We start from the raw sequence: 71,851 nt of genomic DNA on the forward strand, positions 1-71,851 counted from the left end.
AATCAAGCACCGGCAGTACACAAACTCAAGAAGAACCGAAGAACACCTAAAAATTAAATCAAAATACAAAACACGCACCAAAGGAGAGCAAGAACACAAGAGCAGCGAGGAGCAAGTTAACAAGTAACGAGCAAACTGAAAACTTGTGTACCTTTCACCAAGAGACGTGAATATGTATTTCCTTACCACCGGCAGCCCACGAGAAGGATGGGGAAGATGTATCCACGGTGGAGTGTACTCAAGACTTCCACAAAACACCGGTGAGGGGAAAGAAGAGAAGGTATTATGATGCTTCAAAGTAATGCCGATGTCGAGTGTACTCAAGACTTCCACAAGAACACTGCAACCACCTTCTTTTCTTCATGAGAAATTAGTCTAAGATACCTTGAGATGATTCTACGGACTGAAGAAGGAAGAAGGCGACCCCCAAAAACCTCAAGGTTTAAGGGGGAGAACCCCCGGAGGAGTTCCTCCAACGTTCTGACCGTACTGATTCTTCCTTTAGCAATTGTTTTCCTTCACCGAATGATATTGATGATGATGAGTATTGCTATTAATCGTGAAGGATATGAGATTCACGAGTGTAAGCTACGTGAAAACCGTCGAGAATCTAGAGAGAGAGTGGTGAAGGAGTCTAGAGAGAGAGTGGTGAAGGAGTCTAGAGAGAAGTGAGAGCACTTCTTCTAGTGAGAGAAAATCTCAACCCCTTCTATGGGTGGTGGTGCATACATCTTTGTTATTATTGTGTTTGAGTTTTGTGGTTTAGGATTATGTCACGAAAGTCATTGAGGTACTTTGGCTCGGATCATCCAAGAGCAGATCCCCACACACACACCCAAATTTTTTTATTACAAACTTAGGTACAATACATGGCAGCGACCGGTAACATGGCGCCCCAAAAAGAAAGCTACATAGAGGATGGGAACAGATCCAGAATCCAAATTAGAGCTTACTTGATGAGCGAGAATTTGGAGCCAATCATTCACGTGTTGCCGGTAGATCTCTAGGTGATAGGTGACGTAGTGGTACTCCTCTAGCCTTGTGGGTATTGAGGTTCATCCAAGGCCGTAACTTATCAAGAGTTCAGCGCCACTAGCAACCTCTGGTGTGCGCTCCAACTGCTGAGTGTTGTCAAGTGCTGGCCCGGAAGTGCTGCTCGGCGCAGCCCTGCCCCGAAGCGCTGCCCTATGCAGCGCAGCCCTGCCTCGGAAGCGCTTCACAACGCAGCCCTGCCCCCGAAGCGCTGCCCAGCGCAGCACAGCCCCCGGAAGCGCTGCTCAGTGCAGCCCTGCCACAGAAGCGCTGCTCAGCGCAGCCCTGCCCCGAATGCGCTGCCCTGCCCTGTAGCTCTGCTCTGCGTAGCCCTGCCCCCCAGAAGCGCTGAATCGCCCTCCAGAAGTAGCTGGGGATTTTAAAAGCATCTACCGGTGTAGTGACCCGCTCTTTTATATATTTTTAAATCCAGTAATGCGTGTTTATTATTGTTCATCAGTGAATGAAACCAGTTATTATCCTGATATGAATTCAGCTGATGATCCTGAATTTATATTGTTAAAACAGTCAATGATATTATTTCAGAGTTATAACTGTCTTAGCAAAGTCACGTTATTTATTTAACGAGATGGAACTAGATTTTTTTTTTTCACTTAAGTCGTGGATTATTTTCGACTCGTGAGTTAATTAAATCTGCGGATTTAATTTAAATATTAGAACAACAAACGAATTAAATCTACGGATTTAATTTAGATTCATTTTATAACTTATCGATTTTAGCAAGAAATCACATGACGAAATACGAGATTTATGTAAATATACAGTATCAAGCAGAATCGAAGCCAGTATTTTATTACAGTTACAGAATCACCGAGACTTAGATAATACATCATTAATCCTTCTCTACATTTTTTTTCTTTCTTTTTCTTTCCACCAACCTTTGCTCCCCATTTCTACCACCACTACACTTTGATTTCCACTCCACCAACTATCCCCACCACTACACTCAATTATGCAACGTAAATCAATGCTAATCAGCCTCCAATTCACTATCCTCCTCATTCTGCACTTGGAAGCTTTTGGAGGAGGAGAAATCCTCATCCAGTGTCCTGCCAACTTCAAGGTAAGCTTTGGCTTAAACTCTCCATCTTCTTCCATGATTTTACCTGTATTCATTAAACAACAACAAATACTACCATTTTCAGATTCAATCATTTGATACCAGTTAACACTTGAAAGAGGGAGAGATAGAGCAGTTCAAATTTTGCCAAACTTCAACAAGATCCAATCAGCTTATTTAACTCAGCAACAACAACAAACCTCTAATCATTTTCTAGGTATATACTACTGTTTCAGTTCATTTTCTCAACTCATTCAAGCCACATATACTGTCATCATATCATAGCATAATCGATCATCTATGAAGTGCTTAAGGAGATGGAACGAATTGTAGGCATACTTCACTATACTTTATAAACACAATGAGATTTCTTAACTTCTTAGCAAAGAAGGAATTATATGCTTCACTTTCACTGCACTCCAGAATAGCATTTACGAGAACTCACGACCACAAAAACTAGGACTTTTATTCGAATGGAGATGAGTTACTTAGCTTTGGGAAAAATGGGCCGACTGCCCAAGCAACTGCCGAGCCCCAACTGCCGAAACGGAGTGAGAAGGCGGCGAACTCTCGTTGTCCAGCCTGCATCAGAGTAACCACGACGCCGGCCGGAGAAAGAGAAGGGCGACTGCCCCTTGGCGGTGGCAGCCTCTGGATTGCTACCTGCCTGACGAACACAGGGAGGGGAGCACGGAGACCTCGCCGATTCTAGAACCCGGCGGCGGCGGCAAGGTGCTAGCGAGATTTGAAGGCGACAGCTACGGCGTTAACAAGCTAGAGGGAAAGAGGCTGACCGACTCCAGAAATCGGAGCAACGCCAGCTTGAGGCGACAACGTCGCCGAAGATTCCAGTAGCAGCAGCTCCGGACAGCGGCGATGGCTCCAGGCGGCGGCGCTCTCTGATTTGGGGAGGAAATCAGGGCTCCCTTTCGTTTTGCTTTCGTCCGTGAATCGAGAGGGAGAATAGAGATGTGAGAAGGTGAAGGCGGCGGCTGGCTCGTCGGATTACGGCGGCGGTGGCGGACCCCTCGCCGGAAACAGATCGAGAGAGAGAGATGTTCCGATTTTGAGGAAAGAAAGAAGAGAGCTGTGTTGACTGTTGAGCCGATTTGGGAGAAGGAACGACCGCCGCTCATCGAAAGTTCAGGGAGGCGGCGGTGATTTCCGATTTGGGAGAGCAGGGGCTCGTGCCGGCGACGAGAAGGCGCCGGAGCCGGCTGGAGGCTGAGAACGAGAGAGAGAGAAGAGAGAGGGAGCCGATTTTGAGAGTATAGAGAGAGAGATCGATTTTGGGGGGGATGAGAGTTGGGCTCCTTGGGCTTTAGTTTAATGGGCCTTTGTTATTTATTTAATTTGGGCTTTTCCCTTTTAATTGTAATTGGGCCTTTGTTATTTTATTCCGATTGGGCCTCCTATTTATTTTACTTTGGGCCGAAAATTGGGCCTTGATTTATTTTACTTTGGGCCGAATTATATAACTCTCTGGGCCGATTCTTTTATTTAAAACCCAACTGCATTTTTATATGAATTGGGCTCCTGTTTTGTTTAATTTTGGGCTCCTATATAATTGTTTTGGGGCTGAATTATTTTAAAAGGTTGGGCTTTAATTATTCTATAAGAATTGGGCTGAGATATTATTATTAATAGACTTCTATTTCCAAATTCCATATGTATATTGTTGGGACGGTTATTGTTTCATTTGGGCTGATTTTAATAGAGTAGAATGGGTTGAAAGATTATTTCAGTTGGACCTTATTTATTTAATTGCAGTTGGGCCTTGCATACTTGATTTAAACTTAGCCCAACTGTTAATTATTTATTTATTGGGCCAAGATTTATTTAATTACTTGAGCCGATGAATATTTTCAATTGGGCCTCTCATGTTAATTATTCAAGCCCACTTCTACTTAATTAATTATTAGGCTGCCTTATGTTGAGCCTTTTAATTATTTAATCTTATAACATTACTTGTTCCTATTTATTAAGCCCGATTAATTATGCGGTTATAAAGCGAATAAGCTGAAGTATTTATTTATTTTCTATTGACTACGAGGAATGGGGTTTATTTAATTGACGGATTAGAACACCCTAAGAGAACGGATTAATTTTTATTAATTATCCGGCTTCATGAGACGAGACTTAGCTTTGTTTAAATCCGATAGCTTGGATTAACAATAGAAATTCCCTGATTATTATTTCAGAATAATAATTCATGCATAAGGATCATGCATAGTTAAATACACATTCTCATTTGAGGATTTTTATTCGAGCAAATATCTTATATATGTACATATATTCTCGTAATAAAGGTCAAGGGCGAGATTGATAATCTGTTGAGGAGCTTTTGTATCACAGAAAATCACTATCAGGTGGGTATTACTTTTATATATATCAAATGAGTTTAAATGTTACGTTCAAGCAAGTTATTTCATGACTAAATTAATTGAAATTATTTCAAATATTGTCTTGCCATAAAATGTTTAAATTTTAGTATGATATCTATCTGATGTGGCTTTGCCAGTTATGTAATCGAATTCGGGTCTTGAGCAGTTGATAGCTATCCTGCCAGGGCTAGTGTACACCAGTGACCGTGAGTCATCTAGCGGGTTGGCCGGTCAAGTGACCGTGAGAGGTGGCCACCTCTCCGGCACACAAGCTTCAGATATGATAAAATACAAGAGAACTTAGACTGATCAGTCAAACTTTAAGAATCACAAATGAACTTAGTAAGCTTGGGCCTTTTTAGCGAAAAAACTCCCTTGCTGTACTGTTTATGATGGCATGACAATTTACAGTTTTGAAGCATGTATTTTTATACTTAGGCATACGTGCCCACTGAGTACTTTTGTACTCAGCCCTGCATATATTTCTAAATGTGCAGATTGAGTAGCTGCCGATGGTGATGAAGTGACGAGCGGGACTCTTTTATCTTATTATGTATTAATGAACTCTAGGGATACATGTCTTTATACATGTAATCAGAACCTTATTCCGCTGCGTACTCAGAAGTTTTATGTTATTTTGGCTAAGTCGGAGTTATCTGAACTTACTAGTTATTTGAGTCTATACGACTAAACCTCCGTTATATTATAGATATCCCTTTTGTTAAGAATGATGAAATGCGATCCTTTCTTGTTTGATTATTCCCCTTTCTACCCCGCTTCTAATCTCCCTCCATTAGTCACGGTTTCCCCGGCTTAATTATCCTTAATTAAGGCCGGTCGTGACAGAGTGCATGGTATCAGAGCAGTTCATTTGCTCTGAACCCTAGAGTTAACCAATTTTTCTAGTATGATAACTAGTATGAAATAGTCAGTCGACAAAAGCTCAGCACTTCATCACATCGTCATGCTCAGCAAGAAAGAAGGTGGTAATGATTTTAAAACATTGAGAAGTTCACGTTTTATATGAATGTACTGATGCTTACATTCAAGTTTATGCATTATTGATTGATTAGATATCTCAATGAACTTAGATGCGTTAAGAATGCATGATCACTGTTACGAGAATAACAATAGAAGCTAGAAACTCAGTTATATTTCACTATAGCCATGGTGAAGAGCTAAGAAAGAAAAAGAGAATCCCATGAAAGCAGTGCAAGCGGAGTGCCACGCACGAATCACTGAAGCAGGCATAGTTCTTCATTCAGGTTGTTCACGAGTGACAGAACACCGAATCGACTATTGCCTTATTTGATGATAGATCACGTGAGTCATTGCTCGTAGCGACGAGTGTGACTTATGTAATCAGCTAGCTATCGCATAATGAGCTAAGACTCATTACTAACTCTTGATTATCACCAGTTATGGCATGAAGAGAACCTTCATGATTTATGTTTGAACTTCAGAGTCGGACTCATATGCAGTTATAACACTTTGTGTATGATGTTATAGCATCGCGATTAGAACTGCCAGCTTACAGTTTCAGATATTCAGAACCTTTATGATTACAATTACCTATTATATTACACGTGAGCATGATTTAGAATCCCTATTGATTACGATCACCTGCTACAAATCGAAAGGAGGATAGGTGCCATGGGTAACTAGAAGTTACCAACCATTATGATTGACTAGAAAAATCTATACAAGTGCGTAAGACGGGAGGAGTTCCTGAAGATGGTTTGGAGTTTAACAAGAGCTAGAAATATCGACAATGGTTCGATGTTAAAGTTAAGAGATTGAGATTATGATGAGAGACTAAGCAGGTTAAGTATGCATACCTTAATCGATCAGAGACATTCCCCAGTTAGAACATTTTAGACCAAACATTCAGTTTAGTAGCCAGAATGCAAGCATTGACTAAGGTCATTCCATGACTTAGAATTACACATGGGGACACATACCCTATAAAGGTACTAAGATGAGCAAAAGCTATTTCCTTATTGAATGCGTGATGATTCAGAAGGTCTTTTGCAATAACACGGAAGAGTGCTTCAAATTATATGGTTGCATTTCAAGAGCTATGTGAAGGAACACTAAGTACTAGAAGTACTACAGTAAGATCATATAGAGGAACATTGTTGAGTAAGGTCGAGCCTACCTTATTTCACCTATAGAAGATGTTTAAGGATTGCATTAAACTAGGAGGCAGACTCCAAGTTTGAGAAGCTCTAGAATATTCTCAAGGACATGTTCAAGATATTAAGAAGAAAGTAGTGATTTTAGACCAAATATACCTTTTGCAGCCAAGGAATAAGAGTTTCCAAGTTCGGAAAAGTATTTCCGAGTGACAGAGAAGTAGTTATGTCGGACCTGGCCAGTCCACATGGCCAAAATCTCAGTAGTCGTCATATATGGGTCTTTAAACCTATATATTTTAAACCTTCATCTGAAAAGCCAAACGGGTTCAGACTATTAGGTCATTTCGTTTCGACCTTTCAGTCAATTCATTTCTACCCTATGGTTATTCATTTTCAATTATTTGGCAAATTATTGAAACACTTTGCCTAATTGCCATTTGTGATTTGAATCATTGCGATATACTAGCTATTGGTAGATTTTCTGTGACCCAAGGACAAGCAGATACTCATCAGATTAAATCAGTGAAACACGTATGCTTCAATCCAAGGGTCAAGCACGTAATGCATACAGACATTCTCTTGTGCATTTAGTAGGACGTTATTTGTGTATTTCAAAAACGATGATCATTTCGATGCTTTTGTATGCCCCTATGTTGGCTTAGTTATTTTGATAAGTATTAGTACGAAAATGCTGGTTCATAGGGCATTTCGGAACTGAGCTCTTTCATGATGACCTTGCTAGATAGCTAGTTCATCGTGTATAATGCTTGGATAGATCACCAGATCTATATTCAATTGTTGATGAAATAGTCCTCATTGATACTAATTTCCCATGTCTATGTAGCGACCCTATCAGTCTTTTGCGGCAAGTTACTTCCGCTATGTTATTTATATACTTTCATGAGGAAGAGTATGAGCGAGATTTGAGAATCAAGAAAACAATTTACAGAATCGATGATATGCATCTGTGTATTACATTGGTGACTATATGTCGACTCATCGGAATGCCAACAAAGCAAAGGCGTCCGAGAGAAGTTGGATAGAACAATAGTATGCCTTGTGATGTTGCATTAACAACTTGTGTTTTGACCTAATAGAATGCCGTCAAAATGAGGACGACCAAGAGGAGGGGGCAGGATTCCCCGAAATGAAGGAAGAGGCCCAGAAACAGGGCCAGAACCAGAAATAGTTCAACCACCTGTTCAGCCAGAACGACGGATTGAAGAATTATTCTTGCGACAGAACCCACCTACCTTCAACGGGACAGGAGACCCGGCAGAAGCTGAAACTTGGGTTCGCGCTATTGAGCGCATTTTCAACTTCCTGCGTTGCACCGACCAAGAGCGCCTGACTTGTATGTCCTTTCAGTTGACTGGGTCAGCTGATTTCTGGTGGGAAGCACGGATGAAAACGATGACAGCAGAGCAGTTAGAAAACCTGACTTGGGAACAATTCAAAGCCGGTATATATGACAAGTATATACCCAAGAGCTACCGCAAGAAGAAGGAAGCTGAATTTTACAATCTAAAACAAGGGAAGATGTCGGTAACTCAATACGACAGGATGTTCTGCGATATGTCTAGATATGCGCCGGAACAAGTTGACACAGATGAAAAGATGGCTGAAAAGTTTTGTGCCGGTCTGAGGCACGAAATTAGGATGGCTTTGGCAAGCCACAGAGGATTGTCTTACACTGAGTCGCTCAGCCGAGCGTTAGACATTGAGGCAGCCATGCCAGGAGAAAGACTTGCAATTGTACCTGCGCCAACACCTCCACATGATCAAAGTTATAATCAGAATTTCAAAGGAAAGAGGAGATGGGACAACAGTAACCCGAACCAAGGCGAGAAGAGGCCATGGCAGGGACGGGTCTTCCAGTCACAGGGCTATGGAGGCCAGAGTGCACCGAAACAGATGGGAAATAACCAACAGAGAGCCCCACATTGCCCAAATGTAACAAAAATCATGTGGGAATCTGTAAGGACGGCAGTGATAGTTGCTATATCTGTAACCAGAAGGGGCACTATGCAAACCGGTGCCCGAATAAGCAACATGGAACGGGTTCAAGACCAAAACCACCTATCCAGGCTCCGCATCTGCGAGCAATCCAAGCTTTGCCCCAACCATACCCAAGGCAGCAACCACAGTAACAGCAGCGACAACAGAAACAACATGAAAAGCCTCGTCATGCTAGAGCCTATGCTATGAGGCAGAAGCAGCCCGAGAACAACCAGGGAAACTTGGCAGGTATGGGCATGCTACTCAATACTCCTGTTGTAGTTCTATTTGATACGGGCGCATCGCATACTTTCATTTCAAGTACATGTGTCGACACATTAAAACTTAAAATGGAAAGAGCTGAACATGAGTTGAGTATATCATCACCTATAGCAGGGATGACGACAGTAGATCATGTGTGCTTGAACCTAGAACTGAATATAGGGTCACTCAAGATTGTAGTGAACAACTCGTATGTTATACCGATGGGAGATGTGGACATAATCCTAGGAATGGACTGGCTAGCCGAGAACTATGCCACCATCATTTGTAACGAAAGACGGATATCGTTTCGACCCCCAGGAAGGGAGCCTTCACATTTCCACGGAATTAGTATGGGAAGAAGAAAGATGATCATCTCCGCCCTGCAAGCAACGAAAATGATGAAGAAGGGATACTCAGCTTACCTCGTATACTTGCACGGAGAACTGGGTACTGAAAAGAGTATAGAAGATGTAGCAATTGTACGGGATTTTTCAGATGTATTTCCAGAGATTCTGCCAGGGCCACCACCGGACAGACCAATTGAGTTTACCATTGATTTGGAGCCCGGGGCAGCTCCCATTTCGAAGGCACCATACCGAATGGCTCCTAAAGAGTTGGAAGAACTCAAGATACAACTGCAAGAACTTTTGGAACTTGGATTCATTAGGCCAAGTGTATCACCTTGGGGTGCACCCGTACTTTTCGTGAAGAAAAAGGATGGCACATTGCGAATGTGCATAGACTATAGGGAACTGAACAAAGTGACACTGAAGAACAAATATCCTTTACCAAGGATAGATGACCTTTTCGACCAGCTCAAGGGAGTAAGCGTGTTCTCGAAGATTGATTTGCGGTCTGGTTATCACCAGCTGAAGATTCGACCAGAAGACGTACCTAAGACGACATTTCGAACTAGGTATGGCCACTATGAATTTGTAGTTGTGCCATTCGGGCTAACTAATGCGCCAGCCGTATTCATGGACCTCATGAATCGAGTGTTTCATCCGTACTTAGATAAATTTGTCTTGGTGTTTATAGATGACATCCTGATCTACTCGAAGAACGAGAAAGACCATGAGGAACATCTGAGAATTGTTCTAGAAACGTTGAGGACGGAGCGCCTTTATGCCAAATTCAGCAAGTGCGAGTTTTGGCTCAGCGAAGTCACGTTTTTAAGACATATTGTGTCATCAGAAGGGATTAAAGTGGACCCTGAAAAAAGTGCAAGCAGTGCGCGAATGGAGATCGCCTACTAACCCTAATGAGATAAGAAGTTTCTTAGGATTGGCAGGTTACTATCGGAGGTTTATGGAAGGATTTTCCAAAATTGCAAGGCCAATGACGCAACTACTCAGGAAGGGAATAAAATTTCTTGGACAGAGGAGTGCGAAAAGAGCTTCCAAGAACTCAAGGAAAAGTTGACTACGGCACCAGTGTTAGCCGTCCCAATAGCTGATAAGGAATACGTGATTTACACAGACGCGTCCAAAAATGGACTTGGCTGCGTGCTGATGCAAGAAGGAAGAGTGATAGCATATGCGTCACGACAGCTTAGGCCACATGAACTGAATTACCCGACTCATGATCTGGAGTTAGCTGCAGTGGTGCACGCACTAAAGATTTGGAGACACCACCTATATGGAGTTAGGTGCGAGATATTCACAGACCACAAAAGCTTGAAATATTTTTTCGAGCAAAAGGACCTCAACATGAGACAGAGGAGATGGCTCGAACTAGTGAAAGATTATGACTGTGGTATTAACTACCACCCAGGCAAGGCCAACGTAGTGGCTGATGCATTGAGTCGTAAAACTCAATCTAAATTGGGAACTCTCATCACTCGAGAGACGGTGCTCATAAGGGAATTTAGCAAAATGAGCATAGAAGTGATTAAACCACCAGGGACGATAGCAAGCGTTGTGGCAACGGTACCTAACTTGAGGAAGACGATCGTAGAAGCACAAAGAAAAGATGGGAAGATGGAAAAAACTACGGGAAGCAGTAAGGAAAGGAGGCGTCAAGAATTATCAAGAAGCATCAGATAATGCTATCCTCTTTGAGGGAAGGATATGCATCCCCCATGATGATGAGCTTAAGGATAAAATCATGAGTGAGGCTCACGATACCCCTTATACTGCCCACCCAGGCAGTACTAAGATGTATCAAGATATAAAGAAGCATTTTTGGTGGGAAGGCATGAAAAGAGACATAGCATCCTTTGTAGAGAGATGCCTAGCTTGCCAACAAGTGAAGGCCCTACACCAAAGGCCATATGGAAAGCTACAACCATTGGAGATCCCAGAATGGAAGTGGGAGCACATAGCAATGGATTTTGTGACCAGTTTGCCCAAAACAAAGAGAGGAAACACTGCCATTTGGGTAATAGTGGATCGACTTACAAAATGTGCTCATTTTATACCAATACCGATCACACACGGGTCAGACAAGCTAGCTCAGTTGTATGTTCGAGAGATTGTACGCTTACACGGTGTACCCGTGTCAATTACTTCAGACCGAGACTCAAAATTTACTTCTAGATTTTGGATGAGCTTACAAAAGGAGTTAGGCACGAGGCTAAATTTCAGCACCGCCTTCCACCCATAGACAGACAGGCAGTCTGAAAGGACAATTCAGACCCTCGAAGATATGTTGAGAACAGTGGTGTTAGACAGGGGTGGAAGTTGGGAAGCAGTGCTGCCGTTGATTGAATTTGCCTATAATAACAGTTACCAGGCGACTATCGATATGGCACCATATGAGGCATTGTATGGAAGAAAATGTAGATCACCACTTTATTGGGATGAAGTGGGTGAAAGGAAAATTTTAGGACCGGATGCGGTCAGTGAGATGATTGAGATAGTTCGCCAGATCCGAGGTCGAATAAAGGAGACGCAAGATAGACAGAAATCTTACGCTGATGCACGCCGAACTGAATTACAATTTGAATTAGGAGACAAGGTATTCCTGAAAGTATCTCCCTCCAAGGGGATAATTAGGTTTGGTGTCAAGGGAAAGCTCAAACCTCGGTTTGTAGGACCTTATGAGATTTTGGAGAGAATAGGCCCAGTAGCCTATAGGTTGGCATTACCGCCAAGTTTTGGAAACGTTCACAATGTTTTCCACGTATCACAACTCAGAAAATACGTTTTCGATCCAAAGCACGTAATCCACCAAGAAGAGATGATCATTTGCCCAGACTTGAGCTATGAAGAGAGACCAGAGGTCATTCTAGATCGAAAAGTACAGCAACTAAGGAATAAGGCAATCACATCAGTGAAAGTTTTATGGAGACACCACGGACAAGAGGAAGCCACGTGGGAGCTTGAAGACAAAATGAAGGAGAAATATCCCGAACTGTTTTAGAAGAAATATGCAAATTTCGGGACGAAATTTTTGTTAAGAGGGGTAGTATGTAGTGACCCGCTCTTTTATATATTTTTAAATCCAGTAATGCGTGTTTATTATTGTTCATCAGTGAATGAAACCAGTTATTATCCTGATATGAATTCAGCTGATGATCCTGAATTTATATTGTTAAAACAGTCAATGATATTATTTCAGAGTTATAACTGACTTAGCAAAGTCACGTTATTTATTTAACGAGATGGAACTAGATTTTTTTTTTCACTTAAGTCGTGGATTATTTTCGACTCGTGAGTTAATTAAATCTGCGGATTTAATTTAAATATTAGAACAACAAACGAATTAAATCTACGGATTTAATTTAGATTCATTTTATAACTTATCGATTTTAGCAAGAAATCACATGACGAAATACGAGATTTATGTAAATATACAGTATCAAGCAGAATCGAAGCCAGTATTTTATTACAGTTACAGAATCACCGAGACTTAGATAATACATCATTAATCCTTCTCTACATTTTTTTTCTTTCTTTTTCTTTCCACCAACCTTTGCTCCCCATTTCTACCACCACTACACTTTGCTTTCCACTCCACCAACTATCCCCACCACTACACTCAATTATGCAACGTAAATCAATGCTAATCAGCCTCCAATTCACTATCCTCCTCATTCTGCACTTGGAAGCTTTTGGAGGAGGAGAAATCCTCATCCAGTGTCCTGCCAACTTCAAGGTAAGCTTTGGCTTAAACTCTCCATCTTCTTCCATGATTTTACCTGTATTCATTAAACAACAACAAATACTACCATTTTCAGATTCAATCATTTGATACCAGTTAACACTTGAAAGAGGGAGAGATAGAGCAGTTCAAATTTTGCCAAACTTCAACAAGATCCAATCAGCTTATTTAACTCAGCAACAACAACAAACCTCTAATCATTTTCTAGGTATATACTACTGTTTCAGTTCATTTTCTCAACTCATTCAAGCCACATATACTGTCATCATATCATAGCATAATCGATCATCTATGAAGTGCTTAAGGAGATGGAACGAATTGTAGGCATACTTCACTATACTTTATAAACACAATGAGATTTCTTAACTTCTTAGCAAAGAAGGAATTATATGCTTCACTTTCACTGCACTCCAGAATAGCATTTACGAGAACTCACGACCACAAAAACTAGGACTTTTATTCGAATGGAGATGAGTTACTTAGCTTTGGGAAAAATGGGCCGACTGCCCAAGCAACTGCCGAGCCCCAACTGCCGGAACGGAGTGAGAAGGCGGCGAACTCTCGTTGTCCAGCCTGCATCAGAGTAACCACGACGCCGGCCGGAGAAAGAGAAGGGCGACTGCCCCTTGGCGGTGGCAGCCTCTGGATTGCTACCTGCCGGACGAACACAGGGAGGGGAGCACGGAGACCTCGCCGATTCTAGAACCCGGCGGCGGCGGCAAGGTGCTAGCGAGATTTGAAGGCGACAGCTACGGCGTTAACAAGCTAGAGGGAAAGAGGCTGACCGACTCCAGAAATCGGAGCAACGCCAGCTTGAGGCGACAACGTCGCCGAAGATTCCAGTAGCAGCAGCTCCGGACAGCGGCGATGGCTCCAGGCGGCGGCGCTCTCTGATTTGGGGAGGAAATCAGGGCTCCCTTTCGTTTTGCTTTCGTCCGTGAATCGAGAGGGAGAATAGAGATGTGAGAAGGTGAAGGCGGCGGCTGGCTCGTCGGATTATGGCGGCGGTGGCGGACCCCTCGCCGGAAACAGATCGAGAGAGAGAGATGTTCCGATTTTGAGGAAAGAAAGAAGAGAGCTGTGTTGATTGTTGAGCCGATTTGGGAGAAGGAACGAGCGCCGCTCATCGAAAGTTCAGGGAGGCGGCGGTGATTTCCGATTTGGGAGAGCAGGGGCTCGTGCCGGCGACGAGAAGGCGCCGGAGCCGGCTGGAGGCTGAGAACGAGAGAGAGAGAAGAGAGAGGGAGCCGATTTTGAGAGTATAGAGAGAGAGATCGATTTTGGGGGGGATGAGAGTTGGGCTCCTTGGGCTTTAGTTTAATGGGCCTTTGTTATTTATTTAATTTGGGCTTTTCCCTTTTAATTGTAATTGGGCCTTTGTTATTTTATTCCGATTGGGCCTCCTATTTATTTTACTTTGGGCCGAAAATTGGGCCTTGATTTATTTTACTTTGGGCCGAATTATATAACTCTCTGGGCCGATTCTTTTATTTAAAACCCAACTGCATTTTTATATGAATTGGGCTCCTGTTTTGTTTAATTTTGGGCTCCTATATAATTGTTTTGGGGCTGAATTATTTTAAAAGGTTGGGCTTTAATTATTCTATAAGAATTGGGCTGAGATATTATTATTAATAGACTTCTATTTCCAAATTCCATATGTATATTGTTGGGACGGTTATTGTTTCATTTGGGCTGATTTTAATAGAGTAGAATGGGTTGAACGATTATTTCAGTTGGACCTTATTTATTTAATTGCAGTTGGGCCTTGCATACTTGATTTAAACTTAGCCCAACTGTTAATTATTTATTTATTGGGCCAAGATTTATTTAATTACTTGAGCCGATGAATATTTTCAATTGGGCCTCTCATGTTAATTATTCAAGCCCACTTCTACTTAATTAATTATTAGGCTGCCTTATGTTGAGTCTTTTAATTATTTAATCTTATAACATTACTTGTTCCTATTTATTAAGCCCGATTAATTATGCGGTTATAAAGCGAATAAGCTGAAGTATTTATTTATTTTCTATTGACTACGAGGAATGGGGTTTATTTAATTGACGGATTAGAACACCCTAAGAGAACGGATTAATTTTTATTAATTATCCGGCTTCATGAGACGAGACTTAGCTTTGTTTAAATCCGATAGCTTGGATTAACAATAGAAATTCCCTGATTATTATTTCAGAATAATAATTCATGCATAAGGATCATGCATAGTTAAATACACATTCTCATTTGAGGATTTTTATTCGAGCAAATATCTTATATATGTACATATATTCTCGTAATAAAGGTCAAGGGCGAGATTGATAATCTGTTGAGGAGCTTTTGTATCACAGAAAATCACTATCAGGTGGGTATTACTTTTATATATATCAAATGAGTTTAAATGTTACGTTCAAGCAAGTTATTTCATGACTAAATTAATTGAAATTATTTCAAATATTGTCTTGCCATAAAATGTTTAAATTTTAGTATGATATCTATCTGATGTGGCTTTGCCAGTTATGTAATCGAATTCGGGTCTTGAGCAGTTGATAGCTATCCTGCCAGGGCTAGTGTACACCAGTGACCGTGAGTCATCTAGCGGGTTGGCCGGTCAAGTGACCGTGAGAGGTGGCCACCTCTCCGGCACACAAGCTTCAGATATGATAAAATACAAGAGAACTTAGACTGATCAGTCAAACTTTAAGAATCACAAATGAACTTAGTAAGCTTGGGCCTTTTTAGCGAAAAAACTCCCTTGCTGTACTGTTTATGATGGCATGACAATTTACAGTTTTGAAGCATGTATTTTTATACTTAGGCATACGTGCCCACTGAGTACTTTTGTACTCAGCCCTGCATATATTTCTAAATGTGCAGATTGAGTAGCTGCCGATGGTGATGAAGTGACGAGCGGGACTCTTTTATCTTATTATGTATTAATGAACTCTAGGGATACATGTCTTTATACATGTAATCAGAACCTTATTCCGCTGCGTACTCAGAAGTTTTATGTTATTTTGGCTAAGTCGGAGTTATCTGAACTTACTAGTTATTTGAGTCTATACGACTAAACCTCCGTTATATTATAGATATCCCTTTTGTTAAGAATGATGAAATGCGATCCTTTCTTGTTTGATTATTCCCCTTTCTACCCCGCTTCTAATCTCCCTCCATTAGTCACGGTTTCCCCGGCTTAATTATCCTTAATTAAGGCCGGTCGTGACAACTGGGGACTCACGATAGGTGGTCAACTTATTTCCACCTAGTGGAAACTCCATTCCATTCAAGGTGGGCCCGAACCTCCTCCGGTGGATAGAGCTCAAACAAACATATGAAGATATCACATTTTATCTCATAAAGTACCTTTGTCCCGACGAAGGCCTCTTCTTCGAAAATAAGCTTATTCCGAGCAAACCAAAGGTGGTTTACCGTCATTGCAAGCGTAAGGAGTTTGGCCTTGCTCACGATTGCCGATCCCTTCTTCTTTGTCATGAGGTGTTTTAAAGCACTCGGTATTGTAGACATGAGTCCGTTGAGTCGCATCCAAGCTTTAATATCCTCCCAAATCTTTTTAGTGCCTTCACACTTAAAGAAAAGGTGATCGTGAGTCTCATCATCAGCTTTGCAAATGGAGCACAGTTTTTGCACCCCTTCTCATCGATCCACTGTTTTGAGTCGATGTTAGAGTGCCAACCAAAGAGTGATAGAGCATCGTGGAGGGATAAATGGTTTCCAAATAGCTTTGTGACAAAATGCTTTCTCACCTTTAGGTCGAAAGCATTCATAAGCCCCTACCGTAAGATTTGAATCTGCCCACTTAGTGAGTGACTCTTGCGCCTTCGGTATGGAGTTCGCATGCTTCTCAATGAGTAAGTCCCGAACCCCACAAATGTTCTTGATGAGAGGCGAATCCGTTGAGTGTGGTTTTAGAGTCCAAATGTCCTTCTTTTTGATATATTCTGTGTGAACCCAAAGTATCCACAAGGACTCCGCTTTGGAATGAATATTCCAAAGATTTTTGATGAGAAACGCTTTGTTCCAAGTACTAAGATCCCGCAAAGAAAGTCCCCCTTCCTCCTTGGGGAGGCATATTTTTTTCCACGCCACTTGTCCCGATGTCTTACCCCACACAAACGTTCTCACAATCCGATTGAGTCTTTGTATGACTTCCGCCGGAAGGGGGAAGATTTGAAGCCAATAACATTCCGTACCTTGGAGGACAGCTCGTGCCAACTCAAGTCTTCCCGCCATGGAAAGGTTGATGTCCGTCCATTTGTGGATGCCATCGGAGATCTTTTTGATTAAAGGTTCATATTGGGCCGCCGTGAGCTTCTTGGATGCGAAGGGGATACCCAAGTATTTAATTGGGAGTGATCCAGCCTCAAATCCAAAGAGGTCGATGATCTCCTTCCTTTTAGTGACATTCATACCTGCCAAGAAAATTTGGAATTTCCTTTTGTTGATTCTAAGTCTCGATGCTCCCGCAAACTCCTTAAGTGTGTCATCAATGATCTCCATGGAGCCAAGGTCCCCCCTACCAAACATGAGTAGGTCATCAGCAAAGGCGAGATGTGTGATTTTGAGACTTTCACATTTTGGGTGGAAATTGAATTCCCTCTCTCTCGTGCGAAGTTGGAGTAGCCTCATCAAGTACTCCGTGCAAAAGAGAAAGAGCGTTGGTGACATCGGGTCCCCTTGCCTTAAGCCTCTTTTTCCTTGAATGAAATGGTGGTGTCCTCCATTGATGTTTAAGGTGAAAGTGGCCGAGGTAACACACGTCATTATCCATTGAATAAAGGTTTTGTGGAAGCCAAGGCCGACAAGCATCCGTCCCAAGAAAGTCCATGAGATCGAGTCATAAGCTTTTTGAAGGTCGATCTTTAACATGCATCTTGGTGAAATCCTCTTCCTCTCGTACTTCCGAATCAGTTCCTAGGCCAAAAAGATATTATCAGTAATAGAGCGGCCTTTGGTGAAAGCAGATTGAGAGTAGTGAATTATATTATTTAGAGAAGACTGCATTCGGTTGGTAAGGATCTTTGTGATGATCTTGTCGAGCACATTTGTGCATGCAATCGGCATGAAGTCGCCCACTGACGAGTTGTGGTTGGTTTTGGTATGAGAGTGTTAATTCCTTAAGGATCAGCCTATAGTTAAAAAACTCGTGGACTGTCTCAAGTAATTCAATCTTAACCGTCACCCAAAGCTCCGAGAAACCATCGGGACCCGGCGTTTTTTCGTTGACAATGTCCCACAATGCATCCTTGATTTCTTGGTCCGAGATGGGGGCAACCATTGCATCCTTCTCGCAAAGTTGAAGTCTCGGCCCCTCCTCAAAAGCACTCCACTCAATGGGGTCCGACTGTGTTTCCGTGCCAAAGAGGTCCTTATAGTGGTCGTCAAAAAGTGATATTATCTCATCCATGTCTCTAGTCTCCTCTCCATTATCCTTGCATAAGAAAGATATAGAGTTAGTGATATTTATTTTCTTAATCGTGGAGAAAAAATATTTGGAATTTTTATCTGCAAAGTTTAAATGTTGGCATTTGGCTTTTTGCTTGAGGAAGTCCTTTTCGGCCAAGTCAAGGAGGAGGGCCTCCTTTCGTGCGCCTATTTCATCTTCCTTGAGTGCAGTGTTACAAGGATCTTTATCAAGCATCTCTTGTATTGCATTAAGCTTCAATCTTGCTGCATTTGCTCTCTCCATTAGGTGGGCACAATCCTTATTGTTGAAATTCCTAAGGACTTGTTGTAGCTTTTTGAGCTTCATGGAGAAATTTAGTTGAGCTTTCGTATCCAATTTTTCATCCATGTTTCCTCCACTAGCTCATGGAAATTCGGACTCTACATCTAGAAGTTAAAGAATTTAAATGGTTGGGAAAAATTCTTGACTTTATCAAATAAGTGAATAATGGATGCCGAGTGATCCGAGTGTACTCCCATTGTGAGAAAATCTTCCCGGCAGAAGAAGTTTGCCAACGCCCAAGCATTATTATACATTACCCTATCAATTTTGGAGTAGACTTTCAAATTTGTCCAAGTGTAGAAACAGCCGGAGGATGGGGCGTCCTCAAGCCCCCCTTCCGCACAAGCATCAACAAAATCAGCATACTCCCATGGCATAGGTGTAGAGCCACCCGCCCTATCTCCGGGTTCCTTCACATTGTTGAAATCCCCTGCAATAACATTAGAAAAATTCTGCGAACTCAAGTCCGCCAAGGTTTTCCACAATGGCTTCATCTTCGCAAGTGTGTTAAAGCCATAGACACAAGTAAAGTAGAAAGAATTCTTACTAATAGAACAGTCAATTTTTAAGACCACATGTTGCTCATCTTTTTTAATACAAGAAGCAGTAAGTAAGATCGGGTTCCACATGATAAGTATGTGTCTTCCTTTGCAAAGATCAAAATTATGCTCAAACTTCCAATGAGGTAGAATTTTACCCATGATTTTATTAACCTTAGCCGAATTCAGTTTTGTTTCCACAAGACCAAGAAGATTCAAATTATGTTTTTTCACAAAGTCCAAAATAGCCGCATGTTTATGGGGTTTATGCAAACCCCGAATATTCCATGTTGCAAAAGTCATAAGGAAACAAATTTAAACTTTCGTACTTACCGTCCCCTTACCTTTCTTTCTTGGTGATCCTTTGGGTTTCTTCCCATTTTTTGTGGCTACCTGCTTTGGGTCATTTGACTTTACAGGCGGGGATTACCTTGATTTTATTTCCTTTGTTTTTGTTGTTCGGCTGGTACTAGTGGCACAGTAGGTGTCGAGGCGGATGCCGCAGCAAGGGCCTGCACAGGAACTGTAAGAGGCTCCGCATTAGGTGATCGGGCGCAAACCAGGGTAGCACTACTAGAAAAACGCTCATAGATAACGGATTTTATCCGTTATCTATGAGCAAAAAAAGCGTTGTGTATAGTGGTGTTATCTATTATAGGTGTCATACACAACGGTTTAAAAACCGTTATCTATGAAGGGAAAAGATAACAGTACAACCACACATACATAACGGTTATAAAACCGTTATCTATGAAGGGAATAGATAACAGTATAACCACACATACATAACGGTTATAAAACCGTTATCTATATTCATTATACATAACGGTTTTCGACTGTTATGTATTATAATTTATCCGTTATCTATTCCATAATATATATTTTTTCATATTATAGTTAACAGTTTTTTATACTTTTTATAACGGTTTAAACCGTTATCTTTGTAAGAAAAAGATAACGGTTTTCGACTGTTATGTATTAGAATTAATTCGTTATCTATTATATAATATTTCTTTTTTCTCATAACATAGTTAACAGTTTTTTATACTTTTTATAACGGTTTAAACCGTTATCTTTGTAAGAAAAAGATAACGGTTTTCGACTGTTATGTATTAGAATTAATCCGTTATCTATTATATAATATTTCTTTTTTCTCATAACATAGTTAACAGTTTTTTATACTTTTTATAACGGTTTAAACCGTTATCTTTGTAAGATATAGATAACGGTTTTATATTGTGATACATAACACTTACATCCGTTATCTATGACTTTCATTCATAACGGTTTGTCTCCACATACATAACGGATTATTTTCGTTATTGTTATCATACATAACGGTTACTAACCGTTATGTATGACCTTTAATTTTTGTTGTCTATTTTATCATAGATAACAGTTTTGCATGTAATAGATGACAGTTTTCTGCATATTTTTTATATATTCTCAATTTTGCTTTTTATTTATATCTAAAACTCAAAAGAAAAAAATTCAAATAATAAAATAACATTGAGAACATAATATTAACATTCAGAAGTTGCAAAAACAATCATCAAAGATTCAAAAGTAAGATCTGTTAATCTACAGGGCAAAATGCAGTCCAATACATGAGTAATTTAAAGCAACGAGGCCAGACAAAATGCAGTTCAAGACGACAAGGTCAGCATTCTCCGAGTTCGAGTAGAAGAAACTAATATTTTCAGTTCATAAAGCACATATACCACAAGTCAAGAGATCTATACGGTTATCCATCCATGTTGTAGTCTTCTTGTTGTAAATAAGGATTGTAGTTCCCGGGAACTTCTATCTTTCCTATCATCTGCTCCATTCCTGCATAATACCAACTTCATGCAGTCAAAATGTGAAATTTTTATGCAAATAAAACATTAAGTTAAAGGATTTCATGAATGTAAATGCAACAGCTTTCAATTATCCATAGCTTGCACCTAAGAAAATTTACATTAACATATCGCTATCATACCTAAAGTTCAAGCAAACACATGCTTTATCACAAAAGTTGCCCATTCCTCACGAATATCATCGATTTCAGCTTCGGTGTATGTCTTAACATTCTTAAACTGTAAAAAGAAATACGTACATAAATATATTTTATGAATAATTACAAAAGTTCTATTAGAAAGTTAAATGATGAAGAGTATAATATATATAGTTACCATCGATGATAGAGACGTGTAGGCATTAAGTTCATAGCGTGTTATGATCTCTTTCATGAACTTCATGACATAAAATCCACATTGAGATGCATCAGGCTGGATAGGACCCTATCAAGATTCAAGAATCCGAAAAAGAGCAGTCAATAAGTGGCAGTTTACCCCTTCATATGCATGATTTTCAGCCAACAAGAGCAGCCAATAAGTGGCAGTTTACAGTTCACATATTAGCTAGGGAACTTGGCAATAACAAACATAATTAAGTTGTAATAGCCATAAATAGAAAATTATACCTACCTTAACCACTTCCCAACTTGCTGTTTTCTTGAATTTTTTCCCTTGCGTGCATTCACAATATTCATCGCACTTGAAATCAAAGGCAACCAGAAATTTCATATTAGCTATAAAAATCAATAACAGAAATGATTAGTTAAAGTGTGTAAGACTTACGTGTCAACGACGAGTTTCCATGGGGTATCTTTATTCCGATGAGAAATTGGATCCATCAAAGAGACACGATCTTTCTCAAGATCAATGATTGTCAGAATCCAATGCCCACTATTTTATAAAAAAAATTGGATTAGTAGGCGAAAACATATACCACACTAACTACTAACTTAACATTTTCACTTACCCCACGTTGCAAGGAACGAGTACCAGCTGATTTGATAAAGCCTGAAGTAACCTGTCTGCTAGTTTGCGGGCTCTTGTCTCGGTTGAGTCTTGTCGATTTTGAGATACAGTAAATGGATTCACAAACATAAACCTCCCAAGACTTCCCTCTGTCTTCATCTTTCCATAAGAATGGCTGTCAACAAATCATTTCAGACTTAGATAAGAAATCCCGATTATAAATGATAGTAGCTTAATAAGATATTTACCAAATGTATGCGATAATGCTGTTCCCTGTAATCGGTTCCAGATTACAAAAGGGAATCACATCATCCTTCAAGAGAATCCAAATTTTTAGATCTTGCCCAAACATTTCAAAGTCTATTGGAAGACGTATTCCTTCTCCCGCGAATGACTTCTCCATCATACAATATAGTGCTACTAATGATGAAGGCAATGATGACAAATTCTTCACCGCGGACTCTTTCAAAATCTTTTTTCCACGTGTCTTCTTATCAGGTTTCTAAATACACAACACATTATATGTTAGGTATTAATTAATACTAAAAGGCTGCTAGAAAGAATTAAAATTACCTCAATTGATTTCTCCACCACCAAATGAGTAGGCCATGCTACATGGGTTCCTAATGCATTTCCCACTGTAACCATGTCATCTGAAATAGGTTTGGGTAATCGTGCATTATCATCAACAACCTCATCAATCGCCACACGTAAGCAGTCTTTAGGAAAGGGAGATCCGTGAAGGACATCTCCAGCAACCATGACCGTTCCGTAAGCTACAAGTTTTTTGGATCCGTCTTCAAGTAATTTAACCACCTTCCCCTACATCAATTAGAAAGGAAGAAAAGACCAAAAATAGATGAAAGGAAGAAAAGACCAAAAATATTTTTCAAAAGTATTCACATAATACCTCCAACCCAACTGATTTTTCAACCATCTCAATGTCTTCATCGTTTTCAACCACCTTCATGTCTTCATCGTTTTCAATCTTTTTTCCACGTGTCTTCTTATCAGGTCTCTAAATACACAACACAATATATGTTAGAAGTATTAATTAATATTAATAGGCTGCTAGAAAGAATTAAAAATTACCCAACTGATTTTTCAACCACCTTGATGTCTTCATCGTTTTCAACCACCTTCATGTCTTCATCGTTTTCAATCTTTTTTCCATGTGTCTTCTTATCAGGTCTCTAAATACACAACACAATATATGTTAGAAGTATTAATTAATATTAATAGGCTGCTAGAAAGAATTAAAAATTACCCAACTGATTTTTCAACCACCTTGATGTCTTCAGCGTTTTCAACCACCTTCATGTCTTCATCGTTTTCAATCTGCATCTTTTGAGGCTTTATCACAGAACAGCTGCCTAATCCTTCAGACTTATCGTCCTTATCACCCACCTTCGATTCCAGTTTTTCAATTCTGCTTACTAACTCGTAGATCACTTTATCTAGAACAAGTATGCGTCCATCTTGTTCTTTTATTTGCTTCTTTGCTTCTTCCAGCTCAGTTTGCGCTTTCTCATCAATTTCTTGTTTCTTAACTCTAGGTGTTTCAAAGAATGATTTGGGTTTCACCCCTGCCCCTAAACCTCGCACACGGCCACTATGTTCAGGTTTCTCCAGGGCACGTGATAGCAAATCGCTTGAACAAGATGAAGAATCAACTCGGCCTTCCTCCTTTTCCCTTATGCAGTCATCCTGTTATTTTTAAGCAATTAAATGGTTAAAACATTTGTCCAATTTAATGAATAATTTAAATTAAAATAACATAATGCAATTTCATACTATTTTCTCGAAAGCATTCTTCAAGTTATCATTCTGAACTTCTCCGTCCTTGGTCAGTCTTGCTTTCTTCCACATCACAGCTCTGTCTATATCTTCATCACCGTGTAAATCAGACGTCTACAAAACAAATAATATGAATTTAGAGAGTATAGTTACTGCAAAATGTTCATTAAATAGCAAACATTTGTTGGGGACATTAAAGTAAGAGGGAAAACTTTAATTTGACTGCAGATTGGAAAAAGATACAGGTTCCTTTCACCAGATGATGCAGTTATTTCTCACTATCAGAAAACGATGACAAACAAGTATCAAGTATGAGAGAAGGATCTTTGGTCAATTCTTCACCATTTGCTTTTATAATTAATGTAAGAGAAAATAATAACATTCTTTAATCTTTCATAAACACCTGCAGGAAAGCTCAAGTTCTCATTGAATCGCCTATCAAACTAGGTTTTGTAGCACTGGTAATAAAATCTATCTTTTGTCCATGACGGTCTCTACCTGAACAAGATTCCTAAATGCATTTGATATTTTAAGCAGAGTCTAGTGATTTTTAGAGTATTGTTACATTAGCCCAATTGGCTCAAATCACAGCAGGGAATAAGTAATTCGAGAATCAATGAAAATCAACATCCTATTAACAGTAGGGAATAAGTAATCAGGCTATATTCAAGACTGTCAGTTCACTATTCGATGCATTCCCAGCAGCTACAGAGTGTATGCAAGCATTCCCATTTCCCTTTCTCAACTGTTATACGCATCCTACTAACACAACATCACCTGCTCATGCATGGTTCTTAAAGAGTCCGCATACTATGTTTTGACTATTCAATAATCTCTTAGCAAAAAAGGAATTTACAACCTTCAACTCTTCGGCAAATTTAGCATATCCTTTGCGGGAAAGTCGATGGGGGTATATGTTCTTACTCCGTCTCTCCTTTTGTTGCGCACTGAAATTCTGCAATATTAAAGTAGTGATGTAAGAGACAGAGCTTCAAGCAACTAAAAAATCTTTAAAAATCAAACACCTTAAATTCAGTCGACAGTCGAGTGACTACAAACTGATTCCATTCTAATGGCAGAATGCCACTTCCCGGTGGTGGTTCTTGCAACTTCGAGGCGTCATCTTGACATGGTACAATGAATTCATTGTACATTCTACATTTCCAGCTTCGCCACTTGGCATTTGCAGATTCCATACATCCAGCCTTCCACTGCTCGGGAACATCGTAGGAAGACTACAAGAGCATGAAATCAATGAAATTATACAAACATATGAAATTAAAAACACAAAAATAACATATTTTCTGGAGATTTACTTTAACCGTGTCCCATATCAGGTCTTTAACATCTTGCGGGACAGCTTTCCACTTCTTAATGTTTATCTTCACGTGATCACGTGTAAGGAGGCCAATGTAACTTTGCATTTCAGCTGCTGCCTCACCCACTGGCTGTCCACGTGCGTTAAAATCAACATGTTGGATGACCCCTTTTGCCCTCCGCTGAGCAACTTTCGTCAGACATACTTTCCCCCTTTTGGCTCTACTTGTTGAAGTTGTATTTGTAGAAGGTGCCGGGGCAGGCGGATCATTATCCATTGAAATCCTAGTCCTGTTCTACAGTTTGGAGCTTCTCCCTGAGTCTAGCAGCTAGATCTCAACTTTCCTTCTCGATCAAATCCCTATAAAAAAAAGAACCATTGTATCGATTAAAACCACTAAGTATAGATTCACTAGAAACTATAACATAAGACAACTGTTGTGATAAATAAGCAAATGAGTGTAATTGTAATATTAGCACCTAATGTCAATCAGTTTATAACAGCAAAGAAAATCAATCAGTTTACCAAACACACAGATCCACTATAAGTCTAGATTCCTAGCCATAAATAATGGAACTCCAGAAATATAGTGATAACCGACAGATATTAGTTTTATTATAGTGTATGTAATCAAAATGATATTTTAGAATCGACAATTGTGCTTCCTAAATGAGCACTCCCTGGACAAGGTCAATAATGTATATCATTAGCAACAACAATTATTTTAACAAACATGTAAAAATAACTATATAATCATTAGGTGCAAAAAAATAAATAAATATTGCAAAACTCATACCAAACTACATATTAGCATTGTCAACCCAAATAACATCACAGTCTTCACGCACACATGGTGGTTCATTTTCATCTGACGCATTGTTTGAATCAACTACAGGCACTGTTCTTGAAAAACCTTGGAGTTGGACAGAAATGTCTCCCATATTATCACGATTGACTTCTTCAGTGTATCGTTTGTTGGGACTAGCAAGAACTACAGACCATGCTTCATCCTCAGGATCTTGAATGTAGAACACTTGTTTAGCTTGATTACCTAATATAAATGAATCTGTCTTGTACCCTAATTTATTCAAATTCACTAAGGTAAAGCCAGAATCATCCACTCTTACGCCACTTTTGTTGTCCACCCAACTACACTTAAATACTACAACACGGAATGCAGTGTAATCAAACTCCCATATTTCCTCAATTCTTCCATAAAATAACATGTCACAAACAATTGGATTCTTATCTTTCGAACTAGCAACTTGCATAACACTTGCATGTATGCTAACTCCAGAATTTTGAGCCACTCTAAAATCATCACGGTTTTTTGTATTAAAAACAAAACCATCAATAGTGTAACTAGCATATTGTGTTACACGTTTGCTAGGCCCAAAAGAAAGAAATCTCAATCTAGAGTCGATAGCTGTATTTGCAACCTACAAACAAGTTAAAGAATAATATAAGTTAATTTTTTATAACATAAACAGTAATAATTTCCAATAGAGTACTTACTTGCTCACGCATCCAAGTAATAAAAAGCCTATTGTGTTCCTCTTGAAGCCATTTCTTCATCTTAGCTTTCTTAGGAAACATTGTTGTCAAATGTGCCATGTGAGCCCTATAGAAGTTATTGGATTTAGAGTGATCTGACCTTTGTTCACTAAGTTGAAAAATGAAATTAATAGTTCAAGCTTACTCAATATAGGGATCAATATCGGCATCGTTTGTTAGCACATAACGATGAGCTTGCTCCCATTCTTCATCACTGATTACTTTTACTGTAGCTCTTGATGAAGACTCTGTCAGGTTGTCCTTAAGATTAGAAGATGGGATCCCTATAGTGTATGTATTGGCTAAGTATTCCGAGCAATATTCAACAGCCTCTTCTACAATATATGACTCGGCAATACACCCTTCTGGTTGATGACGATTGCGTACATACCCCTTCAAAATTTTCATGTATCTCTCAAAAGGATACATCCATCTATACCACACCGGACCACACAATTTAACTTCACGCACAAGATGTACAGTTAAATGTACCATGATGTCAAAAAATGAAGGTGTGAAGTATTTCTCAAGCAGGCACAAAGTTGTCACTATGTCTTTTTGAATTACTTCCAACCTAGGCACATCTATCTCTTTATTGCATATATCATTAAAAAAGTGACACAACCTAGTAATGGCAATCCTCACATGCTTAGGCAAAACACCACGAATAGCTATTGGAAGCAATTGCTGCATCAATACATAGCAATCATGTGATTTTAATCCACTAAGTTTCAGATCCTTCATGGATACGAGCTTACTAATGTTTGAAGAATATCCATCGGGAAACTTCATTCCAAGAAATGAAGTACAGACTTTGCGCTTCTCCTCTTTAGTAAGTGTATAACATGCAGGCGGCAAACATGTCTTCTTCCCAACCACAGTTGGTGCTAACTCATTTCGCACACCCATGTGTACCAAATCCATTCTCGCAGCAACTCCATCCTTGGTTTTCCCAGGAATATCCAGCAATGTACCGATTAGACTTTCTAGAACATTTTTTTCGATGTGCATCACATCGAGTATGTGACGAACATGTAAATATTGCCAATACTCTAACTCATAGAAAATTGACTTTTTCTTGAAACATGAGTTGCCTACGGAAGGACCAACTGACTCTTTTGTCTCATTTTGCTCTTTTTTATCCTTTTTCTTTCTCTTCTTAGAATTCACTTCATCTGATATTTTTCTGCCCTTTGTTTTTTCCCACACACAATTGCATGCTTGCATTCTTTCAAAAACTTCTGTGCCACTTAGAGGTTTTGGGGCAGCCCGCAACTCTTGTACGCCGTCAAACGCTTTCTTCTGCCTTCGGTATGGATGGGATTCAGGTAAAAATTGTCGGTGTCCTGTATAAGATACTTTTCTACTGTACGGTAGCCATTTAGAATGAGTTTGATCTGCACAAATCGGGCATGCTTTATACCCTTTAACAGAACACCCAGACAAGTTTCCATAGGCAGGAAAATCATTGATTGTCCATAATAGAACAGATCTAAGTGTGAAGCTTTGAGAACGATGTGCGTCATATGCTTGGATGCCTATCTCCCATAACTCTTTCAAGTCATCAATTAGGGGTGCCAAGTATACATCAATATCATTCCCGGGTTGCTTGGGACCAGAAATCAATAGAGTTAGCATCATAAATCTTCTTTTCATGCATAACCACGGAGGAAGGTTGTACGTGACAAGTACAACAGGCCAACAGCTATAGTTAGAATTCATCATATTGTGTGGATTCATACCATCTGTAGCTAAAGCTAATCTAAGATTTCTGGGTTCGTTGCCGAAATCGGGCCATTTGTTGTCTACTAATCTCCAAGCCGGTGCATCAGCTGGATGACGCAACTTACCGTCACGCTTTCTTTCATCTGCATGCCAAACTAGCTCTTTCGCAATTTCCCGAGTACGAAACATTCTTCGGAATCTTGGTATTGGAGGAAAATACCACATCACTTTTGACGGCACTCCAGGCATAGCCTTACCTTTCTTATTCACCTTCCATCTTGACATCCCACATGTAGGGCAATCACTTGAATCTAAATACTCCTTCCGATATAAAATACAATCGTTGGGGCAGGCATGAATCTTATCATAATCTAACCCTAGGGTGCTTAAGGTTTTCTTTGCATCGTACAAAGAAAAAGGCATGGAATTGCTTTCAGGGAGCATTTCTTTTACCAATTTCAATAGATCATTGAAACTACTATCACTCCAACCATGTTTCGCCTTCAAATTGTACAATTTAATAGTGGCAGATAGCTTGGTAAATTGACTACAACCAGGATATAGAGGTTTTTCAGCGTCTTCAAGCAACGTCTGAAAATGGGTTGGGTTATTTTCATAGACATCATACGCATCGTGAATCATATCTATTGGTTCCTCAACACTACATCCCGTATTCCCTTGTCCAACCCGATTAGTATCATGTGTTGATAGAGATGATGTCTGCCCTTCACCATGCCATACCCACTTTTTATATGTCATGTCCATACCATTCATTATTATATGACCCTTTACGACAATACGTTTATACTTCCTAGTGTTAGCACACTTTGCACAAGGACAAGAGATTAAGTTAGCATCACAACCACTTTGGACTGCAAAATTCAAAAAAGCTTCAACTCCGTCCTCATACTCTTGTGATAATCTATTCTTTGACATCCATAATTTATTCATTTTTATCAATTCCGTAAGTAACCACGCAATGTACCTAAATCGTTAAATGAATATCAAATAATTAATTAGTAACCACATAATAAACCTATACAGTAGTGTATGTAATAATTAGTAACTGTTAAATTATTTTATTTAAGATTCTCCAGTTGTACTTCAAATATCATATTTAGTTAATTGGATTTATATTTTATTAGTATTAGATAGTGTAATACTTATGTCTGCGCTATTTCAGCATAAAAAATAGTTTTAAATATTAATAAGATATATAAATTAGATTCCTATGAGATCTTATTGTTCTTACCCGAACCTAGAAGTTACCCAAAAAATAGGTTCTGGTGAACAAGGAACCTAGAATACATTGTGATTATATCCTTAGGGAATACACTAAAGAATGAGCATATTAGAAAGTACAATACCAAGCTGTAATATTAGGTAATAATATGTTTCCTTATTAGAGTTGGCTGGAAAGTAATTTGGTGAATTAACAGATCACACTTAATTGCACTCCCACCAACAAAAGAAAAAGAATAAGCAAAAATAGAATTAATTGTTTGGATGATGGGGATCATAGTAATTACAATGAGAAGTGAGGCAATTTAATTACTGCTCATTTTCTTATCTAATGCTAATATGATTTAATTGGCCATCTTAGGGGTACCTTTATCCACTTAGGGGTAATTGGCCATCAGTCAACTGATTTAATTGGTATCTAATGCTAATATGATTTTAAGTCTTAACAGAAAAATAATACTCCTATCAACGGGAAAGTTACTGTTTCTAACTTTCTAGTATTGTGACTCAGATTTGTGATGGAAGTGTAATTAGTCCAGTGATAAATATTGCACAGATATTTGCTGTGCAGTACAAAACTGGTAGTTGAGAGATACTATTAAGTACTAAGATTTGATTTGGTTTTGTTAATAATCACAATCTATGTGTTTCCTCTCTCGTTTCAAAGTATATATTTTGCTATTTTTCTCCTTATATCTGCTAGCCCACAACACCATATTTTACAATCTATAGCATGTTCATGATAAATGTTCAAACTAAACTAAAGTGTAAGCATCAAAACACACAGTACAAACACACATAGCACATATAATCGGCTCCAAGCCATCACCACAGCAACAAATGGAATGGAACGAGCCATTCCCCAACCTACTCTCCATATCGACTACCTAGATACATGCTTATCTATGATATTCATGCATAACCATGGCTGCCAGTTGAGCCATGGTGCAAAACTAAGAGCACCTAGATTCCTTCTAAAATCTATATAGGGCATTTACATAACCATGGCTGCCAGTTGAGCCATGGTATAAAACTAAAAGCAAGAGGATATAAAACTCACCTTGAAGCTTATCTCTTTGTCAATCTCTCTATCACCGTGTACTTTCAAACCTAAAACAACATAAATGTAAATGATAAACTTGTCACTCTATAAGATCAAAAGGAAAGTGGTTCAAATTTTATTTCTAAACTCAAACAAGATGGCTACAATTAGCAATCAAACTAATGGCTCTGCACTCTTCAAATCAGTGCATGAGTTCAGCTATGTCTTGGATTTAAAAAAAACAACAAACATTGAGTAAAAGCGTGGATAAGGAAAATAGATTTTAACATGATCTCAGAAGTCAGAACCACAGTTACTGATATCTCCACAAAAATGGCAAATGTGTTTAAAAGATTATGTGGAGCTAGAATTACAACTAACTAACCCATCAAACCAATCGTAAAGGTAGTTTCTTGCTTTTCAACAGCAAAAGATAGACCACTGCTCCAATCTCTAAGAATCTACTGAACAAGCATGCAAAGTAATACCTTGCTTAAATTGGTAGATAACACAGCACGAACATGAGGGAGAAAGAAAAAAAGTTCAATCACTTTATTCTTATCAGTTCTATTTGATGCTATCAATTAATAGTTACTAGTTAACAAACACCGTTCGAAACATTGTTTGTTAACCAAAATCTGTCAATAAAAAGGGCAAAGACAGAAGAGAGGAAGTCAAATTAGAGAGAGAAACAACAGATGCAGAAGACATAATAGGAAGAGATGGGGAGGGCTCCTTGCTGCGATAAGGCAAATGTGAAGATTAGGGCACTTAAGCTCCAGAAATTTCCTAAACCAAACAAAATTAACATAAACTTTACTGGAAAAATCGCCTAAACAAACAATCTAAAGCCTAAAGTAAAACTGAAAATCTGAAGGCATTTTGCTAAGGGGGTCCGAATGAATTATATTCACATCTTAATAATAAATACTGAATCACATTTTAGGTGTCAGATTGGATTGGCGAACATCAAATTCTTCAAAATTATGCCTCAGTAAAAAAACCAAATTAATGATTTTAGCAACCACAAACCAAAGCCTTGGGTTCATGTTCATACTTACACGTTGAGGCAGTTCGGTGTGGATAGCAAAGCGGCGGAGCAGGACTTCGGCAACCGGAGGAGGTACACTCGCTAGCGACAGGTGGAGGCGAAAGGGCGAGAGGGCGGCAGATAAAGCCCTAGGCGATTGGCAGAGGAAGGGCGAACGGCCGTCCTCCTTTTACAGACGTAAAAGGGCGGTGACCTCGGTGAGAAGGGCTGCAGGGGTGGCGGCGCCTCGGTGAGCAGGGCTGCAGGGGTGATGGCGCAACAGGCAGATAAACGGCGAGCAGAGGCGAATCTATTTCCTTCTTCCTTGTTGATTTTGGATTCAGCGCGGGATTGGAGATTTGGAGGTGTTAGCGCGAAAATTTTAGGTGAAATAAGGAAGGCAAATTCTATTCTTTTTTCTTTTTTTTATATTTTTAATATTCAATTTTTGGCATTTAGATTTTTAATTTAGACTTTATATAAGTGATAATAAAATAAAAAAATGTTATGATTTTTTATTTTTCAAAGTCTATAACTAGAAATAAATTCAGATTTTAGGATAAACAAATTATTTGTTATTTTTTAATATAATATAATATTATTTTAAAAAAAATTAAAAAAATTATACATAACAGTTTTTAGAGACGCTCATACATAACGGTTCAAAAACCGTTGTAAATGACTCTTATACATAACGGTTCTTTAGCGTTATAAATAAACCGTTATAAAAGATGGTCATAGATAACGGTGGCGTAACGGTTTTGTAATACCGTTATGTATGCAACTAATAGATAACGCAAAAGCATAACGCATTTGTTCAAACCGTTATCTATGCATATAGACAACACTACATAGATAACGGATTTTTCGAAAACCGTTATCTATTCCTAAAAGTGCGCTCATACATAACGGTTTTTGAAAAAAACCGTTATCTATGTACTGTTATCTATGTAAACTTTTGTAGTAGTGTAGGGTCTCCATCGGATGCCGCATCTGGTGTCGAGGCAGAGGCCTCATCAAGTGCCGGGAAAGTTGCCATGTCGGGTGCCAGGGCAGGTGTCTCATCAGGTGTCGAGGCGGGTGCCGAGTCAGATGCCGAGACTGGTGCCTTATCGAGTGCCGAGGTGGAAGCCCCGTCGGTTGCGAGGTCGGGTGCCCCGTCAGATGTTAGCGCGGGTGCCTCGTCGGGTGCCAAGGCGAGTGCTCCGTCAGGTGGCGAGGTGGGAGTTTTGTCGGGTGCTGGGGCATGAGCGGCGGTAGATGCCCTTATGGGTGCCTGGGCACGGGTCCGGGCTCGTGATGGAGGCTTCGCAACAAGAGCATGTGGTGCGAGGGAAGTTGTTGCATAGCCCGAGCCAAAGTGGGCGTCCTCCAAAACAAGGTCATCCAATTCATCCCAATCCTCAACCACCCCATCGATACGAAGTGATGGTGAAGGTGAGGAGACGGGAGACATTGGAAAGTGGATGTGAGTGTTTAAAGGAGAGGGGGTTTCTTCACCGGGACATATTGTTTTTGTAGGGGAGGTTTTGGTTCCTCCCGCTTTTGTATGGTTTGCTTCATTTTCCCGGTGTTCTCCTCCTATTTGGAGGAGGTGCACTACGAGCATCCCTACGGGGTCGGCTACGGGTCTTTCTTCGGTTTACCGTGGTCCAACCCTCCTCCATTTCCTCGGTCTTTCCTTTTTCTTTGTTCAAGTATTGCTCATCTTCCTTTTCCTTGTTCCTACATTCATCCTCAAGGTGGCCAAGTTTAGCACAAAAAGAACACAACTTTGGGAAGAATTTGAACCTTATTTGTTGGTTGATTGTTTTTCAGCTAGGTAGCTTAATGATCACACTCTTTTGTAGCATCCACCAAGATTTGAAATCTAGCCGCCGTGACATCACTTTTGTATAAGGTCTTTTCATCTACGGAAATTGGTGTACCATTGAGAGCCGCTATCTTGGAGATCGCACTTTCATTCCATAATTCAAGTGGAAAGTTGGGCAAGAACCCCCAAGCCGTGTATTTGTTCAAGGACGAGATATCAAAAGTAAAATCCCAACCCAAAGAGAAAGCTTTGAGCCATTGATTTCATAGAAACCACCCCGATAGATTCTATCTCTATCAACCTCGGTCTCAAAGGCAAATACCAACCAACCTTCCTCATCAAACGAGATTTTACATCCCACCTGCCACTTTTTAGCAAAGTCTTGCACTTGTTCCTTCTTAGGGAGTTTATCTGCAAGAAAACCAAGGAGACAAAAATCCCAAGAGTGCTTTGTGGCTATGTAATCCTCGGGTTCCAAGATTAGAATATCCCCAACAAGTTTGGGTAAAGTTTTGGGGAGCATGAGCTTAGCATTATTAACTGTGACTTTGTCATTGAAATTCCCCAAGTTCCTTACCCATGGAGATTCAAACCATTTGTCTTGTAGTCCGATGTAGAATTCCTTGTCATTTTCCATCAATAGCCCAAGGTCAATTTTCCTAGCCAGCTTTGTTAGGGAGTCAAGGGAGGCAAGCTCTTCCTCCACTGTCAAGGGATTGGTTGGCGCTGGTAGGTCAGCCCCACGCACATCAGTATTGGGTATAGGTGCAGCTCTCGTGGCGGTGACCTCACTGTATGTTAGAGTGGCTTGGTTTGCTCCATTACTTTTTTCAGGTTGCATCGAGCCGGATGGGATTTGGTGTGATGATGCACCATGGTTCTCCTCCTCTCCCGTCATAAGTGTTTCTTTTCCAACCTTAGAGGGGTTAGTCATGAAAAGAGAGAAAGTAAGGCCAACACAATTTCTTCCTTTTTTTTAATTATAAAATTAACAATATTTTTTTTTAAATACACAAGGAAATAAAATCAGTTCATGGAGGTCCACGCTGACCGAACTTACTAAAAGAGGTGCCGCCAAAATAAGTGAGGCAAATTAATGATGTTTGGGCACACACTAGCCCCAAGCCGACAACAATTTGAAATTTGAATTAAAGCAAAGTGAGGGAATTAATACTCTTAAGTGGGATTAGTGAAAGATGTCTCTGCAGTTAAAGCCACCGCCTAAAAGTTTAATTCCACCGCCCAAGTGTCTTTTACCGCTAGTAATTCGGCGACTGCTTGCAGTTAGCTTCCGGGGACTTTCCGGCGAAGAGGCACTAGTTTTCCTTTTCGGTTAGTACTCCAGGTACGAACCACACCACTTCCGCAACTTTTCGACAACATTTTAACGCAAAAAGTGCATTGTAGTGGCCCGCGCCAGAGGACTTAAGATGCTAAAACAACTACAAAATAAAGCTCAAAACAAACTTTCCGACCAGGTGGCGGCAGAATAGAGAAGATAGCACAATGAAGAATACAATAGTAGCACCACCTTCAAAATTAAAACGTGTCTCAAGAATGGAACACAGTCACACAAACTCCAAAACTGACGCCAAACTTGTATTCAACGTTAAGAACCACAAACATTCAACAAACACATATTTAAAAAAACACTAAGGAGTGATCACTAATTTATTAGCAACAAATTACCGCAACTAACACGGTGTAATTGTAGCACATATAACAAGTAACCGAGTATCGTATCCACAAGGACTATTACAACGAATCACTCTAAGTAATCCTAATTGAACTCTAGTAATATTCAGGCAAACAAAAGAAGGACGGTTTAATTAATTAAAACGCAAATAACAATAATTAAAATCACTTAGGAAATATCAAGTATAAAAGACAACTGATCCTAGGGTAGTAAATTCATCAATTAAATCTACGTAATAAATCTATTAATCCTATGTACCAGTTTAATCCAGTTATGATGAGAGATCACTTAATTAATCAATTACTCTCGCTAGAGCAGCAACGATCGTAGATTAGTAAATTCTCTATCTCCGCTAGGTCTCAAGAAAATCTACTAACTCCCAAAAGTTCCTAAGAATAGCTCCCTATGATCCACCTATCTCCGCTAGGTCTCAAGGTTAAAATCATATCATACATTCCTGAATCCGCTAAACAGTTATCTCCGCTAGGTCTCAAACCGAATAGCTAAACATGCAAACTATTGATCAGATAATTCACAAGAAATCAAGCACCAGGAATTATGAATCATAAACTGGAAGGCACAAAGGTATTAACAAATAAATCACATAAATTCAATCAACTATTTACAAACCCTAAAATCAGCTAAAGGAAACTAGCCAGACATAGCAAAATAAAACTTAAACATAATTAAAAAGAACGCAATTGTAAAAACTGAATTAAATAAAAACCGAATTAAATAAAAACTGAAGTAGCGGCTTGAATCTTCAATCTTGATCCAAACCTTAAAAACTAGAAAGCAATAAAATTCTAAAGCTAAAAACTAAAGTATGAATACTAGGGTTCGGGGTTCTTCTTTAATAGGTCAAATGAAGGCCTATTTATAAGCTTCAGATTTCCTTTGGATCACCATAAAAGTTGCCATGCAAAGTAGAATTCTAATGGCAATAGAATCGTGTGAATTAAGGCAACTCTCCAGCTAGATGCGCACTCCGAAGAAACTCTCCCACTTGCGCCGACTTCGCAGCTCTCGCCAGAGGAATGGATGATTTCCCTGACCTCGCCAGAGAAATGGGTCGCCAGCGGAATGATGATCTCTCTGGCATTTGCCAGATGAACGGTGAATTCTCTGCTATCGCCAGAGGAATGGGTGATATCTCTGGTACCTCGTCAGCTCTGGTCAGCGGGGAATCAACTCCTCTGACATTTTCCGCTCTGGCTTTCTTCAGAGGAATGGTGACTCCTCTGAAATTGAGGTCTTGACTTCTCTGGCAGCTGGGACTCTCGGCAGAGGAATATGTGATTCCTCTGCTCTGGCTTCTCTATTCCTCTGACTCCAGTGAAATGGTGATTTCACTGCTCTGGAGATGTCGGTTCCTCTGGAAAACGCTAGATTCATCCAAAACTGCATTCTTCCATCTCAAGAGTCTAAATCTCCTGCAAAGCATAAAATACACCATAAACGCACCAAATTCCAGAAGATTATCTTTAAACACGCACATTCAAACCCTTAAAAATAGTGTAAATTAAACATAAATCAACTCCCCCACACTTAGTCTTTTGCTTGTCCTCAAGCAAAATCTATATGAATCCTAGGAAGAGATTGATTTCAACAATGTAAATTTCCATCCAATCATTCACAAAGTCAATTCAAAACTTTACAATCAACATACATCTCTCAATCATGCAAGTAACTTAAAGTTTAAGCAACAACACAAGAGTAATGCAAGTAATTCGATCAGACCCAATTCTCCGCTAGAAGTGAATTCTCTAATGTGATCGCCTTTATAATCAATACCACCATTTTTCACACTTTGTGTGCTTGAGATTTCGACAGTTGAGCCATAATTCATGAAATAGAAACCATTTGGATGTACTCCAAAGTCTTTTCACGTGGTTTCCCATGCTCATAGTTGGACAAGAGGAGCAGAGACTCAGAGCTGTCACGTTTCAGAACAGGCCAGATGTTTCAGAGCTGGCAATTTTGAAGTTGGCAATTCGTCCAACATTTTTCACATTTCACAGATAAGATACGATCGTAGGCAATCACAATGACAACACTCCTTCTAGCATCTACCGGACAAATCACGTTTTACTAACTTACAAAAGTGTTGCAACAAAACTCATAATTCTTTGCACAATCAAGAAACATATATCAAAGGTAAAACAAGAATATCCTCCATTCATTCACAAACCCAAAATTCACATCGAAAACCATCTTCTCTTCCACAGATTCATAAAAATTAGCCAGATTCGAGACCAAAAACTAAGCATAGAAAAATCAATTTCGCACAATTTTTGAAAAATATAAGCATAGAAACACAGAAACACCCCCCCCCCACACTTAAAGTATGCCATGTCCTCAGGGCATAAAAGAAATACAAAGAGTATAGAAAACATCCCTGATTATTGGCATTGGAACACTGAACCATCGTGGGTGGCGGTGAAAAGGTGGGTTTTGCGGCCTTGGTCAGAGTAGAGAGTGGCTGCACTGGACAGAGTAGAGAGTGTATCGCTGGCAGAGCAGCGCGGATAAGTATATCGCCGGCAGAGCAGCGCTTAACGGGGCAGCGAATTGAGTGGCTCCGCTGGATATGTGCAGCGTGGAAAAGTGCAGTGAGGAAAATGGCCGCGCTGGAACATGAAAACCACCAGAAATCTGGCAGAGAACACCTGCCCCCAAACTAAACAAAGAAACAAAAGGAGACAAAAAGAAACAAAACTAAACAGAAAGAAAGGAAAACAAAACAAAGAAAAACAATTGGGTTACCTCCCAACAAGTGCTTAATTTAACGTCTAGAGCTCGACGATACCTCAAAAACTCATGGAGGTCGGAAACAGCACTCTAACCATTGGAAAGCTTTTATACTCTTTGGTGCCCTCTCCACCAAGACACTTCTCTTGGCTCGGACATCCTCCACAAGCATTGCCCCCTTCTCATTCTTGTTCCGAAAAATCCGGAATTTCACTTTCTTCTTCTTGGGGGTATGGGTTTTCAAAGACCCCTCATCATACTCCAAAAACAAACACTTCTCAAAAGTCAGCACTTCTTTTGGTTTTGGAGTCTTTTTCTTGGCTTCGTATTTGGGCAGCTCATTTTTCTCAACCTCTTCATCCTCCGAATTTGCTAGAAAACTGTCAGCCAAATTAATCATTTCATTCTGGGGAACTTCCTTTGGTGGAGGTTTCTTGCAAATCACAGTTTCCCCATAGGCTCTCAATGTCATCTTTTCATCGTTGACGCGGAAAGTCAGATCTCCCTCTTGCACGTCTATCAATGCACGGCCCGTAGCTAGAAACGGCCGCCCCAAGATCAATGGAGTATTTTTGTCCTCCGGTATGTCCAACACTACGAAATCTGCAGGGAAAATAAATTGTTCCACCTGCACTAGGACATCCTCCACAATTCCCTTGGGATATGTGATGGAACGATCTGCCATCTGCAATGCAATAGAGGTAGGCTTGATATCTCCAATCTCCAATCGGTTGAAAATTGAGAGAGGCATTAAATTGATGTTTGCCCCTGAATCACAAAGAACACGTGAGAAATTCTGCCCTCCAATCTCACAAGCTATAGTAAAGCTGCCAGGGTCCTTCTGCTTCAATGGTAGCTTCCTTTGTAGCACTGCACTGCATTCCTCGGAAAGATTGATCGTCTCATATTTCCCCAACTTCCGCTTGTTGGAGACTGCGTCCTTGAGGAACTTGGCATAGCCTGGCATATCTCTCAAAGCATCAAGTAAAGGAATGTTGATGTGAAGCTTTGAAAAGATCTCCATAAACTTGGCTAACTTCTGATCCATCTTCGGCTTTGCCAGGCTATTCGGGAAGGGTGCTACAGGCTTGTACTCTGGCCTGGGAAACGTAAGAGTTGGAACCGGCTCCTTAACAGCAGAAGAGCTCGAATCCTTTTTAGGGGGAGGCGTCTGTTTCGCTGCAAGCTCCTCCAAGTCATCATCGTCGTCCTCCACTACTTTGCCTTTTCCCTTGTCATTCCTCTGCTCAGTATGATCCCGCTGCTCTGCATTCTCAACTGTAGTATCAACCACCCGTATGGAATGACATTGCTGATTTTTCTGAAATTGTTGATGTTGGCTCTTCGGATTGAACTGAGTGTTGCTAGGAAATTGGCCTGGCTTGTGCTGTGCAGCTGCTTGGTTAGCCATCTGACCAACTTGAATCTCCAACATCTGCACCTGCTTAGACAACGCTGAAAAGTTTTGCTCCATGTTGGAGATTTTGGTCCCCATGTTTGCCGAATTTGTCTCCATCCCAGTGACCTTCACCAATACTTGCTTCATCATTTCCTCCATTGAATCTTTCTTTGGCTCATTGATTACTCCTCCACTAGACACAGAAAACCCAGGTGGAGGCTGCACGACACTGTTGGGATTTGAATAGGAAAAATTTGGATGATTCCTATTATTAGGATGATACGGTGGATTTCCGCCCTGATGTCCCTGATAGTTTGGTCTATTGAATTGGAACTGCTGCTGGACATAATTAGCATCTTCAAACTGTGACACATCAGATAAACTCGGCTGCTGAGGAATTTTAGCTAGCAATGCTTTTCTCTCCAACTCATACTGCTTTTGAAGAGCTTCATATTTCTCCTTCAAATCATCTCTTTCCTCATTCACAGCTGCAATTCTTCTCGTGGAATTTCTGTCATTCGGCCATTGATAACTGTTGGAGGCCATCTCTTCTATCACACGATAAGCCTCCTTTGTATTTCTATGGAGAAGACATCCACCTGCAGTAGCATCCACCATACTTTTTGTCAGACCAGTCAAACCATTATAAAAGTGAATGATTTGTTGATCCTCCGTGAAACCATGTTGTGGACAGTTCCTGAGCAGCTCACGAAATCTTTCCCAGGCATCATGAATGGTCTCATCTCCTAGCTGGGAAAAGTGAGAAATCTCTGCAATGATTTTCTGAGCTTTAGAGGCAGGAAAGTATTTTGCTAGGAAAGCTCTACACAAATCCTCCCATCCAGTAATAGCACCTCTGTCCAGACTCTTGAACCACTCCTTCGCTCTGTCCCTAAGAGAGAATCCAAACATCTTCATTCTGATGGCATCAGGTGGCACTCCATTCTGCTTAATGGTGTCGCAGATATCTAGGAACTGGGTAATGTGAGCATGCGGATTTTCAGAAGCCGCTCCACTAAACTGCTCAGCTTGCACCATGTTTATCAATCCCGGCTTCAGCTCGAATGTGTTGGCCTGCACAGTTGGTCCCCATTTGTGTGACAGCCCGAAACCCATTTAATTATTTAATTATTTTGTTTGATTGCGTTATTTAAATTTTTAACTATTTTTATATCATGAAAAGAATATATTTATATAGCAAGTTAGTCGCGCCCCTAGTTAGATAAATAATTTTAAATTACAGATTATTAATTTAGCAAATGAAAATTTTTATGTTCAAGTTGATCATTTATAAAAATTTGCATAGTTCTCCACAGATGGACTTTATTATATTTTTCTTTGGGCTATATTAATATAAGCCCATCAGCTTATCAGCACCTATTTTTCACTGTTTCGAAAATTTTACAGCATTTTTAGAAAAATTAGCTCACACAACGTGCTATCTTCTTCAGCCACAATTTGATTTCTTCCTCAGCCACAACTTTTTATTCTTGGGGAGAAAGTAAAGCTCCCTTAACCACAATTTCAGTGTTTTCTTACCAGCCACACATTCTGAGCTTGAAGAAGCATAACTTAATTCTTGCACCTACGTAATTTCAGTCTATTTAAACTCCACATCGTCATCCCCAATTCGCTTTTTCCTCATCTATTTCCCTACAGCATGTAAATCCATTTTCATCTTTCACTACAGAATCCAAGCTGGTAATTTTAATAACTTTTGTAAAGTTATTTCATTTCAGTATATCAATCATTTTCGTCGTTATTTTTCCTTCATGCCAAAACCAGATTCCAAAAGCTTGTTTTCAAATCCAAGCACGCATGCTTACATCTGTATTTCTGTTCCATCTGTAAATCAAAAAGTATATATGTACATATTGCTAATTACATAGAAAAAGGAATAGAATAGAAGAAGGAACTAGAAAGGGATTTTTGTGGCCTAGGACAGGGGGAGCGATTGAACAGCGGCGCCGGCGCTGCGCGCCACGGCGGCTGATAGGAAGAGAGGAGGCGAATGGTCGGTGCTAGATCTGGAAAAGGAGGGGCGGCAGCTGGGCTGTGCTGCTGTCGATGGCGGCGCTGCTGCTAGCCGGGCGAGCGACAGGGGAGAAGCGTGGTTGTGGCAGTGGCTGGCGGAGGTTTCGCCGGAGGAGGGGGCACGCGATGGCGCTGGGTGTGTGCGTTGGGTGTGAGAAGAGAGAAGAGGAGAGGGAGAGAGGTCGAGGAAATGAGAGAAGGGGAGGCAGGGCCGCCGGCTCCGGTGGCGGCGTTGCCGTCTGGTGGCGGTGGCAGGAGGAAGACCGAGGAAGGAAGAGAGGGAGGAGAGAGAACGACTGAGAGTGAGAGCAAGTGAGAAGCGTGAGTTGTGTGTGTGTATGTGATGGGTGTGGAAGTTAAATGAGGTTTTAATTAGGAAGAGTAAGTGGGCTTGGGCTTTAGATTAACTATGATCTTGGGCTTCAATTTATTTAAGAGTTGGTTATGATTTTATTAAAACCCAATTCATAAGAAGCATGCATTTTTATTATTTTGATTCATTAGACCAATTATTTTCAAATGATTTTATGATAGTAAATTCTTAAGATTTAAAGTACTATTATCATTTTAAAGTTCAATTAGGTCCTTATGTTTTGTTTTTTTCGAATTTATCTGACTAGGTACGGCGCGACTAGGACGTGAATTTTAATTTCTCGCAGTCAATTTCAAAGTTAAAGTTTCAGGTGTGGGATTTATTTCAGTACATGCTGTGGTTAATCTTTGTCCATTTTAATATTATGTGTTTGCCATATGTGTTGTAAATTCAGTTATATCGCTAGGGGCCCGCTCAATGGGTCCAGGACTTCACCGTCCTTGGTATGCCACAATGCGATTTCATGTTACAGTTAGGGTTGCAACCTATTCGCCAGGGGCCTGCTCAATGGGTCCAGGACTTTAAAGTCCTTGGTATGCCACCGTGCGAATTTCAGTTATCAGTACAGTGCAGTGCGTATGTGTTGACCATTTTATTAACGTGGACAATTATTGCATGTTTCCCACACTGAGTATATTTCATATGCTCATCCCATATTTAACATTTTCAGGTAACTAAGGTTGGAGACGCGTGGAGGATCGAATGGGCGCGTCAAGTATATATATATATTGAAAAATATGATGGCGTAGTTACATCTAGCCTTTTGCTTGTATAGTTTCAAAGTCTAAAACTACTTTTGAGATTTTAATATAACTTATCAGGTTTAATGTTATCATATTAGCTTTTCCACCATGGCTTGCCTTCTTTTAAAGTTATTTCAAATATTTTATTTAGGAATTTATTTCTTTGAATTTCTTTATAATTTAAATCTTTATGCTTTTCGCTGTCAAAAGTCATTTAAATTCATTTTTAACACTTTAATTAGATTAGGGTGTTACAATTTGCCTCCTTGAAATTGATCAACCCGAGGCTGATACATATGATTCAGTGGTGGCTCTGGTGGAGGAGCCCGGTTGCGTTCTCTCTCTTCGTCTAGCTGCCTCTGAAGGTGTGTCACGGCTCGCACAAGAGTTTCAAGGTCCATGTTATTCTGTTGTTCTTCCATTGCTTGCTTCTTCTTTTCGCGGTTGTCTCTTTTGTATTGCTTTTCGATTTCCAAGTTCAAAGGTACTAGATGTTCCTTTCCTTTGGATCTCGTGATCATACACGCCTGAGACAACAAACAAAAACAGAAATTTTAAAAACTAAAAATAAAATAAAATAAAAATTTATAACGCCTGAAATAATGCTTAAGTCTAATCAGAGATATTAAAGTCAATTCTAAATAGTCCCCGGCAACGGCGCCAAAAAGTTGATAACTAATTTATTAGCAACAAATTACCGCAACTAACACGGTGTAATTGTAGCACATATAACAAGTAACCGAGTATCGTATCCACAGGGACTATTACAACGAATCACTCTAAGTAATCCTAATTGAACTCTAGTAATATTCAGGCAAACAAAAGAAGGACGGTTTAATTAATTAAAACGCAAATAACAATAATTAAAATCACTTAGGAAATATCAAGTATAAAAGACAACTGATCCTAGGGTAGTAAATTCATCAATTAAATCTACGTAATAAATCTATTAATCCTATGTACCAGTTTAATCCAGTTATGATGAGAGATCACTTAATTAATCAATTACTCTCGCTAGAGCAGCAACGATCGTAGATTAGTAAATTCTCTATCTCCGCTAGGTCTCAAGAAAATCTACTAACTCCCAAAAGTTCCTAAGAATAGCTCCCTATGATCCACCTATCTCCGCTAGGTCTCAAGGTTAAAATCATATCATACATTCCTGAATCCGCTAAACAGTTATCTCCGCTAGGTCTCAAACCGAATAGCTAAACATGCAAACTATTGATCAGATAATTCACAAGAAATCAAGCACCAGGAATTATGAATCATAAACTGGAAGGCACAAAGGTATTAACAAATAAATCACATAAATTCAATCAACTGTTTACAAACCCTAAAATCAGCTAAAGGAAACTAGCCAGACATAGCAAAATAAAACTTAAACATAATTAAAAAGAACGCAATTGTAAAAACTGAATTAAATAAAAACCGAATTAAATAAAAACTGAAGTAGCGGCTTGAATCTTCAATCTTGATCCAAACCTTAAAAACTAGAAAGCAATAAAATTCTAAAGCTAAAAACTAAAGTATGAATACTAGGGTTCGGGGTTCTTCTTTAATAGGTCAAAGGAAGGCCTATTTATAAGCTTCAGATTTCCTTTGGATCACCATAAAAGTTGCCATGCAAAGTAGAATTCTAATGGCAATAGAATCGTGTGAATTAAGGCAACTCTCCAGCTAGATGCGCACTCCGAAGAAACTCTCCCACTTGCGCCGACTTCGCAGCTCTCGCCAGAGGAATGGATGATTTCCCTGACCTCGCCAGAGAAATGGGTCGCCAGCGGAATGATGATCTCTCTGGCATTTGCCAGAGGAACGGTGAATTCTCTGCTATCGCCAGAGGAATGGGTGATATCTCTGGTACTTCGTCAGCTCTGGTCAGCGGGGAATCAACTCCTCTGACATTTTCCGCTCTGGCTTTCTTCAGAGGAATGGTGACTCCTCTGAAATTGAGGTCTTGACTTCTCTGGCAGCTGGGACTCTCGGCAGAGGAATATGTGATTCCTCTGCTCTGGCTTCTCTATTCCTCTGACTCCAGTGAAATGGTGATTTCACTGCTCTGGAGATGTCGGTTCCTCTGGAAAACGCTAGATTCATCCAAAACTGCATTCTTCCATCTCAAGAGTCTAAATCTCCTGCAAAGCATAAAATACACCATAAACGCACCAAATTCCAGAAGATTATCTTTAAAAACGCACATTCAAACCCTTAAAAATAGTGTAAATTAAACATAAATCAAGGAGTAAGGAGGATCAGGCGCAAAAACGTAGAAAAAGATTTCAGCAGCACCAAAAGAACCTTACAGAAAACCGTGTACCGTTCACCGGGGAAAGGGCTCCGAGGAGAAAGGGCTATGTACTCAGACTTCCACCATCTTGTAACCTTTCTCCAATAGTTACAGAGGGTCTCCTACTGTTTTCCTTGTGTACTTTTCCGACGACAATTTATCTTAAAGACACAGCTGTTGCCGCACTTGACTTTCTTTCACCGGCAGTTTTCACACCTCCTTCAAGGAGATAACAACGGGGATTCCAATGGCAGTGTACTCAAGACTTCCACTGCCGGAGATGTAGAGGGCGAGAGGGAACCTCAAACCAGAAGGTTTAGAGGGAAGCCCTCCGGAGATGTTTCTCCTACTTTTATACCGCAAGTTTTCCTTTCCTTGGCACAATTTCCTCCTTTGCAAATGATAAATGGAGATGATTCAATGGAATATAACGTGAAGGAGATGATTTCCGTAAGAAGGGAGAGAGTTCTCTCCGCCGGAAAACAAGAGAGAGAGAGGCGTGAAGTCTAGAGAGAAGTGGGAGCACTTCTTTCTAGTGAGAGAAAATCTCAACTTCACAACACAAATGTAGCTTTTACCGCAATTTAGTGTGTACCATTGTGTCTCATTTTTAATTTATTAGTATAATTTTTAATTAATTTATTTTTTAATATTAAATTATTATATTTTAATATAATAAAAAAGATAATTAACAAAGGTTTATAATTACTCTTTCCTTCCCTCGAATCTTGAGCAGTTTCTTTTCAGTACGGATTTTAAGGAGTTAGTATTTTGCGTGTTAAAGTTAGGTGGTAAAGTGAAAATGTGAATAAAGGGAAAAACTTCATATAAGAAAAGTGCTCAAGCTTCGCGGGACATCCCAAAAAGGAATACTGCTCAAGCTTCGCGGGATGGATGAAGTATTTTTTTATATTTATTTGAATTAATGATGAATTATTTTGATTAATTAATTCAAAGTTATGATATATATATATATATATATATATATATTTAATTTCAATTTTTAGTGATAGATATTAATTAGAGTCCATTATATAATACTAATATTTTTTATTTTTGTAACAAATAATTATAGAATAGAGAAATTAAGAATGAGATACGGTAGTACACACTAAATTGCGGGACAGAGAATCTCATTCCGAAAAAAACTAACATAGTCCATAGAAAGAACTATAAATCACATCGTTAGATTCTTACATAGATTTTTAGTGAATTTTTTTTTTTTGGCAATTTTATAATTTAATAATGGAAATTCTAATTAGGTGACATTGTTATTTTGTCGTCAAATACTATAAGGGGGGACACAAATAATATTTCTTTTCAAATTTGAGGATTTTTTTTAAATGAAAACATATTTTGAAATAAACGTTAAAAGTAGCCAAACTAAAGTCTATAATTAATTTGTTTTGATAGATAATGAATTTACAACAAACACAGCGCTAGAGCTGAGCAAAATCAAATCGGAACCGTTAAATCGAACCAAATCGGACGGTTTGGTTCGGTTTTTAGAGATAAAACAGTGCGGTTCAGTTTAAAAAATTTCAAACCACCAATTTTCGGTTTGGGTTCGGTTCGAACAAGGCGGTTTGATTTTTAAACCGAACCCGCCCGAATTAATAATTATTATAATATATTATATATTTTTAAAAATAATTAATTATTAAATTATTAAACATTAGGGTTTTATTTTAGGTTCAAATTAAATATTTAGCATTTTAGAACTAGGGTTTCTGTTTCTCCCTTTTTATTTAACATTACTGAAGCTAATCACCCTTTTTATTTATAGCAAAATTGTTCCATTTTGTGGAATATAGCTTAGTTTAAAAAAAAAAAAAAAAGCGGTTTAAGCCAAACCGAACCGAAAATTTACGGTTCGATTGGTTCGGTTTTGGCAACTGAAACGGTTTGATTTTGTTTGAATTTTGTAGGGCAGTTTGGGGGTTCGGGTTGAAACCGAACCGCCCGAATGCTCACCGATACACGGCCCCAACAAATGAAATTGCAGATTATGTACAGAATTAAAGGAAGTAGGGCAAAAGAGTGGCTAACAATTGCCAAGATCGTTTTCCAAGAAAGAACGAGGAATCCCTTGGAGCAGACAAGAAACCGGCGGAATAGTCAAAGTGTGGAGGTGTCCATAAGCATTCCAGCAGAAGGGGTCGAGCACGAGATCCCCCGTGGAGGGAAGAAGCTCGACGTCAGCAAAGGTGATGTTGGTGCAGGGGATTGCGTCGCTGCAGGCGAGGTGCATGGGAGGGCTGCGGACGTCGTAGGTTCCCTTGATGTCGGAGTAGTGTATGTCGGAGACGTAGACGGCGGAAGTGCGATTGGAGCAGTCCTTGGAGAGGCAGTAGAACTGGTCGATGATGATTGGGTTCCTCACGTTGTCCATGTGGATGTTGTCGAACAAGACGCCCGACACCGCCCCCGACCCGCCCTGCCACGTCTTTATCCTCACGCCGTTGTCGGAGTTCTTGATCACCGAATCCCTCACCGTTATGTTGGACGCGCACGCGCGCGAGTTGTGGTTGCCCAGACTCCCTATGCTGTATTGTATTGTTACTAATTAATATGCATGTTTAGATTAATGTTGAATGTAAATTATATATGGACCTGATGCCATGGCTGGGCCCGCAAGTTAGATTCCTAATGTCCACGTCGTAGCATCCCGATCCTATTGAGACACAGTCATCACCTGCAACACAAGTTGATTCATTTTAGGTTAATTACTATTTACTAGTATGTATGAATATGATGCATGTTGTGATTAATTAGTTACCGTTGGAAATAACAGAATTGTATATCTCAACGTTGTTGGTGTTCTCTATGTGAATCCCATCAGTGTTGGGGCTTAGAGGTGGAGCACTTATGTAAATTGATTCTATGTGAACATTTTGGCAGCTATCGAATCTGAAATGGAATTGTGGGCTATCTTTCATCTTGATTCCTTCCACTCTCACGTTGTTGCTCATGAAGAATCTTATGGCCTGCACCAATATTCAGAAAATTAATTAAAGAATTAATGTTAATGAATTTGATTTTGGTAGCGTCCACTCACAATTGGACTGTCACATGGTTCCCGAACTATGCTACCGTTTGCCACCTGCGATGGATGGATATAATGAGGATTAATGTACTATAAAACAACATATATATGTTATTGAAACAACCTTATGAGGTTTGCAGGGCAAATTCCACCAGGGCTGGCCCCTGCCATCAATTAGGCCTCCTCCTCGCAGTGATATCTCGTTGATTCGATAGAAAACCAGCCACTGCCGCCGACTGTAATTCTTCGGCCACCACTCCGGTCCATCCGGGGGCGTTATAGTCCCCTCAACCTGAAAGACCAAGGCGTTTTGACAAGGGCCGCTGAAAATAGTTGATTGAATCATAAAAGTATAGCCGTTGGGAACGAGTAAGACGCCGGACTCTGTTTGGCATGCATTTTCCCATGCAGCTTTGAAGGCTTCGGTATCATCCGTCACGCCATCGCCAACGCCGCCAAACATTCTAACGTCGTACACTCCGCTGTTGTTCTCGTCTGAGGAGGGCGGCGCCGCTGCTGGAGGCGAGGCCTCAGGCGGAATGGAAATTTGGTGGGAATGCCTATGCATATGCCTCTTATGGTGGTGGTGAGATCTAGCATTCATAACTCCGATGCAACTGATGAAATAAAATACCAAAAGGGAAGGGCGAAACGCCACCATCTTTTTGACAAATTAAAGGAGGGATGGTGACAGATGAATGAAAAGACACGAGTGTGAGAGTGACAAACTAGGTTTAGGTTAAGAAAGTTGTAAGAAGCTTTTTCTAAAGTATGAGCAACCGAACTCCCCACTAACATCAACTTAATTGCCTTCAATCTGTTTGTGAATGACATGCAAAACCAGTTTCCATCTATATATAATATTTGTGAGGAGTAAGGGTGGATCCAGGATTTGAAGTTAGAGTCGGGGCTGAATTTATTGATTTACCATGTCTGAAGATATTTATAAGCAAATTTTTTTGAGCATTCCGTACACTTCATTTTCATGCCTTTTTTTAACAATCACTTAATATTATCCCTTCTTAAAGTGAAAATAAAGATGGAAAAATGGTGAACTTCTCTTTTGTGTAAAATGTGGGAAAAGAAATGAGACTTTTAAAGGCATAATTAAAATTTTGTTATCTCTCCTTTTCACATGATAAATTTATCCATCAAAGTAAACGCACCTTAATAATTATAAGGGTTGATGGTTCTTTTTACCCATTCTCAAAGATAAAAAATAAAAAATACCCACTATAAAAGAAAACTATAAAAACTACCTATTTTGAACTTGAAATCACAAAACCACCCTTACTTAATTCATAACAAATGCTGAAATTGAAACTTTGCTCAACATGCTCGATTAATGCACGCCGAGCATCAGTGGTAAATACACTAATACTCGACATTTATCGTTTACAAGTCGAGCATCAGTACAAAATACACTAATGATCGATATAAGGACAAAAATGTCCTAAATGGATATATTTACATATTTTAATAAAAGGTGAGTATTTTTAATGTTTTGTCTTTGAGAATGAGTATATATATCATTTTGCCCCTGATTATAAATCATGTGGTGTTAGCCTTAATAATATACTTGTTGTTACTACAAACAATTATTAAAGAAATATTTTACGCGTGTAAGTTAATTACAATTTAATTATTACATCTATTCATAATTATATTTTATTAATAAATACAAATCGAGATTGCTATTACTGACTCTTTTTAAATTTTCAAACACATGATAAATAATTTATTAGGATATTATTCATTTTACATATAATCATTTTCCTATGGATGGATGATGCACGGGTGGGTCGGGTACACGTAATCCGAACCCATATTTTGGGTATCCGTAACCAAATTTAAGCCGATTTTTAATATTCAAACTTGTACTATAATCGACCAGATTAACCAGGGGCTTAGCTCACGTGGCCACCGGGTCCTCACTTCAGTGATGAGACTCGGGTTCGATCCTCATTGGGAGGTTCGATCCTCATTGGGAGCGAATTTGGTGATTGGAGAGATAAGGTGGGCTTGGTGATTTCTTGGAGTGTTTGGGGTCAGAGACGGATCTAGAGGCCGGGCAGATGAGACTCGGGTTCGATCCTCATTGGGATCGAATTTGGTGATTGGAGAGATAAGGTGGGCTTGGTGATTTCTTGGAGTGTTTGGGGTCAGAGACGGATCTAGAGGCCGGGCAGCCTCGGCGGTCGCCCGGTCAAAAATTGAAAAAATCAGAAAAAATTGGGGGTATTTCATACCTATGGAAAAAATCAGAAAAAATTGAAAGGTAGTGTAGTTTTTTTTCAAATTTTAAAGGTCATGGTAAAACCAGAATTGATTGAAAGTTGTATCCCTTACAAAATTCCTTCACTATTTATTTTGATTTTTCCACGTGTTTAGACTTGAAAATCAACCCCAAAGTTTATGTATTAATCCTTAAATTTATGTAAAATGCAAAAAAGAATAAACCGACCATTTTCATATAAGACATTGGAGGTTTTTGAGTGTGGAAGAAAAAGGGCAGTGAAGGAAAAAAATCAAGAAATCAGATACACTCATCAGTGTCATAACCCCACCCCTCGCATGTTCTTCCCATAACTTCCCACTTCCTTTGGTCCACTGCCACCGTCTGTCAATCGTGACCCTTTTGGTAAAAGCTAATCTTAAATTTTCAAATGATTTATGTATACATAAAAGAAACGATCAACAAGAAATGGAAATTGATACCTAAAAGTTACACTAAAATGTATAGTTTTACAATCCCATACATTCTGAAAGTATGTACAATTCAATTGCACATATCAAGACAAAGTTTTCACTCAGTTTTAAAAGAAGAAAGTCTATATAATGGGGATGAAAGTAGAGTTTAATCAGCACTATGAATTGATGACTGAATATTCCTTACATGGGAGTCACCAGAAATATTTTTAAAGTTTGCCAATGGCCACCATTCTCCTCTCCACAAATTTCTACAGTCTTGGTCCCCTACCCACCAAAAAATTAAAATTAAGAAATAAAAAATATCTATCGTTATCAAGGTTCTCGTTGTGGAGTTTTTAACGTAAAATTAAAGCTGTTAAATTTGGATTCTTCTATGTCCAATTATCACAATTCAGAGGATGATAAGATTGTTTTTTCTATAATTAAGGTAGATGACACTTCACCGCCCAAACCTAAATAAATTGGCACCTCCCTTTTCCTGTGCCAAGTGTGTGTGGATTACTATTCAATTATTTTAATATAGATTTGAGTATATATAAATGCTCACATTTCATATTATACAGGATACTGTTGCTATATGCTTTTGTTTCTGGTTATAATGACGCTTTATACGTTGATAGAAAGAAGCTCACATAATTGAGAGTGTAATAAAAGGATTCCATCCCATGAAAATTTTCCTCCTTCCTATAATTATGTTGGGGAAAATTAGGAAGGTCAGAATATTTTGGAATGGTGTCAACATTTTTTTACCTTGAGTTTGAATCAATGCACAGACAGAGCACTAGTTGAGTATGATTCAGATTGTCCGCACTTGAAGCTACCACTTTGCAGAAAACTACTTCATTTTAACCTTTTTCCACTTTACCAAACCAAAAAAGTAAAAAAGATAAAATGCAAATCTAGACCAAATATTTGTTTTCAAAAACAATTTAAATTATAAATCTCATATAGTGTCAATCGTGATAAAGAAGGTGGGTATTAATAAAGAAAGAATGAATGCATGAATGAGACAGTAGGCTTTCCGTCTAAATTCGCAGCGCGCATGACTTTCTTTTTTCACATTATCTCAACACCCCTACAACATTATGTGGTTATGGCCGCGCCACTACCTATTATAGTATCCCCCAACCAATCCTACTATCCTAGCTCAATTAGTAACATATTCCTCCTCCAATCAATAAATTGGGGCTTTGAGTTAGTACCACACAAAAAAATAAAGAATCATTATTGATTGTTTAAAGAAAAATAATTAAAAAATTCTACTTTACTTTTAATAATATTAATATTAAAAAGTAACTCCAACTTTGATCTCATGTTAAACATTTAACCCGAATTTATTATAACATGTATTTATCTATGATATACTACAATTTATAGCCCGAGTCAAAATATCCAATTAAATCATATACAGATGAAAACTGACTTGTTATAACCTAAACAATGAAAATGAGTATAGACTATATTTATAATAACTGTAAATTTGAACTGACAATATCAAAATTCGATCTATTTTTCTAAAATTAATCTTAATAGTAATATAAAAATGTCCCATTTCAAAGAAGAGAAACTTCTAACGCAGTAAAAGGATTCGAAGGATTTTGGTGAACGGAGCAGAGTGAGACTAGCAAACAACAAAACCAAACTAAGTTAGCCTGAGTAATTTCTCTTCATATATACATTTACAACAGCAAAAAAGTGAAGCGACCCCTCAAAGCCTCATGGGCGACAAGACAACACAAGTAATCTTCTTCCATTTCAACTATTACAGTTTTTTTTGTCAAATCATAAAAACAAAAAATGGTCAGGTAGAGAGGGTACATAATAAAACCTTGTTGTTCACTGCTACAATCAAATTTAATAAATACAAGAAACCTGAATACCAAGAGGAGAGATCATCACTTCGAACGAGGTTACAAACATATTTCAATTCTAAGTAGCCTTTTCACAACACAAGGACCACTATTATATATTACAATCCAAGGAATGCACATTGCTTTCTCGCGTGCTCGGGAATCAGCTTCCCCAATAACTCTGCTGGCACGCCCTTGAGCTCTGATCAATGGCACCAGGAGAAATGAGTTAGATAATGTTACATATGGAAATTGAACATCAATTATGGAAAGAAGAAAACTGGATAGCAAAAATGAAATGACAACTCACCATGTGGCTTGAAGTTGAATAATGGCGGAACAAACCGCCCATTGGGTAGCCTAACATTTGGATCACGCAACTCATCAAAGAATGGATGGACTAACGCCTCCAACTGCATCCCAAATAAGCCAACACAGCACAGAATAATGAGAATGGTTATCTCTAGATTCATTAACAACCATAGAGACATAAAAGATGGGAAAAGTTAAGAATGCAACATAGATAAGAAAGAGAATCTCGACAGCCCAATAATACCCTATTCTGTCACTCCCAATTCAATCGAACAAGAATCAACAGAGTTGTGTAACCTTGACAGAAAATGTTTGCTCAAGAAACTTAAACTACATGGAAAGACCAACATTCTCCAATGACTTATCATACTCAGTAACTTCAGAAGCACATGTGTTTTTCAACAATGTTTAAAAGTAAATGCACAAAGTTGTATTCAATGCCGTAAATGTATGTCCTCAAACAATAAAAATAAATGCTCACCGCAGTGCACCGCAGATTTGGAGAATACTGCAGTAGCCTTGAAACAACATCGACAGCCTCAGGTGGCATCCGCTTGTGAAATATCTGAAGATGAAAAAGTCTGTCAAATCATGCATGACGTACATAAATTATCATCTATGAAACAAGAAGTGAAATGTCATTACCTTGTGCCATGGGTGAGCTTTTATTTGGGGAAATTTGAATTCAGTGTAATTGGGGTTCATGCATTTGATCTCCTCCCTTGTTGGAGTGCCCAGGACCTACATACAAAGAAGTGTGTAAAATTCCTGTACATTAGCTTAAATTACATAAACCATAATGGACCACCAGGTGCTTCAAATCATAAATGGTACTATTAACATAGTAAAGATCAACCATGATTACCTTAATAATTTCAACGAGCTGATCAACTCCACTTTCACCAGGGAAAAGGGGCTGAAATAGAAATAGAACTTCTGCTTAGCAAATTAAGAACTTCATCAAGAAAGCAGTTAAAGGAAAAATGCAGTTTAGTCACCAACCTGCCCAAGCAGTAATTCAGCCAAGACACATCCAGCAGACCAGATGTCAATGGCAGTAGTGTATTCTGTTGCACCGAATATGAGTTCGGGAGCACGATAGTACCTCGAACATATATATGAAATGTTTGGTTCTCCTTTGACCTACATATTGAATCAAATAAGATAAGTAACATTACTAAGTTAGAGACCTAAAGATGTCTTGATCAGAGGTGGGAATGAATGGTGCTCACCAGTACTTTTGCACTTCCAAAATCACATAACTTCACCTGATGGGTGTGTGGGTTAACCTGTAGACAGTGGTGATAAGTAAGTTGTTTTGTACTTTTTATGATTATACATTAAATTGAAAATAAATTTACCAATAAATTTTGTGGTTTAATATCCCTGTGGCACACTCCAACGCTGCCATGGATATACGCTAGTGCTCTGAAAATCTGCCAGGTAAAGACACTTTAGCTTTAGAGAAAAGATTCAGCTTGTAAAACAAGTCATAGCTACTTAAATCTGGAACACAATGCCCAGACATTTCTACAAAATTTAACAATAAAATGCAAGTGTGATTAAGTATACCTGATAGGCATAAAGTTTAACATATATCATTGGCATCCTCTGACTCATCTTGTTATAATGTCTAATCACCCTATGAACAGTCTCAGGAACATACTCCAACACCAAGTTAAGGAAAAGCTCATCCTTCTCAGTCGTTGAGAAGAAACAATGCTTCAAAGACACAACATTGGGGTGGTCTAGGAGACGCATGGTTTGCAGCTCACGATTCTTGTACCTCTTATCTTGAAGAACCTTTTTTATGGCAACAGTTTCGCCTGTTTCTAGACATTTGGCCTGAAAGAGAACATCAGAAGATATAAGATATGCAGAATTGTGAACGCAAGGAAGCTATTTTTTTCCTTGCACCAGCAAAAGAAGAAGGTATCACAACAAACAGTACCTGAAACACTACTCCAAAAGATCCCTGCCCCACAATACGCTCAGCCATATAACTGATTGTCTGAAAAACCAAGTAGTCAAGATTAGCAATAACAAAGTTAACAAATCCAGCACAATGCAAATACTGAGTATCGAGCTTAACCTGTTTTGGTTGGCCATTTCTGCCCCCAATTGTGGTCACAATTATGTGACCAGTTTCTGTTCCATTACCATCTACAACAGCCGGTTCCATATCCTATGACATACGGTTACAGTTAGCACATTTATAAGCAATGACCTGTGACAAAAAACAGAATGGAGATTTTATCTTAATTATTTGTACCTTGTCGTCCCTGAGTTTCATCTCATTCATCTCATCTGGCAGCTTATCCAGCCCACCAGGCTTTCGACCAGGATCTCTTACACCAGTCGGAGGAGCTACACTAATTGAGGCCATTCGCTTTAAATCGTAACAATTGAAGCAGGCTTTCTCACCAGTTATACCGCCTCAGCTGAAGAAGCTGACTCAGAACCTATCTGCAAGAAACCCAACTACAGTTAACAAAGATCTTCATAAAAGTAAAATTGCAAGAATTCTATCAAAACACATAATGAAAGTCTAGAATTATTACATCAAACAACAAGAGACAAGCAGCTACAACCACCACTCCAAGGATATTTGTGTTTTAAGTTAGTAAATGGATTAACTATAAAACTGTATACGCGCTCATATATGAATATGAGTTTAATAGGTAAATACAGAACCAAAACCTAAAATCTGACTTCAAAGTATAGATATCTAAAGTATCTCTAGAATTACAAAGCAAAAGGTAAAATTAAAGCGCGCAAAGTTTCCTGCAGTTACCATAAGAATCACAACGGAAAATAATAATAATAACAATTATAATGATCTGTACCATTAGATCGAGATCTAGGAAGTAAGACAGCTATTATAAAGTCCGGAAAACCCAATTTTATGAAATATTCCCAAAAATAAATAAATAATTCCCAACTTGTTCCACTACAAGAGCAAATCCAACGAAAACGAGAATAATCAGAGACAAACAACCCTACAGCGAACACAAAAAGGAGACAAACGTACAAAATCAATCACAACCAAAAATTCAGCTAAAAAATCCAGGCAAATCTCCAATCGAAACTCAAAATCAAACAAGCTTCAAAAAATTAAACGAGAAAGATGCAAAAATCCAAGCACGCAGACTCATTCAGCTAATAAGACTTCCAAACCGACGACGCATCACAAAAAAAAACAAAAATCAAGCTCACCGATCCAAAACCGCGCCCGAAGAAAACAAATCAACAAAAAACTCGTCCACCGCAGAAATCGTCAAAAAATCCGCGACGATTTTCACCTCTTTTCGCCTGAAATTATCAGAAATTGTTTTAATGGAGGTAATGCGAATAGGCAGCCAGCTATTTGATGGGAGGGGGTCAGTCAGTCAACACGAAAATGACTCCGCCCCCGAAAGCATATAATAAAGTAATCAAATATTTTATCATTTTTAATTTAATTTGGAGGGTGAAATTGGAAATCAACTTGCTTTATTACTAGTGCTGCGCTATTACTTTTCTTTGCTTTTGACCGTTCAAACCCTTTTGCTTTTTCGAAAAATTTCTTTTGTCAGTCATTTCCTCACATTTTATTATACGTTTTCTGATTCATTCAAAACCCTAATTGGCCCCTTTCCACAACGACGGGCTAATCTACGAGAATCAAACGCCACGCCGCCGTTTAATCATTTCCTTGTTCTCTTTTAACGCATGTGATTTCTGCAATTACTCTAATCTAAACTTTTATGATAATGAAGTGGTTAATTATCAGGTCTAGCTAGCTATTCACACATTATTTGAATCGTGATTTAGGAAAAAAAAAGTTCAATTGAATTTAACAAATTCAAGACTAAATTTAAAATCACAGATAATATTCGCATCTAATGTATTTGACTATAATTTCTCGATGATTACAGTTCCTTTAGGCCAGCAGCTATGATTCTAATCTTTTCATGCTTCATAACCCAGCAACAAATTCTGATCAATTTTCAAGTCATTTGTTTTTTCTTTCGTTTTAGAGATTTGTATATGTTACGGCATCGTCTCACACGCCAAAGCCTGATTTTATGACGTCCCTGATGCTCAACTACACACATAGCTCTTATGTAGATCACACACATGTTAGCTCTTAGATCGTTCAAGTTAGACGTGCTCTTTAATTCCTGCACAAAAGAAAAGCACCAAGAGAATGGAGTTTGATAAAACATGGTATCATCATATGAGGACTGAGCCAAGAAAAAGGAATAGCAGTATTGAAGATTGTAAAAAATTTCTTCTTCTTTCTTGTGTATTTCTTAATGTCAACTACAATCCCTTTTATAGGGTAGAAGAATACGTACATAAGGAAAATAATATTTGTCTAGCTATAGTTGATCCTTGATTACAGTCCAATGATTTCCTTCCTTAAATACTTTTAACACTCCCCCTCAAGTTGAGTGACGGGATTTCTGATACTCAACTTGCCAAGAACCTCTGAGAAACTTTTGGAGTTCACTGCCTTGGTTAGGATATCGACAAGCTGATCTTCAGATCTCACAATGGGCAATGCCACAATTCCTCCTTCAATCTTCTCTTTGATGAAGTGTCTATCTACTTCGACGTGTTTAGTTCTGTCATGCTGGACAGGGTTCTCAGATATGCTGATAGCTGCTTCATTGTCACTGAACATTTGACACGTCTTTGTTGGTTGAAGACCCAAGTCAGTCAACAGTCTTCTTAGCTACAGGACTTCGGTTAGTCCACTCTTGATTCCCCTGAACTCGGCTTCTGCACTAGAGAGTGCCACCACTTTCTATTTCTTGCTCCTCCATGAGACAAGGTTGCCTCTAATAAAGGTGAAGTATCCTGCTGTTGACTTTCGGTCGACGGGATTTCCAGCCCAGTCAGCATCAGTGTATACCTGTATCTCAAGGTGTCCAGATTTCTTGAACAACACTCTATAATCAAAGGTTCATTTCAAATATCTTACAATCCTGAGCGCAGCTTCCATGTGTCCAGGATATTTCACCTTTATTGGAGGCAGCGGAGTGGACTGTTCATGTGTAGATGGAGTCTGCTCGGTGGGCAAGTTAACTTGCTCTGTTAGATCTGCTTCCAGGTCCGAAGTTGGCAACCAACTTAACAGGTCGACCCTACTCTCCTTCTTACTCTCCCCCTGACCGGTAAGGTGGTTGTTGTAAAAATACTCAGTTTCCAAAAAATTGCAGTTCATGGTGATTAAGATTTGACGTGTTTGAGGATTGTAACACCTATGCCCCTTTTGATTGACTCCATAGCCAACAAAGACACACTTAATAGCACATGGAGAGAGTTTCGTGCGTTCATGTTTGGGAATATGAACAAACACGGAACATCCAAAGACCCGAGGATAAAGAGTAAGAGCTTCAGGTATCTTTGCCAGAGTTGACAATTTTTGCAAAGGGGTTTTGAGCTGAAGAGTTCTAGTAGGGAGACGGTTTACAAGATAGACAGAGGTTGCTACGGCCTCTGGCCAAAAAGAGGTGGGTACACATGACTCAATCATCATAACTCGAGTCATTTCAAGTAAAATTCGATTTTTTCTCTCGGCAACACCGTTTTGTTCGGGGGTGTGTGGACATGTAGTTTGATGAATTATTTCTTGTTGTTGGCAAAAAGTTTTCATGGAATGATTAACAAACTCTCTCCCGTTGTCTGTTCGAAGGGTTTGAATATTTTTCTGAAATCGAGTTTGTACCATGGTGTAGAAATGAGTAAATTTTTCAAAAACTTGGGATTTCTGTTTTAAAAAATATACCCATGTTACCCTAGTGCAATAATCAATAAAGAGCAAGAAATATCTAAACCCCTGACCCCCATAACAGGTGACGGACCCTAAACATCAGAATGAACAAGAGAAAACATAGAGTTTACTTGAGTATCATTAGGCTTAAAAGATTGTTTGTGACTCTTAGCTAAAACACAAGTCTCACAAGATAAACTTCCAATTTTCACAAGTTTAGAAAATAAAAGCTTAAGATAACCCGTGGAAGGATGCCCTAAACGTCGGTGCCAAAGCCAGGCTTCCTGGTCTGCAGTTCCGTGAGCTAGCATCATCTTGCCTTTTTGAGCTATCTCATCCACATAGTACAGTCCATCCCGTTCAGTGCCACGCCCAATAATCTTCCCCATCCTGACATCCTGAAGAAGACAGAAATGAGGATGCATCAGCATGGTACAATTTAGTTCTTTGGTAACATGACTGATTGACAGTAATTTGTGTGAAAGAGACAGAACATATAGACAATTTGACAATTTTAAAGTGGGAGAGATTTCTACAGTTACAGCTCATTCGACCTTGGTCAAATCACCACTAGCAGTCTGAACATGGGTTCTAAACGATTGTGAGGGCTCAACAATATCCGACTTATCAAACGTCATTGTATCTGTGGCCCCACAATCAAAAATCCATCCTCTATCATTATCTTTTTTTTTATTTGAGACTTGATAAGCACTGGGGGGTTTTATGGAATTTTTGCATAAATATGGTTCATTTTCAGATTTATTTGAAACATCTCTATGCAATTCATCAAAAGTGAAGGGCTCAAAATAATTGGATCGGGGTTCATTTTGTAATTTAGGCAAACTTGTGGGCTGATGGGGTTTATTTTGGAATTTTCGAAACTTGGGGGGTTTAAAACTTAAAAGCTCAGAAGTTGGAGGGTTTAGTGGAAATCCAACAAACCCTATACCTGAAAACTCTTCTCCCTTAGTCATTTGCGCCACCTCCCCCGTTCCAGTAGCTCTCTCTCTCTCTCGTCTTTTGGTTGATGGCTGCCACCCACTGCCACCGTCGATCCGACGAGTTTCTGCCCTTCTACCGCCACCGCTACCTTCCCCTTCGCGGTCTTGTGGTTGTCGTCCCACCATTCGGGATAACCCACAAGCTGAAAACACATCTCTTTTATGTGTCTTTGCATTCCACAATGGCTGCAATGTAACTTTGATTTATCTTTCTTCCGCGAAGACGAGGCGCCGGAGCGATTTTGTTGAGGTCGAGCGGTGTTGGGTAGTGGCGGTCCCTCTGGCCGTGAGAATATGGCCGAGCGGCAGCAAGGCCGGCGCCGATTCCTCCCAGTGATGCAATTTCAGAGTCGGCGTGGTTGGTTGTCGGCTGCAAAATTAGTAGCCGGGCGACCTCCCGTCTAACTTTCGAAAAAGCTGACTCGACTGAGGGAGAAGGCGATTCTTTGAGGATATCTCTCCGGATGTTGTCATATTTCGCATCCAGACCTGATAGAAATTGGAATAGCCGTCTGTTCTCGATCAGTTTCCGGTACTTTGCAATTCCCTCTTCGCAGCAACCGATGGGGTTAGGGTCTCTTCTGTCGATATTGAGCCAAATTGCCTGTAAGTTGTTCCAATAATCCTCTAAAGTTTGCTGCCCTTGGTTTACTTTGTTTGCTCTTACTTCCAGATCGTAAATCTGGAGTGGGTCGGTAGTTCCGCTTCCATACATCACGGCCAAGCTATCCCAGACAGCTTTAGCCGTCTGGTGTTGGGCAAAATTGAGTACCAATTTCCCCTCCATGTTTTGTAACAGCCATGAAAAGACGGACATATCCGCCTCTTCCCATTTGTAGTAATCGGGGTCTGTCGTTTTTGGAGGTGGTGGTTGGCCGGTGATGTGGCCGGATTTCCCTCTGCTCCCTATGGCCACCTTCATGAGACGGGCCCATAGGGCATAGTTGTTGCCATCTAGCTTGAATCCCAGCGAGACGTTGTTTGAGTTTTGTACCAGACTTGCTATCTGTAATGTTAACTTATTTGGATCTGATATGGTAATTTGTTTTTCACCCTCTGACATGTTTGTGGGTGTTCTGTTTTTTTCAGGAAGAAGAAGGTTGTGTTTTGCCTTGATCGAAGCAGAGGTTTAGAGAAAAGTATAGGAACAGTGATGAAAAAAAAAAAAAAAAAGATTTCTGAGTTCCAAGACTAATCCTGCTCTGATACCATGATAAAACATGGTATCATCATCTGAGGATTGAGCCGAGAAAAAGGAATAGCAGTATTGAAGATTGTAAAAATTTCTTCTTTCTTGTGTATTTCTTAATGTCAACTACAATCTCTTTTATAGGGTAGAAGAATACGTACATAAGGAAATGAATATTTGTCTAGCGATAGTCAAGGATCTTGATTGATCCTTAATTACAATCCAATGATTTCCTTCCTTAAATACTTTCAACAGAGTTAGTGTATGCGGGTGTTGAAGAGAGTAAAACAAAGAGAGACAAAAGAAATGGAGCAGCAAAGTGGCTGCCCGGAGACGGAGTAGCAACAGCTGTCCGAAGACGATGCAGTAGCAGCAGATGGAGACGTTGCAACAGCAGCTGTCTCGCAGCTTAGATCTCGGTCTCTCTCAAACCTAAGTGTAATCCTCATCCGACAATTCCACTGCCAAGTTCACCCTGTACCTCACTCCGGCTAACCCATGCAGAGATGGCACAGATCGGACAAAGAAGACACAAGCACTAAGCTTGTTCACACTTCGATCAAGACATGGAGAAGACAAGGGGTGCAGGGCACTTATCGCAGCTACAGACAATCAGGTCAGAAAATTCACCTGACAATAGAGATGGCAATTATACTCGCGGGTACCCAATCCTAATGGGGCGAGGATGGGGCTAATATTTGGGGGTTGGGGCGAGGACGAGTATGAAAAATTAAACCCGAATCGGGTTTGGGGCGGTGCCGACTATATTGATCCCCATCCCGAACCCGCCCCGAATAATATATATTTAGTATATTTTAAATTATCATAATTAATTAAGTATATTAATATTAATATTAATATTAATATTAATATTAACATTAATATTAAAATTCAAATTTATGATATATAATACTAAAAAATCAAATTATTTAATTACATGTAGATTTCTTTATCTCCTTCTTTATATAACATAATTCTCTTACCTTTTTCATCCATTTTTCAATATGGGACATTGTTTCTATTCAATTCTTCCACTCTTCTCACTACTTTTTGTCCCACATCCAAATTGTGTAGAATATACGAGGGGAGTTAGCTTATAAATAAGATTTCCTACACAAGATTTAAATTCATTAACTTTGCCATATTTTTTATTTAACGAAAAAAACAAATTTTAATTTTAAATAAATTTTAATAAAAGTTTAAAATTAAAATCAAAATTTTAGCAAATTTTAATTTTAATTTTGCGGGTACCTGACTGGTACCCTTCCCCCATTAGGTAATCTCGGCCCCAACCTCATCCCGATTTAAATGGGTGTGGGGCGGGACTGGGGATGAATTTCTTAGGTGGGTATAGGGACGGTAAAACAATGTTCGGCCTCGCTTCGCCATGTTGTCATCCCTATCTGAAAACTCTAGGTTTGACCGTTGAAAATAAATTTCAATTTATTTGAAATAGTACCTTCGTGAACACGTCAACCTTGGACTTTTTGCCCAAATTTTTTGGGCAACAGCAGGCTGCTTTATCTACTACATCCCAAAAGATACTATGAAACATTCCTATTTTATCTACTTTTCACACTGCGACCTGCTAGTGCAGTCTCATTCACGCAAAACAACTTTTCGTGGTCTTCCCAATAGCTAAGACGAACAAAACAAAACCGAATCTTGACAAAAAGGACAACTACTTGACAGACTTTTCAGTGTTGAGTAATGACACACCTCGACCAACGCCCCTTGCTTCTAGGTCACCGTCACCAAACCCTTCTGATGCCTCGAGGAAGGACATTGGTTCAGGCACACAATCCCAATCCTTCTCATTTGGCAAAGGCCATGATTCTACTTTTGACGGCACTCTGGGTAATCGAGTAAATTTTGGGTTCAGTTTTGATTACCACTAGCTTCGTCCCATAAAAGTGTGCACTTTTCGCTATTTTAGTCGTTCCACAAGATTGTGTACTTTTTTTTTAACCTTCTCTTCCACTAATAAAAGTTGGCTCATTCTTCCACTAATAACACACTCACCTAACATTAATTTAAACCCGTGTTACTAATAATCATGCAAACTATTATGGAACGAAAGGAGTATAATTTATGAAATTTCGGGTTTGTGTAATCGAAAATTTTGATTCGGGTACCCGAATAGATTACCACCCCTACTATTCAGTATGTTTACCCTTACCCAAATCCAGAATAATTGAAAGAAATGGACTAGAAACACGTGTCGTCATAGTAGGAATATTCTAACTGCAAAAATGTCAAAAGGTACCAAGAGCAATCAACACAGACATTGTTAGGCGTAGAAAAGAAAATGAATTGACAATGATACCCCGCTACTCTTAGAAAATAAATAATAAAGCCAAAAAATGAGGACTCCGATATAAATATTTATGGGTTTTAAGAAAAACCTCAAGTCATTTTCACTAGTTTCTCAACAAAAAGAATACACTCAAAAAAGGAGGAGAGGGCAAAAAGCAATCAATCAGACCGAACATATTATGGGGTATTTATTTTACATGATTAATATTTTTATCTTTAATATAAGGATTTCTTCAATTTCAGTTTTTTAATGAGATATGAATCAAGTAAAACTAGCTCAAATAATAAAAATTATCAAAAATTTTGAGATATCTCAAGTTTTCAATTCTTCAAAGCAGATAATGAATTAATCTTACTACTATTTTTATTTATTGAAAGCTAATTCTGAAAAGTAAACACTCTTAGTGTGGACGGTGCATGAGAGGAAGCATTCCGACTCCTTTCCAGTCTCCATCGGTGTCGTTAGTTGGTATTGTTCTTCATTTATTACAAGGATTGCATTCTCGCATAGTGAGTCCCTATATCTGTATTGGTTTTTGGCTGACCAAACCGTGAAAAACAAACCGCGTAAGTCCAAGGCGCCAATTATGATTTAGGCCAACTACTCCTTGACATATTGTTTTCCTGTCATTACCTGCTAGCAGTTCCAACAATTAAATATTATATATAAGTCCATAATGCTTCATGTAATTTGATCCTTTTTTTATGATTTTGTACAAAAACAAATTAATATAATCGTCAAAATTATAGGTAAATCACGTCCCGATTAACTTGACTTGTTTTTTGTTCATTTGCTTTCACGAAATAATTTAGAACGCTGACAATGTATTTGTTTTTTGTTACTTTATTGTTTCAACTATGTTTTTTTTCCATAGAGAAACAATTCTTTCATTCAAATATAAAACCCAAAGTAGACATATATATAATCTCTTATCTAACAAAATAGTTGGTGAAATGATACACGAAAGAGATTATGAGTTGGATATATTCAATGCCCTTTAATTTAAGTTAAGTATTTTATATATTTATCTTTTTATGAGTTGTATATGTATGTGTTATCGTCCTTTAAGTTAAGTATATATATTATATAATTTATTAAATACTATATTTTAAATCGAATAAATTATTGATAGTTATATTGAAAGCCTGAAAGTGAGATTGATTGTGAAATCGTTGTGATGATGCCAATGCTCTACTATACATAATTAAATTTGATTGAAATTCCGGCATGGGCTCCACTCAAATTCATATCAGTATGTTAGAATTATTGAAACGCACATTTATGTGAAATATAAATACATATGGTGGGGCTCTGCTTTAACTAAAACCTGAATTTTGAGGAGCTAAGCCTGAGATACTGTCGTGATTAGTTTAACTCATGTTTATCCATATCTAGGTAAGCCTTGCCGACATTAACCACCAAGTTTAACCTTATGACACTACTACACAAAGAGACAACAAATTAAATATTCGCATCTTTTCACAATTATACTTATACTCCTCTATTGTGCGATTGGATGAGGAACCATATTTGGTTGTGATGCAGCCAGGGTGACTCAAATGAAGTTTACCGAATGAGCGTCAAAAAACACAAGAAAAGACTTTATTTTCACAAGAAATCCATCATTTGCTACAACTTAAACTTGTTTTTTTTTTTTGAGACGTTTATACACTTTAAACTTAATTGTGAAGTTACCCACAATTATTATTAAAACGAAAACTTATAAATGAGTTTTAAAGAAACCGAGACTTGCAAATATCAAAAAGAAGGTTATCGTTTTGTCCAGGAACAATAGCGCCGCATCATCTCCACCAGGTTGGTTCCGCCGTGTTTACATTTTTTTTTTTTTTTGAAGAAATATATACTTGTTTAGCGAGTTGGAGCTTAACTCGGCTTTGAATTATCAAAATAAAAATTCTAATCGGCCGAAAAACAAAATACTAAAAGAAATTGGTTGCTTTTGGTTTTGAATTTCATACACCAAATGAAATTGGAAAATAATTGAATTGATTTTATTTTTTTTAGTTTTTCAAATTGATTACCCATTTATAGACTATAATTTATAATCTATAATATATCAAAAAGGCAACTTCCAATTTGAAATCAATTTCAAATTAATTTGAAAACTGAGTGACAATTTTGTAGTTATAATAAATTTAAAAGTTTATTTATAAACTATATTTTTTCTTTTTATTTTCTCTTTCTTTAACTTCTTATTTTTTATTTTTTTTAGTTCTTTCCAAAGTTATGAAATTCAATTAATTATAAAATATTTAATATGCATATCAAATTAAAGATCACGATAAGAGCTTTAATTTGATATATTTTATGTAAATATTTGATTTAAAATGTAAAAATTGTAGTATATGTTTAAATATTAAAATTTTAAAAATTCATCTCTCATCTTGTTTTGATAAATCTATTTTCTAATTATTTTTTATTATTTTGTGTTTTTTAACTTTTTTTTTTTACTTTTCATAATATCAAATTTTATAGTAATTGTGAAATTTTCTTTATTTTTTCAATATTCAACTCAAATATATTCAGTTGAAATTATTATTTTTGGTTATATCTATAAATATGATAATTGAATTAGCATTAATTTTATAAAAATAAAAATAAAATAAATAATTCTCCGATCCTTGTAGACTCGTTCATTTCGTGGACCTTGAACATTGTCCTCCATCCCCTTAAGTTTGAATTTGAGGTAACGAAGGCTCTGTGGTCCTAAATTAGTTAATTAGATGAGAGTGAGGATAATGCCATGCTTGCTCTGCTCATTCAAATGCTCGCTGCTCGGATTTCATGCCTAATAGGATCACCCATACTCTGCATGTTGGACGTTCTTAATGCAGATTATGCATGAATAATATTATACTTCTTTCGTTTAAAATAAATAAATAAAAAGCTGAAACATTTTTTAAATAATATTTAAATTATTGGCAAAAAAGTTCTCTCTCTTCCCTGTTTGGCACGGTTATTAAGAAGATGAGTGATTGAACGATAAAAGTGATAGAAGTGGTGAAGCCCACAACGTTTTGTGAGAGAATGTAATTTTTTGTTTTTGGAACGAATCATTATAAATGAGACAGACGAAAAATGAAAATGAAAGTTACTCATTATCTATGGAACTGAACGAATAATACTTATTCGATTACATTCATGAATCAAATTTTCACATATGTAATAACTATAGAGCCTCACTCTCACATCAAAGTCACTCATAAGTCATAACACTTTGCCACTTAAAAGTTACGAAATATGTGTTGCCACTTGAAAGTCTATCATAATTTATTCCACTCTTTTAAATTCCATGTAATTAATTTAAGGGTTAAGGTGCAGATCCACTCCTAAAATAGAGGTCATATAGCATTTGCCCCCTCATTCTCGACTTTGGCACAAACACTCCCCTATAGTTCAAGAAAATGGTGCAATTAAACCAAAACCTCTAACGTCGTTAACGTCTTAAACATTTGGGTTTAATTGCACCCTCTACTTTATGGGTGAATCTACACCTTAACCCCCTCCCCCTTTTTTCCAATTCCGGCAACCCACCTCCGATATCAACTTACCTGCCCCCGTACTCATCGACTCCGAGTTGCACATTGTCAGCTCACACGCGCCCAATTTTTGGTCGTCGATTGCCCACCGTCGACATGTGCGGAACGGTAAAGAAGCAGGTGGCGCTGCTGCATATCGGCGGTGGACAATCGACGACCAAGAGATTTGATGCGTGCGGCTAACACGGTGCAAGTCGGAGCTGATGAGTACGAGGGCGGCTAAGCTGATGCTGGAGGTGGGTTGCCGAAATTGAAAAAACAAAAACAAAGGGTTAAGGTGCAAATTCACCCCTAAAATAGAGAGTGCAATTAAACCCAAACGTTTAACAGACATTAATGGTGTTAGAGGTCTGGGTTTAATTGCACCCTTTTCTTATAGGGGGTGTTTGCGCCAAGGTCGAGAATGGGGGGCCAAATGTTATAGGGGTCTCTACTTTAGGGGTGGATCTGCACCTTAACTCTTAATTTAATTTGTTAGATCAGCAATATCGTGAGCATATTTTATTAAGAAATGAGAAAATCTAAATTTCCAAAGTAGTAAAGATTTTTTTTTTCATTAGTTCATGAAAACTACACCAGTTACTTTAATTTGGTGTATTGAATAAAATCACATTTATATGTAATATATAGTATTTGCAATCAAATTATGTAAAATAGGTAAATCATACTAGTATGTTATAGGGATGGCAATGGATCCTGGACCCGGTCCAGATCCGTGGATCCAGATCCGTTTTTACGGATCTGGATCTCATTTTTTTGGACCCGACGGATCTGGGCCGGATCTGGATCTCATTTTTTAAAACGGATCTGGATCTGGATCTTAAAATTTTAGATCCGGATCCGACCCAGATCCGACCCGTGGACCCGTTTATTTAAATATATATTATTTATTTTTTATATTTAATTTAGTAATAATATTAAATATATTAAAAATTAATGATAATACACAAATAAGAGCTACAAACCCTACTTTCTATTTTCTCCAATTCTCTCGGTCCTCCCTCTCCACTCCAGCCGCCAGGTCGCCGCCCTCCCTCACCAGCCTCCCTCCAGTTCGTCGGCCTCTCCACTCCAGCTGCCAGGTCGCCGCCCTCCATCTCAATCCAGTTCGCCGGCGAAGGCGAAGTTACAACCTTCCTCCAGTTCGTTTTAACCTCCCTCACCCTGCGTCCCTGCCCATCTCCCTCCCAGCCTCCCTCCAGTCCGCCGGCCTCACCCTGCCGGCCTCCCTCGTAATCCAGTTCGCCGGCGAAGTTACAGGTCGCCGCTCTCTCTTCGAAACCCCATAACCACAATACAAAGAAGACTTGCCTTGAGATTGCCGTTAAAAGCTTGAGCAGCGCTTGAGCTTCTTCCTCTGATGACCGCAATATGCAGCCGAAGCGAGAATTTTCGGTAACTACTACAAAGATTTCAGCTTCGCGGAGAGAGAGAAATGAGTAGGGAGTGCTTCTGAGCATTTGTGTATTCTATTTCGCCGTCGGCCGTATGTTGATTTTCACCACAGGATGCTCAGAATTTATGGTTAGCCATTGTTGTGTTCGAAATTTGTTAGATTGAGGCATTGACGTATTTGAAATTCAACCATTTTGTTAGATAAATTGTTAGATTTATGACTATATTTGAAACTTATTGTTAGATTTGTTAATTTGACAGCCATTAAATTGTTAGTTTTGTTAGATAAATTGTTGATTTCAGCCATTGTCGACAGATTCAACCATGTTTATGTGAATTTTTGATTTTTTTTTAAATTTAATTTAAAAATAGTAGATCTATGGATCTGGACCCGCGGACCCGCGGATCTGACGGATCTGGATCTGGATCCAAAAATTTTAGATCCGCGGATCTGGATTCGGATTTGGATCTGATAGATAAAAACGGATCTGAATCTGGGATTGATGAGATCTGGTCCAGATCCGGCCCGTTGCCATCCCTCTGTATGTAGATTGCAAATTTTTGTGAGCTATAGAGAGAGAGAGGAGCCCGCATATAAATGCCAAAGCTAACGAATTCTTTACGTCGATTTGTTATAATTAACCCTACTTATACCCGCTTAAAGATAATGTTCGGCTCGTAACACTAATTGTACGAATCTAAGTTGATTTCGTCCATAAAGCCCATAAATCGATATGAATAATACATTTATCCAAGCAAATTATTGGATTAATTGAACAATAAATTGATTAAAACGAATACAAAATTATTTCATGATGACGTGGTGGTACAAGTTTCAAAATTGGAAGATTCAATGTTGTTGTTCTACCACAGGGGAACATTTTACTTAGGATAAAAGAAAATAAGTGTTGTAAGTAATGAATCAGTTAAAGAGACGAGAACTTTAAAAGAAGGCATGTGCTTCTAAATGTGAAGCGCCAATATTGGAGCTTTGAGTTAAGAGTAGTGATTTTCGGACACTGCAGTGTCCGGACACTGCATGAAAAATCGGTTTTTTTAAGGTTTTTTGATTGAGCCGATTTTTGCTAATTTATGGTTTTACTAAAATATCATTTTCTTATATTTTTCAATTACTTTTAATCTTATTCAAAATATATTTTATGTAAATATCATTTTTTTTCGAAAAATATATTTTATTTTTAAATTGTTTTTTTTTCTTTTAAAATATTCTTTCCTTAAATTTCTCAACTACTTTTAATCTTATCCTAAATATATTTTATTTACATTTTTATTTTACCTAAATTTTATTTTTTTTTTGCCAATTTTTTTTCCAAAAATTATATTTTATTTTTAAATTGTTTATTATTTTTTTTCGTTTTTTATTTTTCTTTTAAAATATTCTTTCCTTAAATTTATCAACTACTTTTAATCTTATGCTAAATATATTTTCCTTACATTTTTATTTTACCTAAATTTCGTTTTTTTTTGCCAATTTTTTTCCGAAAATTATATTTTATTTTTAAATTGTTTATTATTTTTTTTTATTTTTATTTTAAAATATTCTTTTCTTAAATTTATCAACTACTTTTAAAATTTATATTTTTTTCGAAATTAATATTTTAGTTGTTTTAAGAGTACATTTTTATTTTTTTTCCAAAATTATGTTTTATTAATTTGTTTCCAGATTTTTTTATTATTATTATTTATTTTCGAAATTAAATATTTTTTTTCGAAATTTATTTTTTTCCGAAATTAATATTTTAGTTGTTTTAAGAGTAAATTATTTTTTTTCCAAAATTATGTTTTATTAATTTGTTTCCAGATATTTAGGGATTCCCTTAAAAATAATCATAGATTTGTTTCCAGATATTTTATTATTATTATTATTATTTTTAAAATTAAATTTTTTTTCGAAATTAATATTTTAGTTGTTTTAAGTATAAATTATTTTCTTTTCCAAAATTATGTTTTATTAATTTGTTTCCAGATATTTAAAAAATATATATATTTTTTCCGAAATTAATAATTTTTTCGAAATTTATTTTTTTATGTAGATTTTTGATTGAACCGATTTTTTGCTAATTTATGATTTTACTAAAATATCCTTTCCTTATATTTCTCAATTACTTTTAATCTTATCTTTTTTTTTGTATTTTCGTTTTCTCCATTTTTTTGCCCCGTTCTTTCTAATGTCGTGTACTTATGTTTATTTTAGCTCATTTTAGCTTTTTCATACATTCAATTTAATTCTTATGTTGATTATAAAAATATTAGTTGTTAATATAATTTAACTATATTGTTGATTTGTGTTTTAAGTGTGTAATTAATAAAGTATAAAATTGATAAAATAAGAGAGAGAGAATGTAATAAAAGTGATAAAATAGGAGAGGGAATGTAATAGTTATTACCCAAAAAGGAAACGTGTCAAGATTCGTGGGACGGAGGGAGTATATGTTAAATGGTCTTGCAAGCGAAATCCAATCGTATAATTTTTTTTATTTTTTCCAAATTCAATAATTAATTTCAATACATTGCAAAATGCCATCGTATAATGCATTGTTTCTCATCCAAAAATATGTTAAATAGTGTCGCGGCCGAAATCCAATTGTATGAATCATTTCACTTTATTTCATTTATTTATATATTATATTCACAAATTTAACTTAAATTAATTAATAACTCATAATTTTATAACAAATAGTTATATCGACTTCGTTAAACTATAGTATAGCAGTTCATTGTCTTATTGGCATATCACGTTTAATTGTTTTCAATAAAGCATTGTATTTCCCTCAAGTATATGTTAATTTTATTTCCAAATTCACTAATTAATTTCAAATAATTTATTAACTTTATTTCATTGAATATAATTTTTTCGACTTCACAAAGTATATGGTACATAGTTTTCCAAACAAAATCCATTATTTGATTCATTTATTTTAATTTTCTTATCGTCACTCACACAGTAGTAGTTCATTTTCTTATTATTACATTACCTTTAATAAAGTATATGTTATTTATTTTTTCGATCTATTTCCCATCATATGATTCATTTTATTTTTAAAAATGTAACTAATTTAGTTTAATCAATTAGTTCAACTTTATTTCATTGAGTATAATTATTTCGACATCATTATTTAAACTATAGTAGTTCATTTTCTTATTATTACATCACCTTTAATAAAGTATATGTTATTTATTTTTTCGATCTATTTCACATCATATGATTCATTTTATTTTTAAAAATGTAACTAATTTAGTTTAATCAATTAGTTCAACTTTATTTCATTGAGTATAATTATTTCGACATCATTATTTAAATTATAGTAGTTCATTTTCTTATTATCAAATTGACATCAATACTATATTATGATACATTTTCTCCAAGTATATGTTATATAGTTTCTCGAGCGATGTCTCATCGTATGATTCATTTTGTTTAAGTGAGATTTTTAATTACACAACATAATTCCATTGAGTAATATATTTATTCATTTATAATATATTTTATGCAATTTTATGTTTTTTAGGCCAAAACATATTCAATTGTTTTGACAAAATATATACATTACTTAAAATATAATATATCATAGGGAATTTTATTTTTGGCAAAACAACTTCAATTGTTTATACAATATAAATATTCCTTCATTTATATAATATTTAATTTTATAATTTTCATCATTTATATTGCCCACATACATATTCCTTCATTTATAATATATTTAATATTATATATGTCTTCATTTAATTGGCCAACATATATATTCTTTCATTTTTAATAAAATTTCCTTCATTACATATATATCTTATACA

The 71,851-nt window shown here is 38.1% G+C and overlaps 5 protein-coding genes, 2 long non-coding RNA genes and 1 other non-coding gene across 9 annotated transcripts; 2 read left to right on the forward strand and 6 right to left on the reverse strand.

Annotated features, from left to right (window-relative positions):
- Positions 1–20,780: 20,780 nt before the first annotated feature.
- LOC131007247 (uncharacterized) lies at positions 20,781–21,788 on the reverse strand. The gene is made up of 4 exons (XR_009096000.1): positions 21,750–21,788; positions 21,456–21,563; positions 21,263–21,359; positions 20,781–21,111 (listed from the first exon to the last, which is right to left on the reverse strand). It is a non-coding gene; the product is annotated as an uncharacterized LOC131007247 (long non-coding RNA).
- A 114-nt stretch (positions 21,789–21,902) lies between these two features.
- On the reverse strand, positions 21,903–22,903 carry LOC131007248 (uncharacterized). The gene is made up of 3 exons (XM_057934401.1): positions 22,659–22,903; positions 22,087–22,587; positions 21,903–22,010 (listed from the first exon to the last, which is right to left on the reverse strand). Exons 1-2 carry the CDS (start codon positions 22,845–22,847, stop codon positions 22,330–22,332), a joined length of 447 nt encoding a protein of 148 aa, XP_057790384.1. The 5' UTR covers positions 22,848–22,903; the 3' UTR covers positions 21,903–22,010; positions 22,087–22,329.
- A 3,992-nt stretch (positions 22,904–26,895) lies between these two features.
- LOC131007156 (uncharacterized) lies at positions 26,896–29,253 on the reverse strand. Its single transcript, XM_057934316.1, has one exon. It carries the CDS (start codon positions 29,251–29,253, stop codon positions 26,896–26,898), a length of 2,358 nt encoding a protein of 785 aa, XP_057790299.1.
- A 3,486-nt stretch (positions 29,254–32,739) lies between these two features.
- On the reverse strand, positions 32,740–33,249 carry LOC131007158 (uncharacterized). The gene has a single exon (XM_057934317.1). It carries the CDS (start codon positions 33,247–33,249, stop codon positions 32,740–32,742), a length of 510 nt encoding a protein of 169 aa, XP_057790300.1.
- A 6,879-nt stretch (positions 33,250–40,128) lies between these two features.
- Positions 40,129–40,235, forward strand: LOC131007346 (small nucleolar RNA R71). The gene has a single exon (XR_009096050.1). It is a non-coding gene; the product is annotated as a small nucleolar RNA R71 (small nucleolar RNA).
- A 600-nt stretch (positions 40,236–40,835) lies between these two features.
- LOC131007249 (uncharacterized) lies at positions 40,836–42,707 on the forward strand. The gene is made up of 2 exons (XR_009096001.1): positions 40,836–41,153; positions 42,107–42,707. It is a non-coding gene; the product is annotated as an uncharacterized LOC131007249 (long non-coding RNA).
- A 4,071-nt stretch (positions 42,708–46,778) lies between these two features.
- Positions 46,779–48,767, reverse strand: LOC131007250 (polygalacturonase At1g48100-like). Its single transcript, XM_057934402.1, has 5 exons — positions 48,063–48,767; positions 47,951–47,995; positions 47,672–47,879; positions 47,506–47,587; positions 46,779–47,438 (listed from the first exon to the last, which is right to left on the reverse strand). Exons 1-5 carry the CDS (start codon positions 48,597–48,599, stop codon positions 46,937–46,939), a joined length of 1,374 nt encoding a protein of 457 aa, XP_057790385.1. The 5' UTR covers positions 48,600–48,767; the 3' UTR covers positions 46,779–46,936.
- A 3,530-nt stretch (positions 48,768–52,297) lies between these two features.
- Positions 52,298–56,424, reverse strand: LOC131007251 (shaggy-related protein kinase alpha). Of its 2 annotated transcripts, none has more exons than XM_057934403.1 (13): positions 56,029–56,424; positions 55,085–55,278; positions 54,905–54,997; positions 54,764–54,823; positions 54,385–54,657; positions 54,174–54,248; positions 54,045–54,101; positions 53,815–53,955; positions 53,678–53,728; positions 53,458–53,553; positions 53,294–53,377; positions 52,811–52,913; positions 52,298–52,702 (listed from the first exon to the last, which is right to left on the reverse strand). In XM_057934403.1, the coding sequence occupies exons 2-13, from the start codon at positions 55,196–55,198 to the stop codon at positions 52,620–52,622; spliced, it is 1,230 nt and encodes a 409-aa protein (XP_057790386.1). In that variant the 5' UTR covers positions 55,199–55,278; positions 56,029–56,424; the 3' UTR covers positions 52,298–52,619. The 2 variants fall into 2 exon arrangements, with proteins under 2 accessions (XP_057790386.1, XP_057790387.1); XM_057934404.1 differs by having other exon boundaries at positions 55,085–55,274; positions 56,029–56,236.
- Between the last annotated feature and the right edge of the window lie 15,427 nt (positions 56,425–71,851).

This window comes from Salvia miltiorrhiza, chromosome 1 (assembly GCF_028751815.1).
Source record: "Salvia miltiorrhiza cultivar Shanhuang (shh) chromosome 1, IMPLAD_Smil_shh, whole genome shotgun sequence".
In the NCBI taxonomy this organism is placed as follows: domain Eukaryota; kingdom Viridiplantae; phylum Streptophyta; class Magnoliopsida; order Lamiales; family Lamiaceae; genus Salvia; species Salvia miltiorrhiza.

Coding starts and splice junctions, on each gene's coding strand:
- LOC131007248 (XM_057934401.1), bottom strand. CDS start 22,847: ATGGTTGCTGGAGATGTCCTTCACGGATCTCCCTTTCCTAAAGACTGC. Junction 22,588..22,658: donor TGGTGGAGAAATCAATTGAG/GTAATTTTAATT, acceptor TTGTGTATTTAG/AAACCTGATAAGAAGACACG.
- LOC131007158 (XM_057934317.1), bottom strand. CDS start 33,249: ATGTCTCCCGTCTCCTCACCTTCACCATCACTTCGTATCGATGGGGTG.
- LOC131007251 (XM_057934403.1), bottom strand. CDS start 55,198: ATGGCCTCAATTAGTGTAGCTCCTCCGACTGGTGTAAGAGATCCTGGT. Junction 54,249..54,384: donor TTAAACTTTATGCCTATCAG/GTATACTTAATC, acceptor TTTACCTGGCAG/ATTTTCAGAGCACTAGCGTA. Junction 54,102..54,173: donor TTAAACCACAAAATTTATTG/GTAAATTTATTT, acceptor CACTGTCTACAG/GTTAACCCACACACCCATCA.
- LOC131007250 (XM_057934402.1), bottom strand. CDS start 48,599: ATGGTGGCGTTTCGCCCTTCCCTTTTGGTATTTTATTTCATCAGTTGC. Junction 47,880..47,950: donor AACCATGTGACAGTCCAATT/GTGAGTGGACGC, acceptor ATATTGGTGCAG/GCCATAAGATTCTTCATGAG. Junction 47,439..47,505: donor GGGCCCAGCCATGGCATCAG/GTCCATATATAA, acceptor AATACAATACAG/CATAGGGAGTCTGGGCAACC.
- LOC131007156 (XM_057934316.1), bottom strand. CDS start 29,253: ATGAATGGTATGGACATGACATATAAAAAGTGGGTATGGCATGGTGAA.